The 72,089-nt window shown below is 36.2% G+C and overlaps 1 protein-coding gene across 1 annotated transcript; it reads left to right on the top strand.

Annotated features, from left to right (window-relative positions):
• The first annotated feature begins 34,886 nt into the window (after positions 1-34,886).
• KITLG (KIT ligand) lies at positions 34,887-56,302 on the top strand. Its single transcript, XM_053465036.1, has 9 exons — positions 34,887-35,070; positions 44,917-45,018; positions 48,465-48,527; positions 50,490-50,651; positions 52,252-52,405; positions 52,497-52,568; positions 54,847-54,965; positions 55,730-55,803; positions 56,193-56,302. The coding sequence occupies exons 1-9, from the start codon at positions 35,056-35,058 to the stop codon at positions 56,230-56,232; spliced, it is 801 nt and encodes a 266-aa protein (XP_053321011.1). The 5' UTR covers positions 34,887-35,055; the 3' UTR covers positions 56,233-56,302.
• Positions 56,303-72,089: the final 15,787 nt, after the last annotated feature.

The raw sequence follows: 72,089 nt of genomic DNA, 5'->3' as shown, positions 1-72,089 counted from the left end.
GAGTAGCAATAATAACAAGGGCTCTATAATTTATTGATGATAACTGCATTTTTTCTGTGGAATTTCTAGAAATATGTTTTGGACAAGACTGGATGCATAATGAGTGTGTGGAGTGTCAAAACTGTGTTTTCAGCTGCTATATCACTGGGGCCTTGGTCAATTATACTCCCGAACAGTAGGGTATTGGTGACACTGCCTTAGGTCTGATCCAGGGCAGTGCTCACAACCACCACCCAGACCCCAGCCAGTACATTGAGCAGTAGAGTACAGCAGAGCCCAATCGCTCCATCTGTTCCCATAAGGAAAGGGGTTGATGTCCATTGGCAGTGATACATCTAAGGTGTCACTGTCCTAGACCTTATACTGGGCAGCTCTCTCAGCCCCCACCAGATCCCACCTCATACACAAAGAGGAGTGCTATTCAGGCTGTGATGTCCATTGTTGTGTTCACAATGTTATCTACACAGTGTGTGTGTGTGTGTGTGTGTGTGTGTGTGTGTATATAGATAGATAGATATACACATTTATATATACACATAAATGTATGTGTATATATATATATATATATATATATATATATGTGTGTGTGTATTTAGGTTAGACTCATGCATGAATTAAATAGCATTTATTATTATTATTATTATTATTATTATCATTATTTCTTATTAATATAGCGTCAACAATTTATGCAGCACGCCAGTGTAAGGTTTTACAGCGTGGGGAAGACAGTGGGATGCTGCAGTGGAATGTGGAGTGTTGCAGTAATCAAGACGGGAAGTGATAAGTAAATGAACCAGAGTTTTTGTGGGTGAGGAATGGGTGGATGCGAGAAATGTTTGTAAAAAAGACTATTTAATATGGAAAGGAAGTGTTTTAGTTTTATTCAGTCAGTCTAGCTAGTTGTACACACCTACACCTATAATAATCACACAAGAGAATTTCTAATTCATTTTACTGACTGTAGTTAATTCTTTTACTATTCGTTATTCGTTGCTCAGACCGGTTACAGAGAGTCTGCAGCTCAGACGAGAAAGATCAGGAGATATCCAAAAACTATTCAGAAAAGAAAAAGACAAAGAAGAAAGGGAGAAGTAAAGAAAACAAGTATAACTGAGGGTGGGGTCTCTCTTAGAGATAAAGGATGGTAAATTACTTCTAGTATATTGCTGCAAGCAAAATAGTAGTTTGATTAGGTGTCCTTCATGGAAAATCCAGACAGATGAGGACATGCCTTGAAGGTTAATACAAGCCAGGTAAGAAAACAAAAACAACAAAAAATCTAAAGCTGTTAATGTATTGCTTTTCAAATGGTAAATACATTATTTAAATACGGCTGGCTCTGAGGATCAGTTAGTAGTCAATGTTCTACGTACACACACATATAAATAGAAACATATTTGTACATAAATGGCTGAGCCTACCACATAGCGAAACTAGATGGCTGGTTAGGGCCCTGAGCTAGTTGTGGACAATGTCAGAAACTAAGCAGGGGAGTACCTAGTGCTCCAGAAATTCTGAGGCTGCATACAAGTATATTAGAAAGGTCACTAAAGTTTATCAGCCGGGAGTAAAATCTACTAGACTCCTGAATTTTAGGCAACATTAGACCAGTTCTACTACTTGCCTGCTAGTCTTTCTGTTTTGTTTACATATAAGTGGACTACTTGAATTTTTTAGGCTTCTTTGTATTCTTAAAATATAGTTCTGGAGGTCTAACAGGCCTTAATAAAGAAGTTTAGACTGTAAGTGTGCCTTATAGTTGTGTACTATAGCTAGTGTTTTGGAACTTGTTGACTTGTAACAACGAACTCAATAATAAAATAATAGTAATTATCTTGATGCTAATATGAAACAACAAAAGGTATCTTTGCAACACAACATGTAATTTTCCCTTTATGTTTGTCAAAAAAGGCAATTTTATCACAGCTCAAAGAAAAACATTGAGAATGTTATTATAGCAAAATCTATTTTTGATCAGTTGCAACAGTGTGTAACTTTTTAATTGCTGAACACACAATACAGCTTTTTATCTGCAACTCACGCTAGGGGATTCCCTTCATTTCACACCTGCCACTAGGAATGCAAAAAAGTCCGATAATTATATTGACAATTTCTAGGTGGATTGGACTCTTTGAAGGACTTACTGAAGATATGGGAGAAATCATTTCTATACTTGCTTGATATTTTTAAGTAATATACACTTTGACATATGGTATTCTAGCAGGTGTTTTTATTTTCATACACCACAATAAGCCTTTTAACTCAACTTCAAAAAGTCCATTGATATCTTCTATATATGGAAACAGCTAAACCACATGTAGTTTACTTTTAAGCTTGTACTTTTTACTTTAATGCTTCCTTTTTAAGCTTGAAAAGGCTTTAATTTTTAATTGAAAATATTTTTAGTTTATATTTATAATTTTATAAAACTAGTTCCCATATGTAAATTCGTACAGCAGAATATTGATTTTCTATAACCATTTCCTTAGGCCAGTCACAATAACCTTACATTGAACGGACCTTTTATGAACCAAAGGCAACAGTGAGAGATATGATCACTTCTAATTCATTTACAATCTCTTGATGATTTCAACTTAAACCCAAAATGAAAGTCTTTCTAAATTTGTTTGCCTCTTCATTAAACAGTTACCAAATGACCAATAATTTAGTGTTGATGAAAGAATTTTTTCTATGTATGTATGTATTTGCTTTTATATAGAATTTTAAATTTTTACATTACATTACATTTTATTTATAGAGCTCAAGTGTAGCATTAATTCAATAGGGGAAGTCAAAACCAACAGTATCATTGGAACATTGACTATATACTAACTTGACAATAACTTTAACACATGTTAGGACATATTAGTACAAAGGGAACTCTTGCAAACCTTTAATATATTAGGAGGATGAGTGACAAATCAAACAGAAGGTGAGGGACTGCTTGGATGAGGACAATAATGTAGATATCTTGAAGGTAGGGAGAGCAAATTGCTTTCTTGAGAATGTACTTGTAGGCTTTAGGCAATTGTAAGTTTCTCTGAATAGGTGTGTTTTTTTAAAATTTGGAATAAGTGGAGTGTTTGACAGAATAACAAAGATTCTGATGAAACTTTAGAAATGCAGTCATATAGGAAGTACAATAGTTGTACAGGCATTATTATGGGGGTACAACAGATAATAGGTCCAAATAAATACGAAAAGGATGACATTGCCCTGCAGAGCTTATCGTCTAACAATTGTGGTGCTTTAACTCACCAATATTTCCTTTCAAAGATATATTCACCAAAGCGGGCAACTGATAGATTTTGTAAGATGAACATAGAAAGGATATATTTGTTGTGTAACTGCTTCTCTTTGTTACTGTAACTCCTGTTGTATCTGTATGTATACGTGTACATTTGTAAATATATTGTAACAAGGTGCAGGGTGTTGTTGCGGATGGCTTGTACATTCCACCTCGAATTTGCAGGTAAGTATTGGGTTGCTTAATTTTTGAGTATAGTTTTTATTTCTTCATTACACTTGATCCCCCCAATGTTTTTTTCCCCATTGTCCCGAAAAAAAAACTAAATCCACACTTGCAGTATGTCAGGGTACCAGTGAATCAGGACGGAGGCAAAAAGGTACTGGTCAAAATGTTTATTAAAATAAAATAATAACAAGAATCCAGAACATAAGACCAGCGGGTGGTCGTAGAACAAGCCAAGGTCAGGAGCCAGAACGGGTAGTCAAACGAGCCAAGGTCAGGAGTCCAGAAATCCACGTAGTCCAAAAGCAGGCAGGAGTCAGCACCAGAATGGGAGTCAGACAGGCCGGGTCATACACAAGAATCAAACACTGGAAGGAAGCATGCACTCACAGGTCCAGAACCACGAAAGGGCAACCAGCCTGCAGGAAGAGGAGGGGTTAACTTGGACATAAAGTTGGAAGAGGAAGGGGGTGCGGCCTAACAAACAGAGAGCCATGAGGAGGAAAGCCAGTGCAGGTAGCCCGAAACCCTGACACAGTATTATATATATACTTTACTGGTGTATACTTGATTGCTTTTTATATAATTCAAAACACGTGAAGAATAATAAAGGGCAGTTTGTTCCATGTGATAATAAATAATATATGTCACATGCCAAGTCTTACTACCTTCTAACGTGCTTTACCAATCTCTTCTACTCAAATACTATGAATAAGTATTGCAAACAACTACGCAGAAAGGAAGGTACAATCACTTCTTAAAATGCCTAGGGGTTATTAGTGTATTTCTTGACTTACAGTTTGGCTTTTTTGACCTAAGTAATAATTGGGTCATATCTTGTATTACTAAACAAATTACTCAAGTCACAAATACTGTCAGGCAGTAAATTTCCTGCATCGCTTCTCCTCTGACCTTACATCCTTATAGAGTTTCACATACAAAGAATCCCAAGATCACATTTCACTACAATATTTTCGTACCAGTTGAATGAGAAATATAAAAATATTAAAAATATATCGTAATGGGCAAATAGAAATTTGGTTCTCTGTTATAACCTTCATCAGGCCTTAATAATATGACTCTGGTAAAGACCAGTGAGGTCATAAACACATAATCAAAAATATTGAGTGTGATTTGTATGCTTTATGCTTAAATTGTTAAGACTTCTTGACATCTTACATATTTTACTGTAGAACCTACCTAAAAAAATGAGGATGGTGAAATGGCCCATAATTATGACTGTAACAAACCAATGCCATGGTTGTTCACAGTGGGGCATATGCTCCCCCAGGGCTTTGTAGAGTTGGAGGACACTGGCTGTTGTTTTTTAACATGGTGTGCACAGTTGTAAATATCACCAATGTTATATTATCTTAGAAACACTTAACAGGTGTCAGGATCTCTTTAATTTCCTATGTGTTCCTATAGGCATATTTGTTAGCAGTCATAGTCTAGATTTAATGGCTGCATTTAAAATGCATCTTTGAAATCAATAATTATAAGTATGAGGAACTCTAATAATATAATATAAACAAGATTGTTATATTGAATAATGATATGAAAGGAAATGAAAATTGAATCCTTAATAACTGTCCACTTTTTCCATGTATAAATTTGGCAGTGCCTTTCCGGAAGACTAAACAATTAACAATTATTGACTAATGATTCATGAGTACTGTATACTGTACTATTATTTTCAGATAATTTACATTGCTTTTGTTTCTTTAGATGTAATATTAGTTGGATTGAAAAACCGAGCAACTTCCATCAGGGGATACGTTTACAGGTTTTTTGCCAATATGAGTAGGGTAGACACTCCCCAACTAGCCATCAGACAGGTCCCTCTGACTGTGTCTCACCTCTAGCATGTGGCCACGTGCTATTATCCAGCATATCATTTAGTTGCCACTGGCCATAAGAGATTATTTTCATTCCCAATATATTCCTGAATGTAGAAGGCATTTGAAGTTCAGATTTTTTAATGTAACAAGCCCAAACGTATTGAACCCACATTAAAGTGGGAATAAATCTGAATAGAACAGACCAGGACACAATATATGCAATCAAACAGCACATTAACATATATGGAGTAAACTTTATATTACTCTATATTGACCTAGAAGAGAGTTATTCCAAAATCACTGTCCATCCAACAAAGATCTTTTGCATGGCTAAAAACTCCCTAAAATCATTTTTTATGTTTAGATACTGTTTATCTGTAGTCCTGTGCTGAAATCATGTATGTTGTAGCAGGTGTCTGAGAGAGATTTTGAAAGGTGACACTAACCTTCAGGTGTATTTGCATATGAAATAGTCAGCTGTGGACAGCTGAGGGAGGAGGGAAGCCAAAGTCACCCTGGTCAGGGCAATTGGATTGTGTGGCCAAAGTGGAATACTGGCCTTGTGAATGAATAGCTTAGACCTATGATAATTATGACAGATCAAAGTTCTACAGATGTGTTCCTAGCAATGGGTCATAAACATTTGCAAAACTGCTTAAATGCTTAGACACTCGTTTTGGTCAGCTAAAATATATGTTATCATTTATAGAAATTAAGTAGCAGTCACAGCTTTTTTAATTATATTATAAGCATTCATGCAGAGATCTTGTATTTCACCTGTGAATTTAATATATTATTCCTCCCACCTCCCATTTTTTGCTGGGCAGTCCAGATTTACACTTAAAATCACAACAACTTTTGTTAACTAAGGGGTCCAGGGCAACCCCTGCGATCAATCGCTTCTGTCTCCTTGTACTGGTTCGAAATAGTTTATAAAGGGCCCCTCCAACCTTTCTAAACTATTTAGAAGCGGCACGGGGAGACCGGAAAAATATTGGGTTACGTTGCACAGTGTGAAAGCAGATGGACAGAAAGGTGCAGGAGAGGTGAGAGTTAAATGGGTGAGGGCGGGAGGCAGGGGGTATTTATGTGAGCATGTATGTGAGCATGAATGTGCATGCTTAAGTGTATGTGAGCATGAATGTGCATGAACAAGAAAATAACAAGAAAATAAATAGATAAGTGGGGAGAATTAGTAGATTAATTTTCAGAACATGGAGGAAACAAATATAACGGCATTGTGAGTTGAAAATTACCATGAGCAGGAAAGAAGACAACAGGCAGTTTCAGAGGTCTAAATGGATGTTGGGAGGCCTGAAAGGTAAAACAGGTGTGGAGAATATGCCCAGTAGCTTAAATTTGTACAGAACTCTCAGTTTTTTTCACAGTTGTCCAAGTTTATTTTGTAATGATGCCTGAGACCACAACTTATGAAATGCAAAATGTGTGGCACTGCAAAGCTGTATTTTTTTTTACAATAATATTGGACACACGCATAAAAACACTGTGATAATAACCATATTGAACATGCTGCCCTTATATGTGTCTAGAATCTAAGCAGTCTCTTTACTAACTGTTGAGGCTCACTGCGTTTCTTCATGTTGTCTCAGTTGAATCCCCATTGATTTGGATAACAAGGCTGAACTTAAAGGAACATTTCATGGACCCTGATTTCCAAATCTCAGTTTGTCAAGTTATAAAAGCCTAACAGGGGACCCGGCAAGTTTTGTCTCTTTTATGTGTACAATAACTCTTTTAGAAACTGGGAAATTTAAAATAAATATACCCCCAATAGGCTGCCATAAGGTGTTTTAGAACTTATTACTGAACGTTTTTACAGGTTGAACCAATACCACAAGTGTGTGATCAATACATTTGGATCTATAAGAAATGCCCAATTTGTATTTATCTGTCCATTTTGTTGTGTAAACATGATTTTTTTTTCAATAAGTTGTCTTTCATGTTACAAACTGCATTAGTGCCCATTCAGCTCATTTGCGAACTCACCCAGACAGCTAAAAAAGATTTCCTGTTAAAATCCTATTATGTACGTTACATGTCAAGAGTGTTAACTCAATGCAAAACAATGTAAAAAAAACATACATTACATGGCACTATGCTATAGAAGTTGCTGCTTTAGGGAATTATCCCTACTTACCTCAGACTCAGATACTAACTGTTGATACGTTGGATACTTAGCTTTCAATGGTCTTAAACGTACTTATTTTCGCTTCCATAGATTCAGCATTAACAACTCACTTAACTCGTTTGAAACAAGAGAAAAAAGTGGTTTTATGAAAATCTCGTTAAACTTTTTCTCACCATAAAGGTTTACTAATTAAACTAGGGATCTGCATGTGAAAAGAAAAACTCACTTTATTATTTATTGTTTAATATATAGCTGAATCATATTAAATAGAACTTTATCATAAGGGTAAACACTGTGATAAGCTTGCCCTCCAAGAAGGGCTTACTCTTCATAATACATTGTTTAAGTAACTTCGTAAAGATTGTTTTTGTTATTATTATTATTATCTGCCCCAGAGTGGTAATTTGGCACTTTTGGCAAATGCCTGGTAGGCGGCTGGCTGACAGCACCCTATTGCTTACAGAACCTTCAAAAGTTCCCCAATCAATGCACGAGTATTAAAATGTGACATCCCCAGGCAATTCAGATACCCACCTATCTCAGTAGGCGGCCACTGGCCATAAAGTGCCAGGGCTGCATAGTCAACCCCAGTCTGATCCTTGCTATTATTAGTTATTTTAACAAAACCTGCACATATTTGCCAGTGAGACTTTCCTATGTAGGCTCACCTTTCCCATTTAAGGAAATAATATATACAGTCTAGCAAGAAAAGCAAAAGCTGTGCAATTATTTTACATAGTTCTAATGAAGCTATTGTTTGGCTGCCAAGTTTAAGGGAATATTCTTTTCCACATGTGAGACACTCAGATTTACTCACAAAGAAAAATCACTTCAAAGTTTGCTTCCTTCCTGCATGCTACGTGTATGAGTATTTGTAGAACATGACATAATACAAAAAGGCCAGCAAATGTAATCATCACAATCTCATCAGCTCACAATGAGCATTGCCTCATAAATGGACGACAATGTCTTAAAGTATTGTATTCAAATGTATTGCACACACCTTTGCTTCCTTAGCAAATGCCCCTCAGGGCTTTCTACAAGGGTTTTTAGGCCCTCCAGGGGGAAGAGGCACATGACCAGTGACTTAACATAGAATTCAGGGTTCCCTCCATAAGTTATGCTTAGTGGTCCATGTATATATCTTATTTTAGGTCTAATTGGCTGTGTTTTGGAAAAAAAATAATTTGTTGCTCCTGGAACTTTCAAGTACCTCCTGGGAAGTGGAGGCAAGAGAAAAATTCATCAGAGAAGGCTTGAAAGGTTGGTGCAAAGTATGGGAAAAACGCCACATAAGACATCCACACAGCATAAGGCTGTTCTTAAATTAAATCAATAAGGAATTCTTGGGTGAGGCCGAAGGATGACCCCACTGCTCAAAGCCAAACATAAAAAGTCACAGGCAGATTGTTGCTAAAACCAACCTAGTGAAGCCACAATCATTTTAGGAAAATGTTCTCCGGACAGATGAAACCAAAGTAGTGCTCTTTGGTTGTGCAGATCATTGCTATGTTAATAGGCAACACAGTGAAGCTTATAAGGAAACAAATATCCTACCTAATGGTAAATATGGTGGAGGATCCATAATGTTGTGGGGCTACTTTGCTGCCTCTGGTACTGGAGACCTTGAATGTATTAATAGAATCATGAGGTCAAAGGATTAACAAGGCATTGTTAGGTGAAATTAGTTACCCAATGTCAGAAACCTAGATATGTGTTGAAGATCATTGGCCCCCCAGCAGGACAATGATCCAGAGCACACATTCAAAAGCACAAAAGAATGGTTGAAAAGGAAAAATAGACTGTTTAAGATTAGCCATCAATGAGTCTAGATATCAAATAACATTGAAAACCTTTGAACAGAGATTAAATCTGCCATTGGGAATTGTGGCACTGGGTGTCACAATAATCCATACAGTACAGTAGCTTCAGTGGCAGAATATTGTCGACAATTTTACTGGCACATATTCAGCTTCAGATATCAAATCAGAGCTGATGTTGCTGGTTTGACAATTTCATAACTATGTTCCATGGATTTCGGGCTTCAAATCTCTTCAAATCTTTAACTTAATATTTTTACATTTTTATTAAGTGTTCAGTGTATGAAGAACTAAAACAAAATGTAGTTTTCTCTCCTATCTTTTTACATTTATGAATCATAGCTATATAATATAAAAATAATAAGGTGGGGCATGTTTTAAATGTGTTGAGGCATACTGAGGAAAGCATTTTCGCAAGAGTTTGAGAAAACTGTGAAAAGTATAGGCATATTTGGATGGTTTGCTACAATATTCAAATAAAGATCCTAAGTAAATTGAGAAGTTGATGATATGGAAAGGATTCAGACAGGATTCTTTCATGAATTTGACAGGTTCATTTAAGAAATGTTAATGCAAATGTGTCAATTATCCAAATCCTAGATGATTTGCTTTCTTAAAGTAACTTGCCTGGTAGGTTTTCTTTCCTTGCTGGATGATTTCTAGAGATTTGACAATTCAGTTGAGCAACTGTATTACTTTAAAGAAAAAATTCTGCCTAAGGAAATGTCATGTTTTCTTTGGATAACATATACTTTTGCAACTCTTCTGAATATCAAAGACTTTACTCTGTCATGACACTAAACAGTAGGAAACTAGATTTACTTCAAAGCTTATTAAGAGTACAACAAGTACTCGTAACTCTTTGGTTTTATTATACATGTATGCTGTCAAATGACCCTTTTATATTGTTGTTCATTCATTTTACATTTTTACATAATGTTTGATTGTTTGTTTTTTTGTTCATTTCATATACAGCTTCACACATACACTGATCACTGAACTACGCACCGGAATACAATAAACACACATTGCTATACCATTCTTCTACAAATATATAAAATAAAGCACCTAATTTATGCCTAAAATAATACATAATCCCCAATTTGACCGCCAGCTCAACGGAAAATGTGACTCAATAAAGTTTTGTGAATTAACTAAGGACAGCAGCCACAGAAAGGACCAACGGCAATGCTGAAGATAAATGCATAGCTGACTGTCCAAGCTTGGTCTTTTCAATATGGCACCATTCTCTCCTTCACCTTCTAATTTTATCCATTTTATCTAATCTACCAAGGTAATTCTAACCATATCACATCATCAGTCCTTCTCTTCACTCAGACCAAGAGAGATCAGAAGCATAAGGAAGAGCAAAAGCGCGAGGAAAAGCGGTAAGGTGCACTGTGTGAGCCTTTCCAGGCGCAGGACATGCGTCAGGAGCCCCACTTCTTCCTGTTTAAAGGGGGTTTGCTGTGCATAATATGTGATAGACAGTTGCCATGCAAGACTGGGCGTGCTTTAAGTCCTGCATGCGGTTCCTTCAATTTAAGTATGTAATTGATGACTATCATTGTGAAGCATGGCGCATTAAAGTCATTTAGTGTAGTAATATGGCAACGAGTAACTGTGCAGACATAAATTTGATATGTCTAATGTCATTTTAAAAGAGGTTGAAGTAATAAAGTTTTAGAGTTTAGTAACAATATATAAAGAGCTTAAATTTATCAACGTCTGCAGGTGGTGAACCTCCTTTAAGTCTCATTTATTGAAAAAGGAATTAAGAAGTGCCTGATCTAACCATGTCGCAATAATTCTGCTTTAAAATGAAGACATAAATACACAAGTGACATATAGGAGACATTTTAATATGCTGCGAAAGGTGTTTTACATCAGTGATGTTTTACTTTGTTATTGTACAGAACCCATTTATCTTTTTGAAATAAGGCACCGTAGAGTAACAATGTCTTGGTGCACAACCACATCCTTGAGAGCCATGCATATTAACCCATTAGTGAAAATGTTGTTTTTTGGTATTTTAACTACATATTTATATAACCATAAGTTAGCTTTTTCATGTTTAGTTTACGACATAGTTTTTTACATTACATTTTATTTATGAAGCACCAGCCGATTCAGTAGTGGTTTTATAGTAGGAGAGAGAAAATATTAATTACACTGACACTAACAAAATATAAAACAGACAATAACATTAAAGGGACAGTATAATGTCCCATATAGCCTCCCAATGAAAATGCTTTGTAAGAACATTAAAATTAATTCTTTATGTGTAAAATTAATAAAAGATTTACATTGTTAAAAGTACCTCCGCTGTCCACATTTCTCAAAATCTCATACCAACCAGCAGGGTCGTAACTAGATACCACAGGGCCCTGAAGCAAAAATACCCCCAGGCCCCCAACTTCAACAGCTAGTCTGTGCCATCATTGCCCCTTGCCCCACACACAATTACACATCCATGCTCACATACACACAATTACACATCAATGCTCACATACACACAATTACACATCTATGCTCACATATTCACACAATGACACATCTGTGCTCACACACACAATTACACATCCATGCTCACACATACACACAATTACACATCCATGCTCATACACACAAAAGTACACATTCATGCTCACACACAATTACACATTCATGCTCATACACACAAAATTACACATTCATGCTCACACACGTACACATCCATGCTCACACACGTACACATCCATGCTCACACACACAAGTGCACATCCTTGCTCAAACACACACATAAAGACATACATAAATCCCATCCCATACATCATACATACATCCCATCTCCCGCCCCCACTTATATTTTACTGATCCTGCAGCTTTCCCTCTGGCTGCTTGCGTAGCGTAATTTGTTATGTGTGCTTCCCATATATCTCTGCTGTTTAGTTTCCAATAAGCCTCTCACTGGAGAAGTATCTTGGATCAGTCCACACCACTAAATTACAGTCTAGTGATCATTTGGGACATAAAAGTGCATCTTATCTTTATTAAGTAATTCCCTAGTTAACACATTATGTACAGGAAGAGTATTTTGTATAACTAATGTGAACAGTTTTTCATGTTTAGTTTTCATGCCATACTTTGTACAAAGTATATCTAGTTTTCTAATTTTCTGATTGTCAGTCCTTATCATCTTTCATTTCTCTCTCTCTCTCTCTACAGTGTTTTACCTTTAAATCCATTTCCCAGTTATTTTAGATTTTCATTTACGCCTCATCCTCATTTATCTTCCATTTTACTCAAGTCAAAAGTACTACTGTTGCAAATATCAAGTAAAGAGGAAAATAGATTAAAATTGCTGTAATTAAGTTTTCTCCTTTACATTATCTATTTTTCATTATTACAGTATTTATTTTACAGATTTGTTCATCTAAAAGCAGTTCATTAATGTTTTTTTTCAATTTATATCTTTCTTTGCATTCTTGCAATTAGTTTGGGAATGACATCTATTATTAATGAAAAATTGCACTTCCGGCATTTAATTTATATAAAATGTCTTCACAATTTAATGTACAGGAGCAACAGGTCAATGAAATCAGATCCTAATAGCTAGTAGATGGAAGTTAAAAATGATTCAAAGAATACGTGCGATTGAGGAGGTAAAATGTGTGCACCTGCCTAAATATTCAATTGTATAAAATAAAATAAAAAGAGAAGAGAGTATAAAACAACTATTTCCAAGCAGAAGCTCCCAGTGACATATAACATGGTGTATAAGTAGAGACAGATGTGTCAAACCAGACCAACTTTATCCCAAGAAACTTATACAAATTGATAGAATAAGTATTTTAAACACACACACATATATGTACATATGTGTGTATGTATAATCTAATATTTACTCTATCTAAAATAAACATGCCCTACCACAAATAATCAATACTCTTCAGTGTTAATACAGTGTTAGAGACTAGTTCCCATAGTCTGCATCTAGGAATGATTAAGATATTGTACAATTATGACATATTGTGGCTTTTACAGCATTGCTGTTTACATGCAATTACTGTTCGTAATCGTACAAGCAAAACTACATCTGAAGCTGTTACTACTGAAACCAGATTAATGTTACCAATAATATAACTTTAAATATAACCTTATTATTATCCATTTATGTAAGAATTAAGTAAATAAAATACATGGAAGTAAGAACCATGTTAAAGGTGACATTATCTGAATTAATATTTGACATTAACACTTGTAGTGTTATACAAATACATTTATTGTTTATATTGGCTACTGCAGTGCTATTGGAGCAGATTGGAGGTCAGTCACTTCCGGACCACACATATGAAAACTATGCATGTAGATGAATGAAATATTATTTCAAATTAAATTTACAAATTGATACACGAGGGTTATGTGGAAAGAGCAATTCTGATGCACAACATAAAAGCGGAGCAATCAAAATTAATAGTCCACTGGTTGCTATAGTGACTATACCAATTTGACCACTTCATGCCCCCCAACTGTCCTGATTTAGGCAGGGGTAGTGGAAGGGTGAGGCGAGATCTGTACTCACCTAAGGTGCAGCTGGGGGGGAGGCACACAGCCGCCTGATCTGCAGCTGCAGCCTGCAGACTAGCTGGGAGATCTCAATCTCCCTCTAGTCGGCTCAACATTAAGGAGCGTGAGGTCCATCACTTCAGACCTCGCTTTACTGCTCCCTAATCAGTACCCGCTGGCAAATAATGCCGAGCGCGGGGATATGACGTCATCCCTGCGCTCTGCAGCAATAGCCGGCATTATTGATTAGGGAGTAAGTGACAGACCTCACCTTCCCACCACAGGATGCAGGATACAGGATGGGGGCAGAAGGAAGAAGGATGGTGGAAGAGGTAAGAGATGGGAAGAAAGAGGTGTAAGGGCAGTGTATGTGTATGTATGTGTTTGTAAGCTTGTGTGTGTGTATGGGTCGGTGTGTGTAAGAGCAGTATAGGTATTTGTTAGCTGGTGTGTAAGGGCAGTGTATGTGTATATATATATGTGTGTGTAAGGGCAATGTATATGTGTGTGTGTATAAGGCCAGTGTACATGTATATGTGTGTGAAAGGGCAGTGTACGTGTATATGTGTGTGAAAGGGCAGTGTACATGTATATGTGTGCGTGTAAGGGCAGTGTACGTGTATATGTGTGCGTGTAAGGGCAGTGCACGTGTATATGTGTGTGTGTGTGTGTGTAAGGACAGTGTACGTGTATATGTGTGTGTAAGGGCAGTGTATGTGTATATGTGTGTTTATGGGCAGTGTGTAAGGGTCCTGGGAGGGAGGCTAACATTAGCCTTTTTTATTTAAAAAAATCTCTGCTGCTGTGGACTATTCTTCCAATGATGCTCAGCCAGCATTATGGTGGACACCTAGCTCGCTGAGAACCATGGGAATTTTAGTTCACAGCTAGCATCTGCAGCTTTACTGTTGCTGCACTTCCCAAGACGCTCAGCCAGCATCGTGGAAGTAGTATGTCTGGCTGAGCCTCCTGGGAATTCAATTCAATTCAATGTGTTGGTTATTTTTAATATGCATGACTGTGCTGACAAAAACAAAGCGTGTTTTAAGTGGTGATGCATTGTAAAGTGCAATTTCTATCGGTGAGTTCCGCAAGAGTGGAAGTGTCCATCTTTCACATTTTGAAATGTTGGGAGGTATGCCACTTTGTACCAGAAATGTTTTTTCTATGCCTAAATTCTATGAATTCATGTGCAAAATATCTACCCTGTAGCACCATTAAATGAGAGAGGCAAAGACATTTCGGTAACATATTTCTACAGAACGATTAGTAATTGGAGGCTGAAAAATCAGATTTTTCTTTAAACAAAAGTATATGATTTTGGCAACAAAATCTTACAACGAGCTACTTTTATATCAGTCTGACTAATAATTCTACCATTATAGTGAGTTACATTTTCATCAACTCTTAAAGCGGTCAAATACTTTTTCAAGAAAAAGTATGGCAAACTATTTAGCTTAACACTCAATGGGAGAGCTTTCTGCACACGCACCCAGGGCCTTCTTAGACCCCTGCAACTTTCAAAGAGCTAGTGCTGAAGCTGACTAAAGGTAAGTATATAACATGCAGATGTGTTTGGCTAACCTCATCTCCTTCACAGAAAATACCAAGGGGTGGGGAAAGGGGAAATTAATATGAATGTTTTCTGCAGAAACAAGGACCCCATGTAACTTTAAAATGACCCATCAGCTATCATTAAAGTGCATATGATGGCTGGAGTGTCCCTTTAACTCGCTGTTAAGCTTTTTCCTGTACTCAAAAAGTGTCCTAAAATAAAAATAGTTGTTTTTTTGCTAATATTTTAACCCCAAGTACCTGCAGTTATTGGTAAATTCAGTTGGCAAATTCATTTGTAAGCTTTTAGGACACAACAAATAAACCATAAAGCTTTTTGAATGTCACCTTGGAAGATTTCGAAAGGTGCTATAAATCTGTCAGTGTTGCTCAGGGTGTGAAGGCCAGGTGAAGATTTCCCTTTTCCATGACCCTAGGCAGGTGGCAGATGCACTGTAACCTAATGCACTGCTGACTCTACTGGCATGTTGAATGAGAAAATTAGTAAAAACTTCCTTAAACAAGTATAACTGAACTTATGGAGCACCCAGTTATAGACTGAATAGATATCAGTTTAATGTGCAAGAGACTCAAAATGTTAAGTAGTGTATCTACTGACTGTATATGTAGAGTATATACTAATTAAGATATGTATATATATATATATATATATATATATATATATATATATATATATATACACACACACACGTACAAAAGTACTGGGACAAACGGTGGTGACCTTCATGACATTGCATTCTAAATACATAGAGATTAATAATGTCCCTCCTTTGTAGCTATAACAGCTTCCACTCTTCTGGGAAGGCTTTTGAAGTGTTTCTGTTGGAATTTTTGCCCATTCATCCAGCAGAGTATATGTGAAGCCGGGCACTGATGTCAAACAAGAAGGGTAGCTCACAATCTCTGTTCCAGTTCATCCCAAAGGTGTTGGATCGGGTTTAGGGCCAGCCCTATAACATTATCCCTTCTTCACCAAACATTAGTTGGCACAATACAGTTAGGCGGGTAACCTTGACTCGCCCATCAGACTTACAAACAGAGAAGCACGATTCGTCACTCCACAGAGCACAAGAGCCCAGTGGCAGCATGCTTTACACCACTCGAGCCAACACTTTATTATTATGATATAGCGCTATCAAATTCCGTAGCGCTGTACAATGGGTAGACAGGACATAAGTAGTATGTAACATAACAAATTGACTTACAGAGACAACAGATGAGGAGGGCCCTGCTCAAATGAGCTTACAATCTTGGCATTGTACTTGGTGATGTGAGTCCTGCATGCAGCTGCTCGACTATGGAAACCCATTCCATGAAGCACCCATTGTACAGTTTTGGTGCTGATATTAATGCCAGTGTAAGTTTGGACCCCTCAAGATTGTAAGCTTGCAAGCTGGGCCCTCTACACCTAATGTATTGGTTGTCTTTGTCTGTCAATTCTTGCGTTGTCATACCTCTTAAATCTATGTATTGTAAGAAGCACTGTGTAAAAAGATAATAATAACTCTTCCGCTATGGAATCAGAAGATCGCTGGTGACTTTTATGCACCATGGGCCTCAGCACTCAGTGACCCCACTCTGTGGCTTTAAGTGGTCTTCCTCTTTGTGGTCTTCCTCTTCTGTTCCTAAACGCCTCCATTTCCATCAATAATAACACTTACAGTTGACCGTGGAATATCAGTAAACTCTTGTTACTTCCATCTGAATGGCTAGGTGCTTGATTTTAGACACCTGTGGCAATGACTCTGATTGAAACACCTGAATTCAATAATTCAATCCTAATACTTTTGTCCATATAGTGTATATATATATATATATATATATATATATATATATATATATATAGATATATATACATATTTATTTATATATATATATATACGCATTATACATGTCATCTAATGCAAATGAAAATGAGACTAGCTCAGCCAAAATCAGGTAACACTAGATAGCTTGACTCTGCTTGGATATGTAATTTTTACTCGCTTGCCATTACAGAGAAAATAATTCCCATGAGATTATCAAACTAATACCAGCTACAGCACTCTAGAACTGAAATGTGAGCCATATTCCCCTTACGCTAGTGAACCAACAACCCAGACAGACATTGAGACAAAAATGTCATCTAAAGCTTATTTCTGGATATTCTAAAACCACAATGGATTTGAACAAATAATACATCTTTAGACACTAAAAACAAACAGTGCTCTTTTAGCTCATGGCAGTATATCCCCAACAATGTTGCATTTGACACTGGCATTAGCACATCATGTGATATAACAACAAGAGCCAGCGCCCACTTGTACATGTATAGGCTCAGTTTTAATGTATACTGGCCAAAGTGTTGCTCAAGTTAAACAAACCTTTTACATCCAGCTTTTAGGAACACCAGCTGCCAGTACACATATGCCTAGTTTTAAAAAAAAGCCTATTTTTACCTTAAATAACGACAGCAAATAAACTATAATATACATGAATTTCTAATATACAATGTAAAGTACACATTAATTTTGATAACACAAAAAGCCATTGGGATAACAGAAATCTCTTATTCACACTCCTGTTGCCTGACCATATAATTAAAACGATCGAAACACAAAAAACAAAATAGGCTTGAACGTTATTTGAAAAAGAAAATTAAAATTGGTTAATACAGGAAACCTATCCTGATTAAAGAAATAAATCAGATCAGTTCAGTGACTCAAGCGGTTTCTTTTTAAGACATGGATTCAATTTAAGTCCAGGTGTTGTAATATTATATGTTCAGGGTTGGAATCTTTGCAAGTTAAAATAAAGGAAATTATAGGGGCAACATATAAAGGTAAAGGCCACCTTTGGTGGGACTTAGATCTGTTTTACTAATGGTTCTATACACACAGGTGCAAAACAAAAGGCTTACATATGGCTTTCAAACTTTGGGAAACAAGCCTTAGAATGTCAGTCCGAAACTATTATGTATGTTAGGTAATGTTTTAACTGCATACATTGGTAGTGTGGATTACCTAATAAAACCTTATATTCACTCATAGCGTGCAACATCAGTCAAATGTTACATGCCTGAGAAGGAGAGCAAGAAACTAAAACATCTGAAAAACAATGATGCCACCAAGCATTACGGCTATTTCAAAGACAAATGTAGGGTATTGAACACAGTAACTGTGAACAAACAGAATCAAAAAAGTCAATTTGTCCTTTGAGGCCTTCAAAGGGTAACAAGCAAAGATAGCCTAATGAATGGATTTATAACTCAGGCTTGAAGCTCTTAAGGACAGAATATTCATTAAAGACAAAGGAACAGCTTCATCAAAGTGTGATCACATGCCTCGCACTGTAACTGCAAATAAGGTTAATAACAGAACTGCCGTGGCGCTGTGATACATGTGGCTGCGCTTTGAACGTTGATATCGGAGAACTTCCAGGAAGTTTGTTTTCAAGGATGAGTCCGAAATATTGTCAGTGGAAAAGGGTTTCCTAGAATATGAAATTCGCTGACGAATCCAGCCTAATTGGTTACGTGATGTTCGGCTACTTTTCTGTAATGAAAAGGGCAAAAACACAAATCAGGATAAGCAATGCTTTATCTAGAAGGCACGACTTTATAAAGATGTCTTTGTTGTTGTACATTTTTTCAGAGAGCCTTTGTGAGGCTTTGGTGAAGATAACACCAGGACAGGAAACTGTTGTGCTAGTTCTATCACCTGTAGTCACATGTGTCATCTTCTATAGGATTTTAAGTCAAATTCCTCCAAAACAATTACACTTATTGTAAAACCTAAAACAATTGCAAGCTTTAGGAAAATCAATGAATTGGAATATGCTGAAATAGTAAAGAAAACATATCCCCTCTGCTGCATGTGGAGATTTTATGGTCTGTTGGAAAATGATTGCAGTTGAGAATTTTGTATAAAATACAGCAAATAAAATATTTATTGTATATATACCATAGAATGTATTTATATGTATCTAAAGATATGAAAATAGTTCATAAGAATCTGATTCCAAATTAGGTTACACAAAGTTATAACAGTCCTCTCTCACAGGCAGACTGGTGTCTAGCATTAACTTTATCTAGTGGAAGATATCAAGGGTTCCATTTGTCATTCTTTTAGAGCAATCTCCTTCTTCACTTTAAGCCCATTTCTCTGATTAACACATCAAAGGATCTAACTTGCAAACCAGGAATAACCGCTTATTACTGGAAGCCATATTTTAAAGTGTTACACAAGAAACCTAAGGCTAAATTTAAATTTGATCTACCCAAACATCTATCAAAGCAAGAAAACAATCCGCCATATATTCTTGTAGGAATACTGGAGACATTCAATGTTCTCTCTCATGTCCCGATTAGCAGTTTTTTTAAAGCCAAAATACACAAAGACAGGCGTTGAAGCACATTTTACAGCTAACGTGAAAGTGGGTCACACAGCAGGATACCTGTAAAACATGCGAGATATGCAGTCATCAAATAAAACTAAAAACGTGGGTAGATGTCACAAGGGCACTGAAATCAGATTGGTGCTAGTTTTGAAAGACTACAGTTGAAAACATTATCCTAAAGTATTGACTGTTTGTGAGTTTGGGGGTTTTATGTTTTGGTTGTCTATGCGTGAGTGTTGGCATTAGACTAAGTTCACTCAGTGGCTACCTCCCACAAACAGGAGAGAGCTGACATAGCATTGAGACAAATTGTACATACAATATGTCTGCACAGATGGAGCCAGAAAGGGAAAGCAATGAATCTGCTCCTTGTGAGGCAGCTGGAGCAAGACCCCAAACAACATTAATTTAACTTAAGTTACAAATAAACTATCTTAAATCCAGGATTTGACATATATCCAGCAAAGGAATCTGAGAACAAACAAACACATTTGATGCAAGAAAACCTTTGAGAAAGAAAGAAAGAGCAGTGCTGTATGCAGAAATGTATATTGATAAAAACTTGGTTTTATTTCATTTTGCTCCAATAAGCTTACAGACCCAGAGGCTGCCATTGTTGCCAATCCTGAAATGATGAATGGCTTTCCATGTTCCAAGACCACACATAGCCAAATCTGTATGGCAATGCTAATGAAGCCCTGCTTGTACAATGCCTTCATAGATTTCCATTAGTCAGTGTGTGAGTGTATATGATTAAGACTGAGCCATTCTATTATTTACCAAACTGCAGTATGAATTGGAGTCAGGCTTAAAGGACTCTTCGACTCATGCACTATTGGGTCACTTCATGATAGGCATAAATGAAACTTAAATTGTGCTGCAGGAAATACTTTGCTTAATATACTGGACAAGATATTAACTTAAGGTTACTAACAGCCTTAGCCATAAAGACATAAAGTGTCCATTTTTTTAAGGGTTGTTGTGAAGTAAGGGTGAATTGTAGTATATTTATACAGAATATTCTGCTATGAAGAGTGAAAGGATATTCACAATTTCTAGATATAGACGTAAGAATATTAGGATACAATATTCAAACATATTCTCATTCAAAACTTTTATTTTATTAACATGCTAATTTTTGAAAGCATTCTTCATTTGCAGCATTTTTTCTCACCTTCCAAAAACTTTAGCACAGTACTATATGTCCTGTTTATGCGTTGTAGCATGCTTAAGAACATCAAGGGGATAAATAAGTCAATAGTACACACTACATATTTTATGTTAATATAGAAAAGGGACAGCGAGATTTTGGGTTCAAAGTAGGACTGTTCTTTGTAAATAGGGACATACGCTGGTATATGCATTGGAAGGAACAGAAAAACAACAATCTGACAAATGTTCACTCATTCAAAGTAAACTCATCACAAGTAATGAGTAAAGATACTGGCCTGGTTAAAAATCCATCTTTGGATATCATATTTTGCTTTCCCCACAAAACCTGCTCCAGACCCCAAAGTGACTGTTAGGAGGGCGATAGCTGCAGTGAGAAAGACGTTAAGGGGCAGATGTGGCAATGCCACTTACACTGGCAGAACCAGGATACAGAAACTATTTTAATATACATTCCAGATTAGATCTGGAAAGGAAAAACAAGGTTAATCCCTAAACAAACATGCATCATTCAGATGTCCCATTTGTTTAATTAGTGTATAATTGGGTTTTGCTGTCCTATAAAGGAACACAAAAAGGTTAAGTTTTTCTTTCGGATTAAGCAATTATTAGAATGGAATTGATGATTAAAAACACTCACTACTGGGTCAGATGGTAAAGACTGATATATGCATATTGGCCCCTAGCAATGTTAAAGCTCATGCTATCAGAAAACACAGCCATATACAGGCTTCCAAGGAAAATAAGGATGTTCTAGAACTTCCTTTTTTGAACAATTGATTTAACATATTTATTCTAGGGTGAGCAGAATCTAAAGTTTGTTTTGACTCCAATCCCAAATCCAGCTTGACAGTAAAAATAAGTGTTAAACTGAGAAAGAATTTCACATTATCTTATAAATCTAATATAAATGTATGTACCAATGTTAGGATGTAGGTATGTATCTTTTTTTATATTATTTATGCATTTTCATTTTATTTGACAACAGCATTGTTTATCTTTCTCAGTATGACTGATGTTCTGGTATCCAGCACATATCTACCTTCTGCGCTGCCCCATCTCCTCGTCGCCGTCACAGCGTCTTCTAATGCAGACTGTATAACCGGCCCATTGGGGAGCAGGAAACCCGAAAGCCTGATCGCCTCAGAGGTCAACATACATCACTTCTGGTATGACCTTGTCTTTGATATTTGTGGTCTGTCTACCTCTGTTTCAAATAATTACAAACTTAAATACACATGTTTTAGAAACACTGATTGTTCCATCATGCTGCTCTACATCATCATTCATCAAGCCTTAGTCTTCATATTGTAAGGTTTTTCTTGTTTGTTCAAATCACTTTACTAACATCTACCACTTCTGTTGGAAGGCTGTTCCATTTATCTTCCAACCTCTCCGTAAAGTTAAACTCTCTTACATTAAATCTAAGACTCGGATCCACTAGTTGTAGATTATGACATCTTGTTCTAACTCTTCTCCTGTTTCTATCACATTCATTTCCTTTATCTCCTCCAAGCTATACATATCGAAATCCCTTAGTCTGATCATTTCTATCCTGCAAATCATTCATCATTTTAGAGATGACTAGTCAGATATAAAGGGCACCAAGGTGACATTTAATCCTCTCTTCCTTTGTGCAGGTTTACCTCGGCATGTTATACTGTGTTGGTGTCTGTGTGTGTGAGTGTATGTGTGAATACAAGCTTTTCAGATATTGATGCTGGCAGCTTGTTTCAATTATTTTGTATGGAAACATTTGTGTATCAGCTGCCATGTGCTACATGTAGTTTAACTACAATGACAAGAAACAAAATCACACTAAGTTTAAAAAAAAAAAAAAGACCAAGGGTGTAAGCGTAAGTGTGATTTCTGCAGACAAATTTCGATTCTAAGCTGCCAGACACCTTAAAAAAATACAAATAAAACATCTGCGAATGTAATCATTCATTTATAGCCTCTCAAGGGCATTTAGTCACAGTAAGGTATTGACTTTACTATAAAAAAACACTATAGATAAAGGTTTAATAATCAAACTTAATTTGACACCTTGGGTTTAATAACAACATAGAAACACGCCTATTTTAGAACACATGAAAATTATTGTCAATAGGAAACAAAGAGTTTGTTCCAGTTAGCTCCACTACCTATGTTATTGCTCCACTACCTATGGAGTTTGCTCCACTACCTATGTTATTCTATGGAAGCAAAAAATAGTTTTTGCTATTGTTTGGTTGCTGATTCACTAGGAGCCTAGCATCACATGTTGATATCTCAGGGCATGATTCTGGGGTCAAGTAACATGGACAACTGAACAATATGTCAACTGGGCACCCTACCCTAAGCAAGAGCAGTGGGTCAAACAAGTACAACGTATGTCACTTTATAAATACTATTAAATAATAATATTAAATAATAATAACTATATTTATAAAGCCATATAGATTGATATGTAGATAGTTATTTTCGGACACGCCATATTATGCAAGGTTGTACGCATTAAATTAAGCATGTGTGCCAGCAAAGCACATTCCAAGTTGTCTGTGTGTGCCTATAGGTTTGCCTATAGGTTTGTCATTGTTGATTTTCAGAAACTGAATTTACATTTATGTGTGTGCAGTCAACAAAAAAACAATAATTTTTAGGTCACAATATCCCGTATTTTCAGCCCTCTGTATGTTAAGTATGCAGTGGTCTACATGGACATTGGATGTTAGAGAGTTAAGCAATGTCCAAATACCTGCCAGTGTCCTGCAAATATATATATGCTTTCTGTTTTGGGCTGCAGCCACATTCCTTTCCTGTGTTAATTCAGGCTAGGTCCAGAAGACTTAAAGCATTTAGTAACAATGAGTTGTTTATTAGGGCTTAAAGAGCACTCTAACAAAAAGCCACCTTTTTTCTATGCAGTTCTGGTAGCTATCATTCTTAGAGCTCCAAACTAGATTCCCATGATCCAGATCAATGTTTCTAATGCATATAAATCCATTAACAGATGAAGTTCCTTCTGTTCCTGTGGTATCCCTGGACTACCGTAACGTGCATTTGTCCATGTTAACCATTTTAATAGTTTTTAACAGACTTGCTGTGTATGTATATATTGAATACACATACCTCTAAACAAAGAGGGACACAAAGAGAGACACTTTGGTTTTAAGGGCTGTGGTTAGAGATGTGGCCAAAAGACAGGTCTACAAGATTGTGTTGTGACTGAAGGTCCATTCCCAATAACCTGCTGTTAGCCTTGATTAATGCATAGTTAAATCAATGAGATTTCTTTAAAGTCTCCTCATCAAATAAATTATTAATTATACAGGACCAACTCAGACCTTCTGGCTGGAGGAACCTGTTTGTGTTGGCTTTTCATTTTATACAGCAAAGTGAACGAGTTGAAACCACAACTCTACTGCAAACTCTCTCTTCAACCAGGGGCCAGGGAGGATGACCTGGACAGGCTCTTTGTGAAGACTTTTGGACTGTCTGGAGAGCCATAAATGCAGCAGGGGTACGCAATATTATGTAACCTCCGGTAAAAGCTAGGCTGCTTGTGCACTGTGCAAGCAGCGAGAAAGAAAGCTGCAACTACGGGTAAGGGGTGATAGAGGGAAGGAGAGAGGGTCGGAGTGAGTGAGTATGTGAGTATGTATATTAGAGTGAAAGTGTATGTATAAGTGTGTGTATGTGTGCCAGCATGAATGGATAAGTGGGTGTTTAAGGGGGAGTGTGTATTAGCATGAATGTGTATGTCTAAGTATAAATGTGTATGTGTAAGTGTGTATGTGAGGATGAATGTATATATGTGTGAATGTGTAAATATGTGTGAGCATGAATGTGTTTGTGTGTAAGCATGAATGTGTACGTGTAAGTGTGTGTTAGCTTGAAAGTGAATGTGCATGTGAGCATGAATGTGAATGTATGTTTGTGTGTTAGCCCTGAATGTGTAAGTGTATGTGAGAGCATGAATGTGAATGTGAATGTACAGTGCATATATATGAATTTATTCTTCAAAGATTTCTTTGATGTTTCATTTTACCACCCTCCCCCAACCCAGAGGCTATGACTGTATGATATGATATCTTGATACAGTAAACCAATACAAACCTTCACTTAAAAAAATAAAAAAGCAAGACCTGTAATAAGCAATGTGGAAAATAATAGCTTTTTGAAACAAGATAGTGTGCTGTATCTGCAAAATTCTCGCTTTAAAAGTCTACAGGGCTTCTGTTACTTTTCAAAGCATCAGGAATCTCCATGTAAATGTATATTTGCTTTTATATTCTGAGTTTAAATTATCCAGTATAGTTTCAAAACCATGTGTGCAATATAAACTTGTTTTCATTTACTTTTTGTGTCCATGAACAACTGTCAGGTTGGGAGAGAATTTTATATAGTTTTTATGTTTTGGCTATTAACTGGAAAGGAAAATGGAAATTGCACCAGTTCCAGAGAAACCAAATTGATATGCATTTTAAGTCATATATTACTCACAAAGCAACAAGCCCTGATTGATTTCATAAAAGTATTATCAAGGCTTATGTGTTATCAAGGCTTTATCATGTGTGTTCCGTGTATGGAGTGATCCTCAGCAATTGCTAGATTCAGAATACTAATTTTGTTATCAAGGTCAGAAATATGTACAAACCTCATATACATACTAATGTTTGGTATCATAGTATTGATGTTACTTTAAAAAGGACTAAACCATTGGCTTTTATCAGGGGAGATAATTATATGATATCATTATAACCAGTTAGAATTTTAGCTAGCGCTCCCACGAGGGATGTCAGTAGGCTAATAGAAAACGTTGAGTTCATACTGGCTTCAACAAAACATCCACAACCGTATACAGATTTCATATGAATGTGATCAAGCCCTTTTCAAACAGGCAAATTTCCGACTGGAAAGGGATGCTCAAGAGCAGCGAATAAGGGATTTACTGCTTCTTTTATGATACATTAAGCAAGTAGCTAATTAATACACTTAACTTCATAGATAACTTGAGTAAACAAGAATAAACCTTTGTTTCTTAATTACTAGAAGGTTGCAAGACTGGTTCATTAGCTCTATAGAGAAGAGATTGTTGAATCTGAAACCCCTGAAGGTCCCATGTATGTGGGAGAGAAAATTGAGCATTTTGCCAATCTCAATTCCTCAAAAATAGCATGAAAAATGTATTTTTAAAAAACTTTTTCAACATGATATCTTGGCCCTCTGCAATATCTGCAGATATCTGTTCTTGTGCACGAGATGTCACATTTCCTAGTAGAAACATATGATGTTGCTTTTTCTTACGTTAACCTGATTCTGTACTTTGGAACACAATCATATCCGTTTTACAGAGAAGGTTCTTGTACTTCATGTGTGTGCACAGTCACTGAACATAATGACACACGATACTAATACTTTATCCCCCTGTTAAGTCTGTTGGGTCGCTAAATAGGAAAGATGTTGGCAGAGTTACTGCAATCATGGGAATTACAGACAATGATGCTGTACCATCTGCATTTATTTTTACAGCATCTCTAGGGAATATTAGTCAGGCTGGAATAGACTTGACTCACAGAAGATTAAACTAACATTTAAATCTAGAAAGAACTGAAGTATATCAAAGCTTAGCACGTCTTACCTGTCAGTCATATGAAACCTAGAGAACCTTATTAAATCCAGATTACTAAGAAGTGTATGTGAGGAGCAATTCAGTTCTGTTTTCACTTTATGACTCAAAACATGCCTCTGACATAAACAGAAGTAATCCTGAGATAAACTTAAATCATTATCGAACAAGTCAGGTACATACAATTATTACAGGCCTCACACTATTCACCACTAAAAAGGTTTAAGAAAATGGTCTAAAGAATATTGGGGGGGAGGGTTAAAAGCATGGCTCATTGAACTCTGATGAAGGCTCCTGATTTATGTGTCTGTTTCAGGAACTAAATAAAATAATGAGTTTTGTGGAACTGAATCATATGGAAGAGAAAATGGTTTATAATTATAACAGCTATTATGGCCATTTATTACTGTTATCATACTTTCTTCTAAAACACATCATTAGGCTGCAAGTGCCAGCAGTTCCGTTATTAATGGAACTCTGTCCTCTTGTCTAGTCGCCAAACACATTTTTTTGTCCATTTGAGCCCATTTCAAATAAAGGGTTTCAATGAATGAAATAAAACGTAATGTAATATACAAATGATACGTTTATATCTTTATTTTATATTTATTTTCCTGCTTGCTTGGCTGCATCTACCAAAAAGCTAATGCAAGCGCAGTACCCTGTGGTAGGCATCTGGACACCAGCGTCTGTGGCGAGGCTTGTGAAAGTAAATGTTCCTTTTAGGATGTTGAGCCAAATCAACAAAGAATGTTGCTGCCTTCACATGTCAGTTCAATTCACAAGTATGAATTTCCATTGATTTTATCCTTGAAGAAGCAATACAGTGACCATCAAGTAACCTATATATCCAACAGTTCACATACAGAAGGCCTCAGTTCCAATATCTTCCACTGGGGTTTCTTGCACTTGGATTTCATATATCTGCTCGGGACTACTGCATGTCTAACCCTTTTGTCTGAGTAGATGTTACAAAAGAACTTGTAAATGGACCAAGTTGTTTGAATATATTTCACTCACCCTACCCTTAGGTCCAAGGAGTGAGAATACTTTTATAGAAAGACCAAGAGGTTAATTTGGAATAAAGGCCAGTTACAGCTGGCCAAGTTGACCTGCCTTCTAGCCATCAGTATCTTGTATACATCTGTACAGATTCACCTAAGGACTTCTTCTATTCAGGTGAGACTCCATAAGTATTGCCTAGGTTTTTGGATCCATGCCAAAAGGGTAGGCTCACCCATTTCTATTAGTTACAGGAAAATATCTGAATCAAAAATATTTTTTTAATTAAAAATAAAAAAAGCAGATGGGATATGGGAGTAAACAATGTATTGATTTGACATATTTCCCTCATAATGCTTATATGTAAATTGTGTTTACTGAATGTGTTTGTCTTCTTTGACAAATGAGGTGAAGTTGATAGATTTGGGTATTTTTTTCTGCTCCATTAACTGTGTAATTATTAACAGAACATTTTAAATTATAGTCTCAATGCCATGGCCACTGTGAGAAACTCTTATAGAAAGCACTATTTTATTTTCTAGTCTGTTCATTGAGAACAAATATTATGTTCATGTTCTGATCATTCATAAAAATGCAAAGTTCATTCACTCCAGGTTATCATGTCATTAGTGGAGCTTTCAAAGTATTTGGCTCTGTTTCATTAATGTTTCCTACTGCTCTGAATGGGGATTTGCAGTCCTCAGAGCTTTGATTCTGGCTCTTCGAATACACTAGGACAGATTGCAGATGCTTGCTTGCAACTCTTATGGCAACATAAAATAGATCAACATTTTGATATGCAAACCATATCGCAAACAGCAACACTTATGCCAGAATTTACACTAACAAGGGACTATACCCTATGTTGAGTTAAGACTGAAGTAGAGATCAATTATCTATATCTAATGGAGAGAATTGATGTTATTTCCCTTCATTTAGTATAATAGATTTTAAATTGTATCTATTTGCTAAATAAGATTTAATTAATTTAAAATGTTGCCAATTTCCTCCTTCAAGAGGCAAAATAGCAGCGGAAAGTTTTCCTAAACTGTGGGTAATTGAGCCACTTGTTTTAGCTAAAAAAAACCCCAAACATATGGACCCCATGCTTCTTGATAATTGTGGGATAATTTTACAGCCCCCTTGTTTGCGTGTTATGGGATTAGAATTATTCTTTAAGAATGCGTAGTGCTAATTTAGTGTACAAAGGTTTAGATCAGGTGTTTTCTATAGAATGCCTTTGGATCAGCCCATCCCTATAGCCAGGATTATTACACTTTAATATTTGGAATTGTATAGGGGTGTGTGTTTGCACATTTCCCAGGGAGTCTTAAATGAAACTGCTAAAAGTCAGCTCAGGATGTGTTAAATCAAGGATTATACTAAGGTTATCCCAAAAATTGCTGGTACTTGTGTACAAAAACCTACAGATGACTGGAATTCAAGGTCCTTTTCCTCTTAGACAAACCTTAAAGCACTCTCAACTATGTTATGCACCTATACTTTGGCAGATCTGCCATTCCTTAAGTTTAATCACATAAACACAACAGAGACACTTTTAAGATGCTTTGTATCGCAACAATCTATCAGTGCCTGCATTCTAGCAAATATATAAATTGAGACAATAGTGCCGCAATCAGTAGAGTAGGTGGAACATCACCTTTAATAATACATTGTAATGTCACATCTAGAGGTAGATGAACTGGCTGGTGGCATGGCACAAACCAAGTCAGGGCCAAGATAGGCCTCAGATGTGGCTTTTCAGGCTATGTACCAGGCAAGTTAAAATACTGACAAGTAAATACACACCAGGTAATTGTAGAAACATAGTTTAAATGTAGTAGTCCTTTCTGCTGACAGACTAGAGTAGAGATCTTTTGACCTCCGAGACAGATTTCAAGGTAGGGCTGGCCTTTACACTGGTCAAAGGGATGTTCTTCCCATGTTCAGCATTCAGGCTACACTATGACTGATTGCCACAGGTAGATGGAGGTGGGGGTTGGGGAGTCACAGTATCACAGTCTGTCCAAAAAAATACATAGATTTAAAGAACTAAGAACTCGTCCTTCCCTCAGACTGCTTACTCCAAAGATGTTTGTAGTTCAGGGTCAATGACATCTGATATAACGGTACTTAAATAAAGAAGAGGTACTGTGAAACTGTATTAGACAAGACCAATGACTTAGTCTACATCAGGCTTTCTAGATGGGCCAAATGATTCTTATATGTAGTCCAATTCGATGTTTCTATGTTACACTTGTGTAACTAAAACAAAATTAAGAAGAAACCCCTTACAAAAACATCTTTAAAGTAAAAAAACAACATTCTTTTCAAGTTGTAAAACCTTGAAGCAAGATCCTAAAGAGAAAAAAAAGAAATCACAAGATGGGAATTAAGGGTAAATAGTTCAAAACATGCCTTCCTCCAGGCAGATTTACACAGTCCAATGTAGAATAAGGATTATCCTGCTTTTTTCTTATAACACTACAATATTGCTTTTGATGTTGCGTTTAGCAGCTCCCAGTACAAGGCAGGTTACTCCAAATATAAAGTACAGTACAAAGACATGACAAAGGGGGTCAATGGCTGCACAGGTGGTGTATTTAGAGAAGTATTTTGAGCAGTGATTCTGTTTATTTTTAGAATTAAAGATTTGCTTTTGATTATTGCAGGGTTTGGTTCTATAAACATCAAAGCATAACACCCCATGTTGGAACATGTCATATTCACTAAAGTTGGCTGAATCAACCCAAATCGAATTGCTGGAATGACTCAAAAATGAACTGTACTATGGAGATGGGCAAATATTTTGTTTCATAATACTGCTGTTACAGCCTTTGAAGATCTTTTCTTAATAATTATTCACGTTGCTAATTACAATGTATGATCTATGGTATTTAACATATGCAAATTAAGCCAGATCATTAATGAGGTGGGTGTTCCACCAAGCGAACTAAGTGCTTGACCATGTCAAGCAAAGCTTAAGCAAGCAAATATAGGGGGTTTTATATGCCATCATCCTGCATACCTGCCAATAGTTCTGCATTTCCTAGGACAGTCCTGTTTTGTGGGTCCTGACTCGTCAAATTCAGGCATAAAATACTGCCTATGCACAGAGCATTACACTGTGCACAGGCAGCATTGCTTTTTAACTGTGTATGTTTAAGACACACACACCGTAAACGCTTGTAAATGATCTCCAAGCTACCCAGTATCTGAACTGGGTATCCTAGAACTCAATGCTGCAGGGTGACTAAGAGTGTGTGGCCCCGCCCCTTGAGACCCCACCCATTTATCCCAGGATCCAGGAAGGCAGTGTTGGTGAGTATAGTCCTGGTGATGAAGGCAGGGGCGTACCTAGAGCATTTGGCACCTGGGGCGGATCCTGTATGTGGCACCCCCCACACACACATCATAATATATATACAGTCGTACAGTCAACATAAAATAATAATAATAATCGGCCTAACATTCTATTTCAAAGACAAGCTTTCGACAGCATCAACCTCCCTTTGTGAAGTAAAAGCAATTTTTTCCATAACCATTCAATCTTGCCATATCTTTTCTATTTGTTTCCCTTAGTTTCAGTTGCAGAGCCCTGATTTAATCTGGACCTGTTTTAGTCAGGCTTAATGGTCTTCCGATTAGTTTTTGGTAATCCAAAACAATTTTCTTTTTCAAAACTTTCAAATGCCTCTTGTGTGAGCTCAACGGCAAAAGGGCAGTGGTTGTGACCTGAGAAGGTTCCCTTTATCTCTATAAAGCAGATGGTCCTAATTCCTGGGTCTGCGCTTCAACCATTTCCAAATTGGTTCATGACCTGACTGTTTAACTAAAGGAAAATATTTAGGCTGAATATGGACACACAGGGGCATATCTAGAGTATTTGCACCCAGGGCAGATCCTTTATGCACTCTCCCAACTTTAAAGTGTAACCCCCCCCCAAAAAAAAAAAATAGAAATCTGAAGAAACTTATAAATAAGTTTAAATAAGGAATACTTACTTAACAGGTATGGTACAGCATAACTCCGATCACTATACACTGAGCCAAAGGTGTCCACAAAATTTACAGCTGGCACAATAAACCAGACATTGACATAGTAGGCCTCTGCCCCTGAAACCCTGCTGGTGCCACATCTGCCCTTAAAGCAGCCTGCCCACGCCACCTCTGTTCAGTGGGGTTGAGGTCAGAGCTCTGTGCCGGCCAGTCAAGTTTTTCCACACCAAGCTCACCCAACCATGTCTTTAGGGACCTTGATTTGTGCACTGAGACACAGTCATGCTGTAACACTAAGGGACATTCCCAAACTGTTCCCACAAAGTTGAAAGCATAGCATTGTCTAAAATTTCTTGGTATGCTGAAGCATTAAGATTTCCCTTCAGTGGAAGTAAGAGGCCTAGCCCAACCCCGTAAAATAGCCCCCTAACCATTATCTCTCCTCCGCCAAACTTTACAGTTGGCACAACGCAGTCAGGCAGGTAATGTGAGGCTTGCAAGCAGCTGCTCAACCATGGAAGGCCATTCCATGAAGCTCCCGTCACACAGTTTTTGGGCTGATGTTAAAGCTAGTAGACGTTTGGAACTCATTAGCAATAGAATCAGCAGAACGTTCGCAACTTTTAAGCACCATGCGGCTCAACACTTGGTGACCCTGCTGTGTGACTTTACCTGCTCTTCCACTTCCTTGCTGGGTTGCTGCTGTTCACTATCGTTTCTAATTTCCAATAATACGACTTACAGCAGGGATGAAGTTTCAAGAACTGAGTTATTGCAATGGTGGCATCTTATTACAGTACCACGCTTGAATTCACTGAGCTCTTCAAAGCAAACCATTTTTTCACAATTGTAAAAGTAGCATCACAAATACTATTCCTAGGACTGGTGAGTTTATAGTAACTTCCCAGAACCATCTAACATTTTACCTCATTCATAATTTTTGTTGAAAACACTAGTGATTAGTTATTACTGTATAAGTTGAGAAGGCTTCTAAAAAGTTAATTTGGTTGTTAATGTGATGAAACCTTCATAGAGTAAAATAATAGATCTACTAAAGTTTATTTGATTAACGGATAAGAGAGGAAAATTCTAGTGCAGTGCGATGAAGTAATCTGAGATATTTGATTGGTTTCAACATTTTGCCACTTTGAACCAGGATTTTACTTACATAAGCCCCATCATTTGCCTAAATTAGTGTAATTCCTAGTGTGGCCTTGATTTTGTCAATCAATATTATTGGCATATTATCAATGACACATGCAGGCCTAGAGTGACAATTCCATACTGTGATCTACTCACCTGCCGTTTACTCAGTTGTTGAAGGGTATGGAGATTATCTCCTAAATGACAAGTCTTAGTTCATCGCATTAACTGTGTCTTTTTAGGAACCAACACAGTAATTTTCTGTAGGAAGGGCTTGGCCAGACCTTCTTAGTACATAATTACAACACACAGTGGCATTGCAGGGTAAATGTTTCTTCTGTACACTATGCAAGTTAATCTGCTAGCAAATGTATAGATCAAAAGATATCCTGGGAAAGTATCCTAGGGATACAAACTATACAAACCCCTATATGCAGACCCGCAGTGATTTCTGAGGGACTCAGAATTCAGTGTATACATTTCATTGCATTTTGCAACTGAAGGCTCTCTATGTGGGGTCAAATCCAAGGATAGATGCATTTAATAAATACATTTTTTTATATATTTTTTTTGTGGAGGTCCTTTGCTACTATAGGCACCTTATTTCACAATATGTGCACCAAGACTCACTTACAGAAGGGATTGGAACAATGCATGATGTACGTATATAATTTCATACCTAGAGCACACCCTGTGATTCATACTGTTTCACAGAACAATTTACAATAAATTTGCCTATGTAGACCATACACTCTGTAAATTATTATAGACAAATCATTATTATTCTAAGTGATCTTAGTTATTTGCATTTCAGGTGCATGTAAACAATTCTAATATATGTGATTTCCATGTGTTTCCATGCGCTTTTTAATGTAATATTCTCTTAAACCATGCTTTCAAAGGAAATGACCTGCAATTAAGTGTAATCCTCTAGTAAGATTGGAACGTTGTTATGACATTGCACACTCTTATTCCCACATGCAAAACAAAGCATATTAGTTCAAAGCCAGCCAGAACAGTTTGTTCATAACTGCGCTGCGCTGAATGAAAATATTTTGATTTGCTGAATTGAGTTTATGAAATATTTTTGAAAGGAAATCAAAAGGTGAAATGATTCAAGTTAGTAGAGTAACAGGCATAGTGGCTGTGCCAGCCGGCGACACGACACGAGCCAAGCTGGGGACAAGCCAGACGGTCACACACAGAACATTTTTCATGTCCAGCTGCATAAGAGCCAAGATGGACTTGCCCAAGGCATAAAGTACTAGACTAGATTGGCATATTGGTAGCCAGGGCTGCCGTGGTGAGCATAGCCAGCTTCTAAATGGCGCCGGGTCTTACAGTACCACTACACCAATTCCTTACCATTAATAAAGAATGGTTTAAGGGTAACATGGGAGTTGTATGTCTTTAAAAAAACATGAGGGACCCTGGAAAAAAAGTAGTCCTGAAAAAGACAGATATGTGTTTTTTATACACGGGGAGACCCTTTCATTTTTTTTTATAAAGGACAAGGATGTACCTTGGGGGATTATCATGAACAATGAGTTCATTCATACTATTTCCGCTAGAAACCTTCTTATTTAAACCTTTTTTTGTGATATTTAGGGTCATTATTAATATTATTTTATAAAGCACCATCAGGTTCTGCAGCGTGGTAGACATAACAATTAATATATAACATAACAAGATGACAGATACAACAGGTCAGGAAGACCATAGATACTCATATCTAGCAAACATGAGCTGTCATGGTACCTACCAGGGACTGGCCCTTCTAAAGAGTGACCCTTCTCAGGTATGTAGCTTTACATATTTTATTACTCTTATACAAAGTGCCAGTTGTGGAGTAATCTGCACAATAATTCTTTTGATTTCCAAGGGGATCGCTCCTCATTCAGAACTTTTTTTTCTAGATTTTAGTAAATAGGCTCAAAGTATTCCTGCTGTTTAGAAACAAACCTATGGTTCATTGCAGTTTTCCCCAGAAATGCCCACTGTTTGCCCCGTGTATAGCTCACATAGAGCACTAACATAGACTAAATGAGAGGGGTTCTAACGTGTTAATAACCATCGGGAGAGGGGCGGAGGGAAGGCGTGGCCATCCCTCCAAGCTGAAGGAGGAGGGAAGTCTATATAAGCAGCGCTCGGGATCAGAGTGCACAATCCAAGGAGCTGGATAGAAGACAGGCGAACGCGGAGATTACTGGGGAGGGAGCAAAGTGACTCACTGATAATATCACTACCGGAAAACCCAATGCACGGATTAGATCAAATATGCTGGGGTTCCACGACAGATGAAAGGATATTATCCAAGCTACCTGGACTGGATTGCTACATCTTTTCCTTATGAAGAAGACAAAAGTAAGTAGCTGGAAATTGATGCTGTTCCAGATGCACTAGGCGTATAGATGCAAGAAGTGTCGTGCACTGAGCACCTTTTTGCATGCAGGGGACGAGCCGGCAGAGCTATTGTAGAGCACACGCTTCATGGACTTGGATTATTGACCTGTTTATTTGATATTGATTCTTGAGAACATTGCTTTGGTTGCACAGTATTGGCTGTAAAGTATAATGGGGCAAAGGTTAAGGTAAAACTCGATGTTTAACCTGCATGTCAAGGCAGACTGCAGTCATGATTGTGCTTGCTGAGGTTACTGGATCTCTGTATAGACCTTCTTGCACCTGGATGTATATAGAATACGGAGGGCAAGAGAACGCAGCGATCCCCTGAAGTTAGGTGTCCCAGCAGCTAGGACCTGTCAGAGCAGCTATGAAGTAGTGGAGGTGCTGCCGGGCTGGGAACATAAGGAAATAAACTCAACAGATTTTATTTCGATCCAAGGGAGAGCTGCTATTTGCATTTGTTATTGTAATAATAATAATTATAATAATAATTATAATTATTGTAATAACTATAATAATAATAATTATTGCTGTGATTAGTAGCTCTAGTCCCACTGAGGCTGATTTTGCAACAGTTGTAACTATTCTTCAGAAGCAATTCTGAGACAAAGTTATAAATGAAGAACAATAACCATGAAAAAAAAATCAAATTGAAACGCATTAAGAACTTTGCATAATTCCCTGTATATGTCACAATCATGGAAATGTAATATAGAAATACGATGGCTACAGAAGCCTATAGGCAGAATGTGTTTACATTTTCGTGTTCTATCTGGGTTTAGGGGTTTTTAATTTTAGGGGTCTTGTAACTTTTTTATAAGGAAAGTTGATTTTTTTTTTTTTAAGGACTGCCCGGATTGTTCAGACAATTCAAACTGTGGGTGTCTTGAGTAAAAGTGTATATATGTAATACAGTGGGTGTGTAGTCGGTAGGCTACTATATATAAGGCGTTTTCAAAGTGGAGTGGATAGCACTAGCAGTAATCTAATTGTTTAATCTATATAACTATTGATTGATGCGGTGCTAGACTGGGATCAAGTATCTATTGTCGGTAAGCCGTTTAACAGTGTTGTTGCCAGATGTGGTCAACCATCTAAACTCTGGTCATCAAAGTGTTAGTTTTGAGTTACTATCTTGCTTCGCCCCGGGTCCCCTTAACAGAGTAAATCATTTTAATGAAATGTAACGCCTATCAAACTAAGCTATACAAGGCTCTATAAACACCCACCTCCCAATGTTACTATCTGTTTTACCTTGTGAAACCCAAGGCTGTTACTCAATTCATCTAGTGGGTGGCAATTGCCTTTAAGGATGAACAGTAAATTCCAGAATGTAAATCAGTCCCCTGAAGTATTAAATAATTCAGGCATGCAATATGGAAGCTTGCATATCTGATCATAGGAGCACATGCGTGTGAACCTGCTGCTGTCTAGCACGCTCAGCAGTGGAGTTCTTGGAAGAAGACTATATTATGCGATGGAGTCTCCACTGTAATATATATATATGTGTGTGTGTGTGTGTGTATATATATATATATATATATATATATATAATGTGTGTGTGTGTGTGTGTGTGTGTGTATACAATACACAATTTACGATGAGCTAGTATATACATTCGTAGAATTGACGTACTAAGATGAACAGTTGCGTTAAGTAAAGAGGGCCCTATTCACAAGCTGTGCATACACAAAGTGGTCTATAGAGAAAGAACCTTGTAAATTAATTGAGTGTTAATACGGCTATCAGAGAATTGGCGCATACAACAGAGAACAGCACAGGTATTTTATTAAACAAACAAAAGAAAGCAAACCAGCTAGTCATGATTGCAGTTTGTTTGAGGAGGATTTATATCTGATAAAGGAAAGATCAACCGGGAAGACAGTAGGTAGTATAAATTACAGATTATATACCTACACATAGGTGTGTTGCGTTATAGACGTTCCTATGTAACCAGTAAATAGCCATGATTTATTTGAACTGACAATAATTAGTGACATTATGGCATAATATTTTCTTGTGTCATAGAGTGAAATAGCTTTGAAGTAGACTAGGCTTAAGAGTTATAAGGACATTTAAAATCCTGCATGTTTTGAAGGTTACCATCAAAGCCAGAATGTGCCAGAGGTGAGAGGTAAAAACTCACCTCCGGTCTGTAATGATCGCAAATAATTTCTGTTCCACATCTGTTGGGTGACCTGGTGTGTGGGAATCAGTTAAGTTATATAGTCCAACAATATAGGGTGCCAAAGATCTTAATAGTTATAAAAGCCTTTTAGTCTTGTTGATATCCTTGGAGAAGATAAACTAGGTGCATTAGAAATATGCCAGTGTGAAAGGCTTCCTTGTATTTCCTTGTCGTTTTAGATGTATTCAAAGCTGCCAATTCACCTGGTTGTGTACACTGTGTGAAGCAGTGCTACAGAACTACAGAATGTTTTCTACATTTTATTTAGTCATTTTTTCAACCAATGTAATATTTAGAATATACAGAGGTCTACTTCACTATTGTTTGCAGTCAATGGGTTTGGCTTCCTATTGGTTAAGGGAAGCAACCAATAGGAAATCCCACAACCCCAGGTTTCTGACTGCGAACGGAAATTTTTCTATTGTTGTAATTTCTATCCACTGATGGTCATGACGAGACACTATTTTGTTTTAAAAAGGGAAACGCTATGAAATGAGCAAATGCATTTTAAACCAGGGTGTGAACCTGTCTGTTATAGATAATTACGAATGAAGTAAATGCCAAAAATAAATTGGATGTACCGGTAAATGCCTCTAGTCTAGTACAAAATAAAATGAGCCATCCTTCATACATTGCCACAGCAATTTTAAATCTGCATATTTCAATTATTGTGTAATAAGTGTATGTTTTATGTCATCTAGTTAGTTTGACAATGTACAGCTTACCATCATTTGTCAGATTTAGTTACCAAAATAGACATAATTTATAAAGTGCTAGCCAGAATCTTAAGGACTTTTTTCCGTGAACAAGAGTTTTGACTTGCTTGCAGCCATCATACTAAAACACACATATTGTGACCTTTGTTATACACAGACATGTGCAGAGCATACATTCTGGATCTAAAATGTTTAGTCTTACTGTCACACTTTAAATAAGGTATCGTCTATACAATTCCCAACCTTGGTGGAAGATCAGTGTGTGCGCAATGCAAAATCCTTAAGCCTGTGGGACAACAAGTGATATCATTCTTCTCAAGTGGTTTATGTGTCTTTCTTGTGGTTGTTTTAACATTAGCAAACGCTCGTTGGAAGCCAAATTTGGAACCACACTATTATTGCGTGCCTAAGAGGATATTATTGTTTTGTTGCTTATTGCTTAATTTGTCAAGTGGTGAATCAAGAATTTTGCTGTGGTGTTTATCAGTTTTATGTAAAGCATTTAGAGAAGCTGTACATGGAAAGTGCCAGAAAAGTATGAAGCTTCCTCCAGAGCAGTACTGTCCATCTATGTCCCCTCTAGTCTATGTCTTTCTACAACTCCAACTGTATATAAAATTCTAAGCATAGCTAAGGATTATGGTAACTGAAGTCCAACAGCAGCTAGAGGGCCTCAGTGAGACACACCTGCTCCTCTAGAGTAGGGTTGATGAACTTTGTAGAAGAACAGAATTTGCTATATCACTCAATCAGTTTTGACTCGGAGAACACATTTTGTAGAATTAGGGATCTCAGTAGACTCTTTCAGTTCATATATATGTATATATAGGTTAACAACCTACCCCCTCATACTAATAATAGAAGTATACTGCAGTCTAATATTTTATTTTGTTGCTTTTTCTAGCTTTTTCAGTTAATTGTCTTGCTTTACATTTTCTTCTAATATGTAAGTAGCCATTTCAACCGGTTTCTAAAAGGCTGTAATTACAACAGGTAAAATGTGTTCAGTGGCAGATATAAATGAGCAAATGCATTCTGTGAAAAGATTCTGCGAAATTGATCTAGTCCCAGAGATATTATATGCTTTGGATTTTTATCTATAATGTAACACGTATTGTATATTTGCATAAGAAAAAAATGCCCACAGGCATGGTCTCACAATTGTTTTCCCGTGGACCATTTCAATGGCATGGGTGTCGGCAGACCACCTTAACAATGGTAACTAGGAGTTCTATGAACAATATGGATTGTGTTTTAAAGGAGAGCCTCATTAGCAAAGTGTAGTCTTTTCTCTGAAGTGGTATACTGATACTGGATACAGAAATCCTATGGCAGACAGGTGGAAGATATAAGGAGGATGGAACAGTATTAGACAGCTGTGTGTTAACTTGAGAGTATAGATGTGTAGATTAAAGGCGCTGTTCCGATTAGACAAAAAAAGTGCAGGTGGGACAGCAGCATTACTGTTTCTGAACACTACATTAGCACTGACTTAAAGATCACCCTAGAAAAGTCCTTTTCTGACACAAGTTAAATATGTATACAAATACCAGATATATATATACCAAAAAGCAGAAAAAAATCATAACTGAGAACGGTAGACAGACTGTATTTTTATAGTACACGTGTTTAGTTGTACAGTGGACAAAACTATCCTCCCCTTTTTAATTAGACTATAGGAAACTAAAGGAGTTTATTGCTGAACTTTGTACTGGGCCATGTGTGCTGTACGCATGTACTCTCTATGTAGCTAAAAGTAAGAATTAACCCATTGAGTGCCAAGTAATTCATCTGTGATTTGTTTGCCATAGCGCAATGCAATAAGCAATAAAAAAAAATAGTGATTCAATGTATTGACAGCCAATAGAAAGACACCAAAGGCTTTTTAGTCATGTTTAATATATAATGAATTGATAGAAGATAAAACGGTCAAATTATTTTTGCCATAAGCACTTGTTTCCCAATAGATCATTGCTGTCTGCTCAGTACAATAGTTTCTCCCCCGCTGTCTAACTTTCCAGAGTTATATAGGTCCTTCCTCTGTTCTAAAAGATAAGTAAAGACCTTGGTGTGTGACCTCTTTGTCTGTACGTGGGAGTCATACTTACAGTTCTACGACATCAGGTGCAAGGGAAGCTATAGCATGAATGTAATATCCTTATTATATATTATACATTAGCTCTCGCTTATTTTTCTCTTTACATTTTACATGTCCTCTTTAAGAAGATCCCCCTTTGCTTCCCTGCAAGTTTCCACATTCCTGTCCAGCTAAAGTCTCCTCTTGTTGCAGTGAATTTGAGAAAAAAACATGCGTCTGTTACAAGGCTTACTTTTCCAACATGATTCCAATCAATCCTTCATTAAGCCTCTAGATTGTAAGCTTGAGGAGATCCATCCATAAGTCTTGTATGTCATAAGACAAACTTTTGTGTCATATAGTATGGAATATGTGGAATATCAATAATGGTAATAATCAGAACAGTAAATACAAATATGAAATTACATGTTTTTTAGTTCATAGCAATTTAGAAATTGAGGTTTTTAGTTCATAGCAGATAGACTGCAAGATGATGTCTCTGTGTCTCTGTGCTTTACCACCCTACCTTTGTTTGGCATTCAGGATAATGGAACTTTAGATTTTCAACTTCTGAAATAAGATATATCAGATTTAAAAATAAAAAACATCTGCCTTGTCAAAATCCTTTGTCTATCCTATTACTTATGTTAGGCAAATAGGCTGGTTTTACTGCCATAGTGGTATTTCCTACTGAGTGTCCCTCACATCAATCTTACTCTTGCAACCGTATCCCCAGTTGCATCACTTTCCTGCCAAATACTGGTAGGGATTATGTGAGAATATCCAGGCAATTATTTTCTAGTCCTGCAAAATGTATACGTTCTACAGGATTTAGGTGCCTGAAGCTGATTCTCTGTCAAGACACATATTCAACTCCTCCTCTCTCTTTGGTCGTCTAACTATACTATAGTTGTTCACCTAATGTATGCATTCGTTCTGTAAGTCACTGTGGGCATCCCAACCCACTATGTAAAACAAACTGAAACATTATCACAGTACCTACAGATCTACAACCACACGTGACAAGCTTAGAACTGCAGTGAGCCAAAGACAACCCACTTTCAACATAGCTGGTGCATTGGCACATTATCCATATTATGCTGGGTGCGTTACCAAGAAATGCTTTCAGCTATGCCCATTTTAAAAGGTTTATACTATCGGCTCTTGCTGATGCCAAGCTGGAGTAAGCATTCTTTGAGAAATGAATTGGCAGCTCATCTGCTTGTACTCCCACACATGCTGATTCCAAGGAAAAGCTGTCTTCTCCCTTGAGTGGCTTTATGGTTTGTCGTTTCAATTTAAAGGGAAACATCTGAAATCTATAGACCTGGATTTGTCAGTATTACTTTTACTGGCATTTCAATCATTGCAAATCACATTATGCAACATCCTGCTGCTCAGGGAAAGTTTGAACTATAGTAGCCTTTCCCAATATTCTTTTCCTGGGTATGGTGGCTTATTGAGTTAATATTCAATGTTTGCATAGTGCATGATTTTTATTATTGCTTTGCTATGGGGGCCACATAATTATACAGCTGTTATAAGTTTGATATCATTTTTATCATTTATTTATAACAGATTTTTAATAATAAATGTAACAAGTCCTGCATAAAATTTTAAAGTTCTCATATTACAAAATTGTCAGTTTCTGGTCTTCTAGAGTTTTTTAAAAAAAATTCAAATCTAAAATTGCACAGTGTCCTGTTTTAAATAATGTCTAACATGCTTAGAATAAAAGTTAACAAAAAACAAATAATGCTTGTTTAAAAGAATGTGGACATTTAAAATTTGTTTGAAATAATTTAACCATTTAAGATCTAGTTTCTTTAGTTTTTGTGAATTCAGGATATACCTGTACAAACAATTGGTTTATTGCATTGCAAGGACAAGTAGACAATGAAGTCACGGACAAACCTTTTATACTTGGCAATCTTAAGTTTGCATTTAATATCTTCAAGACTCTAGATATATAATTAACACCACATGTCCATGACTTGGAAATTTGACTCAATAAACCGTGAAATCCACACTTTAGAAACACTGAGAAAATACTTTGCAGACCATAATAAGGAAATTGTTATCTTTGTTAAACTGTACACATGTGGTGTTAACATTCTTGTGGTTATGTGTTAAGTTTCTTCTGATAATCCTGCAATAATGAGCAAAACCCCTGTTTTAAAACAAGAAAACAAACAAAATCAAGGAAATCTAACCAGTAACAAAGTGATAAAAAATGTATGCATAAATATGCTGTTGAAAAAAATATGCTAGGATCTTTTGATGGGCTTATCAAAATAAAGGTTAATTCAGGCAAATGGTTAGCAAAGTATCTGTTTTTTAACGCTTGTCAGGTTTGTGTGACACCATAAAACAACTTTAACCTTCGAGGCTTAGGTTTGTTGCAATTAGTCAAAAAATATTTACCACTTGAGTGTATTTAAGGCACATCACAAAAGCGAAACCCAATCTGTAAATGCAATTGAATCGGTTTTATTGTGGCAAATTAAGTGCTAGGGCCACCCAAAGGAATTAAACCCAGATTTAGATAAAAAAAAGTGCGGGTTTGTGGTAACCGTAATAAGTACACTGGAAATTGTATGCCCACTGGAGAAGCAGTGACATTAATTGCAGTAATGACTTGTTCCAGCTGACTTCAATTATATAGGCAGTTCTGCCTTGGATCATTTCATGTAACAAATCCCATATCTTTCTTCATCAGCTGCCCTGGGAATCGGTGAATGGATTGAAGTAACTCTGTTTAAAACGTCTGTAACTTGGGCTATTGTAAAAGCTAATAAATCGTATAGTTTACAAACCATTCTTTTTAATACAGTGCATTGTTCTATCTAACAGAGGCATGGATAATTTGCTCTATACCTTTGTTTTTGAAATCAAAACTACCATCACTACCTAAGCCACAGTCATAGTACAGCCATGCCTTGATAGCCACTGTTCCTGCTCTAAAGGGTCTTTAGCACATTACTGAAAAATACAATAAGCATTGGTATAATGCTCATTGTGGTATTAAATATTATTTATGTGTATATTAGAGCTCACCCCAATTCTGACCCAGTTATCAAAAAATACTCGTGCTTTGGTTTGAAAGGAAACTCTTCACAGTGGCCCATTATTACGCAATAATAATTACTGGCAATGGAACAAAATAAATGTCCGTGTTTAAAAAAAAAAAAAAAAAAAAAAAAAAAAAGTATACTACGTACAAAATGATATCTAGTAGAGACCTTCAAACTGCTTATTTTATTTATTCATTTATTTTCTTAAAAAATATAAAAAGAGAAGATATATAAATATAAATAGATAAATAAGGTTCTTTGCAAGCAGGAAAATTAGTTACAAGTGCTATTATTTAGATTAAAGGGATTGTAGACCTGTCTTTTAATCAGGTGCATGCCTAGAACATGGAAAAAACAGGGCATTCCCATGATGTGTAGTCAACCATAGACGAGTTTAGCATTCATCTCCAAATCTGCTAATATCGTGTTCTGCATTGTTCTTTTACTGATATTCATTTTAGTTTACTTTTGTACATTCTGAAATAAAATAAAACTCACACAAGCTGTCTGGTTATGGGTCTCCTACTTCTAACTACAGGTCAGGCATCTAGTTACAGTAACATTGCGATTAGGTAAGTTGTTCTGGCTGTTACTCCAGGTTGTGTATACCTTATAAATGGAAAAAAAACAAATACAAATTGAGTTTTGCATGTGGTTGTTTTGCGAAATTCATGTGGCAATATTCTGTTACTGGATATGAGGTTTGCATTTTATTTTACTATGCAGATTTTTGGGAAAACCTTACACAAATATGAGGCGCATCTGTTTTGTAATCATTGAATCTTTTAAATGGAGCCTACTTACCCCACAGAAGGATATAAACCTCAGTGAACAGCGGTTGGGCCTGATCATGGCTAAAATTGGAATCATATGATGTACTGATTTTGATTTTTCACTTAAACATCAATGACTTGCTGAGTTATGGCAAACCTGTCTTTCATTTTGTAATTTCCACGCATGTATTGAGTTTCTATTTGCTTTAGTAATACATACATAGCTACATATTTTTTTGGACGCAGTAGTAGTATGGTTTAGGGGTGCTTCCATTACTTAGTGCACCTGAAAAAAAAAGTTGGGAACAACTGATTAGCTGGACGCACGACTGAGGAGTAAATATTTTTCGCCCGCTAAACTAGTTCTAGAGTGCTGGAAGCTGTATTCGACGTCAGTAAAACATTCCATCTGAAGATAAGGCACTTGCCTTTCATGTCCGTAATTTGAGAGTATGCTGGAGGAACAAGTCGAGTAAATTAATACGGGTTTAAAAGGATTAAATATTTTAGACTCATTTTAACATAATTTGCAGAAATTAAGAGATTATGACAAGGCCACAAATTAAAGCGATTCCACACACACACACACACACACACACACACACACACACACACACACACACACACACACACACACACACACACACACACACACACATATATATATATATATGTATATATGTGCGTGTGCAAGGAGCACCTTGTTAGGAACAGTGAAATAATTGTGAATTATTTTAAACTTGAGCAGTCATATGATGAATGAAAAATGGAAACTCTGTAGATGTTGGTTCTGTAGATGAGGATGGGGATTGTCACAACCATATTGACACCATCAAGTAGAGGATGGATAGATGAAACACTAAATACCTTAAAATCCATGTTTCTCTTAATCTGTGAAACACCACTTATGTGCGTTTTATGTATAATGTTGCATATACATTTGTATTAAGTATTCTTGTATTTTTTTTTTATACAGACCTGGATTATCACATTTATTTATCTTCAACTACATTTCATTTGTTTTGGGAGTCCTTGCGGAAATCCAGTCACTGATGCTGTAAATGACATTGAAAAATTGGTAGGCCTTTTTTTTTACATTTTCTAGCAATTTGATTAAGAAAATGAATGTTGGATTTTAAATGCTCATTATTTGGCTTGGCTGTGATATCTTTTGAATGCCTTTCAATGTGTTTTGCTGGTGGAAAAAAACATATGTATCAAAGTTCATCAGAATATCTTGTGGACACATGTAAAAGGCTGATGTGTGTTATTTGCTGAAAAAGACAGAAGCGTGGTGCTGTGTCCTGAGGGGCCAGCAGCTTATACTGTCTGGAGCGAACAGAAATCTCTAATGGAATGTAGTGCAGCCATATGTTTAAACACCTCACATCAAGATGTACGTTCAAGAAGAAATGGTCTACGAGGATATTGGCATGTTTTGTCTTATCCCTTATTACACAGAAAACACACTTGACCTCTCACGGTATGAGTCATTTGAATTTTTGTGTTAAAGGTTGGAAGAATTCCGTTAAAGCACAGATCTAGTTTTTATTATAATAGGTTAAAAAAAAATGTTTTTAACATCCTACAGGTGATCTGTCACTATGCTTCATATTATATTTTAGTGTTATATTTGCGTTATATCTCTGTCAATATACAAATCTGCTGGAATACCCACCATATGTCATCGTTTATATGACCAAGATGCAAGGGCCAGGTTTACAAAAGTGCTCTTGTGCATTTAGGCATTTCTCGCAGACTGTAAACATTAAAATGTAATTCGTTAGGTGACATTAAGATGATTTGACAAAAAACTAAAGTTGGCCTTGGAAAAAACTGCAAAAACAATACTTGTATCAACTATTTTTTTGTCAAATATTCTGACCATATATAATAGTGAAATAGTTCCCATCAGTAATAAAACAAGTTTACATATGTTGGACGTTTACATTCAAAGCGAAATAAATACAAAATCTAATTTAAATGATTATGCTGGTTTTCATAACTATTAGGAGAATGGATGTACCAGATTTACCTTATAATTACATTGTGATCAAAACCATTTTACATTATTTCTCATGTAACTGTTTTCTTTTGTCTTTGTAAAAACAAAACAGGTGCTTTAAGAATTATTTTGTAAAGTGAAGCAAGTTATATATTTTTTGTGAAATTCAGCCTCTAACATCTATTATAACCTATAGTTTTAGTAGCAGTTCAGCTTTCCCCTAGAGCATGTAATTAGTCACTCGGTCTTGCTTGTCTTTAGGCTCGATTTAGTACACCGTTCACTTAGGAATGCAAAATCATATTTAATGCATTCTTGAAAATGATGTTCTTGATGTGCAAATAAATAATTAATTGTGCAGCAGATCCATTGGGTATTTTAAATAAAAATGCACATGGTCAACACTAACATAACAGATCATTGTATAACAACATTTTGTATGTCAAAATATTTTTAATAAACTGATATAGCTTATTAGTTATTGTTATACTCTATGGGGTTGATACAGAAAGACCTGTTTTAAAATGATAGATGCTTATTAGCAGTTCTAAAATTCCTTCCCATCATTTCTGAGCATAACAAAGGGACTGTAGATGATAATTTATTTATGATGACTTGGGAGACAGGAGCTAAGAGCTGCAGAGCAAGCCACATAGTGGTCTGGTGACCTGAACTGCACAGCACTCTATGAATTCCACTATTGTCAAGCTTTGAAGAATATGGCTCTTTAGCCAAGTCTTTGAGGACTCCTTGCATCTGACCTCAGGGAAAACTTGCTGCAAGTTTGAGTCTAGCTTTTCTTGAGTTCAGTGACCTGTTGCCAGATTTGAATATAGTCAGTGAACTTTCTGCAGGACTTGTAAGAGCCTTAGTTGCACTGGCATCTGTCCGAGATAAAGAATACCTCTAAGTATCTATTTCTTGGGTTTCGTTTTATAACCAGTTATATATATATATATATATATATATATATATATATATATATATATATATAATGACACAAGTGACAGTCCTACATTAAAAACAGAAATAAAATCTTCATTGACTCAGAGTTCAAGCTAAGCAATGCCTGTTACGGAAGCATAACCTATATGGTTTATTAATCAATGACAAGACTTGTGCACATTGACAGGTTACTTTATAACTGTAGATAGGGTAAGAGGGTATGGCACTGGCAACCATTTGTTTGAATCCATTCTTGGAAGCTTGGCCTGTTCCCTCTGAAATTATAGTCCAGACATGTAGAGTTGCAAACATATATTCATAATGAACGTTTTGCAGCCAAGACCTTAATCCTCAAATCTGGCTGCATTCTATAACCATCATGAATGAAGTGTGTTGACTAACTGTTCTTCCAACAGCGTCATTTCACGCTAGGTTGAAGATGATGGCCAAAAACCAACTCTTTGTTAAACATTGCAAAATCATATTAAATGAATGTGCCACATAAGAATCATAGTAAGAATCAGACAAGTGCTGTATCGAATAAAACCTCTGGTAATTAGAGGGGGCTGGTGTATCAAATAAGTAGCTTGGAATTTAGAATGACACAAGTGCACTATTTTATTGTGTACATATTTAAATGTTTCTGATGTCTCTTAAATTTGGATTTCCATTCCCTTCAAGACTAGAAATACTACTCTAGATTGTAAGCTCGTTTGAGCAGGGCCCTCCTCACCAGTTGTCTCAGTCTCAGAGTCTTTGACTGCATAAGTATTTTAGGTTATTTAGATTCATGTTTAAAAAAAATCACATGTTAAACCTATACCAAGTTAATTTTATGTGACTCAGAAAAAATTACTGTTGTGATAGAAGTTTTAAGGACTAGAGTTTTAGGCCATGTGGCTTCAACACACTCTTCTTGGCCAGTAATACTAGATACATGCTGGTCCGTCTACATTCTTCCCCAAAGTACTTTCTAATTTGTCAGACAAGGCACGTGGAAAAAAGCAAGAAAGCCAGAATGAAGACTCCAGGGTGTCATAAATTTAATAGTTTGTATAAAGTCTCTCTGTCATTATGTTTTTATTTCCCACTATCCCAATTGCACTAGGAGTATATCCAGTCCAGCAATATATATGTGCAATTTTGGTGGTGTTTTTGTTTGTTTTTTTTTTACACATAACCATTTGTTTCCCTGTGGAATGAATCCTTATGCAGCATTTCATACATGCTGAAGTGGCCCAGCAAGATACAGACATACAATTATTCACATTTGCTACAGCAGCATAGAATTCAAACACGTGTTGCCATACTAATGTCTTTCATGTTATCTTATGATGATATAATATATTTATCCAGATATGTTGCAGTGTTTATATTGTAAATGTTTTAAACCATTTATAAAACATAAATGTGGTGATATTGAATTGTATAATAAACCACATTATTCACATGATCTGTATGAACCAGATGCTGATCCGTGCACCATGACTGTCACTTGAGGTAGCTTTGTAAGTGGCATTGGTAGCATTAGCTAAATTATTTGTAATAACTATTTTCTTTTTGTTTCATCATAGGTTGGAAATCTTCCAAATGATTACAATATGACCCTGAAATATGTTCCACTAAGTGAGGATATGGTAAGAAAATAATTTCATATTTACCAGTAAGAATATCAAGGGGCAGTTTTTCAGTTAGTGATTTTTTGACATCTTGTACAGTAATTGAAAGCTTGAGAAATTGAATGTTTGAGAAAAATCTTGTGCGTAGACTTGTTTGACATATATATATATATATATATATATATATATATATATATATATATATATATATATATATATATTCTGTAGATACTGCAGAAAATAAGGCTTATTCTTTGTGAGTTACAGAAATTCATATTTTAAGGGAGTCTTGTAGATCCCAGTAATTATGAGCTTTAATTCAACTCCTCTCATTACACGTTAAATAAGATTGATGAGGACATTGCCATTATGTTTCGTGTTGGCACTACAGAGCATAGTCTGAAAAGATTAATTCTGCTGTACAGTCTACAGGTTTGCAAAGGGATTTAAAGATTATGGTTCCATACAGATTATGGTTCTATCCAACCCACTCAAATTTTATTTCAGTTCAAAGGGCTGTTTTCTCTCCACACCCATGGATTTGGAATAGACAGTGAAGATCTAAATGAGTAGAATTCTTACTATTGCTTTTATTGAGTTAAAAAAAATCCACTAAGCAATCACTTAAAGACTGGACCTTAAATAAATTACTTCTAGAATCATGTGCTAATGCGACATTGCTTTTAAACACATCACAGATTTTCCTCCCAATGGGTGTAGACCAATTGTTTCAAGCAAATTCTCTTGTAAGACATGTTTTTTGTTAAACTCATTTTAACCAGTATAAATGCCAGTATAAGTCACCTTTTGAAATTCCTAAAGCTACAGGTGAAAAAAGATAGGAATGTTTGTGGATTCCACTTTAATTGGTGCATTAAAAAGTTGACCAACAAGTTTTCCAGGTTAAGCATTTTAAAGAGAGGTTGGACACTGTTTACCATAAAAATGCTACCTATGAGGTTTGAATAGTGGAATGGAAGTGATAAAAAGCCAGTTCTCGTTTGTATGAAACCTTGTTTACTACGCATACATGAGAACCTGTGAACCCAGTTTGGTTTCATTTTGTGGTGACCAGAAATACTCGACGTTGGGATAGACTTGATGTGTAGTGCATGTGTTGCGTAAGGGTCTGCTTTCATTGCACTAATCACAAATCTTTTAAAGATTTTTGCTGTAAACATCATTTTTAACCCATTAAAATTAGTTTTGCTGGAAAATTATAATAACGATACTAATGATGATATATTTAAAATTTATGAATTGGCAAATCCCAAGGGCAACACCATTACCCTGCCTATTTGGTGCTTTACAACTAGAAACTAGTCACAATGTATATGTTCTCTTGCCATGATTTCAACTGATTCTAATGTGTGAAATGTTATTTAGTTTTCGGTGCAACACTAGTTAATATAAAATTCTGCTGTAATTAGTATGGGAAATACCAAGCATGATAGCATAACCCCAAATAATTATTTGCTTGGTTCCCTAGAATTTAATGCTGCTACAACAGAATCAACCTATCATATTTGGTCACTAAAAGACTGATCTTTGTATTAAGTGTCCAATTCCTTTTTGAATGTTAAACTTGAAAAGCTTTTTGGCTTTTCTATTCAAAATCCTTGGCAAATGTCAAAGAACAAAGTTCTAATCATTTTCCCTCCTTTATAATAATTCTCCAAAGACAGTGCCTCTTCCTCATGCAAGAACATCCGGTCAGGATTAAATAATTTTGTATGGGAAAAAATAAACATCTGTGTTAACTTTCAGAAAAAGCCAGATGGTAATTGTGTTGCGCTATAATTTGAGATTTTTTTCTGACATAATGCATTAAAATAAATATAAAATGATTCTTCTATCTGCCTTTTGTGAATGTTTTGTATCAAAATAGTCCCGTCACATACAATTTACATATCAATGTGTGATTCAGAAACTGTTCAACATGGTGGGTAATTGTTGCGTCTTTTTCTTTCTATGTTTCAGCCCAAACACTGCTGGTTATACCTGATGCTGAATGAATTCTCTTTCCGCCTCGATGTGCTTTCAACCAAATTTTCCAGTTCATCACAAAATTATTTAATCTTAAATAATCTTTCTTTGATATTCCAAGGAATCCGAGATTGTGTCCAACTTAGTGACCAAATGGTAAAGTATCAAACTTTGTGTGTTTTTAAAGTGATGTAGGCAGGATATTCCAACCCAAATGCTTAGGAAGTTTTGATTTTGATTAACCCTCACAGATAAACTCACCCAGAAACAATTACAGATAACTCCATATCTTCAGTAATGCCTTTAAAATTCAAAGAAACATAAGGTGTAATTACTTTACTCAAGTTAGAAAGACAGCATCTACTGTAATTGTTGGAGGGTTAAAATTCTTAAGCTTGAACATTTAATTGCCCAGTGAATGTATTTTAATCTCCTGACTTCCCTGATGTATGTTTGTTTTGTAGTAGGAGATTTTAGGGCCAATTTGTGGTATATAGTGAGAAGGACTAGCAAGTCTGTAATTGCACTGATCTCTCTGCCCTCCCATTGTTCAGCCAGATTACTTACTTGGGCAACATCACTCCTGTTACTGCTGCATAACCTCTCATTTATCCATGTGTAACACATAAAATACATTTGAAACAATTCACTAATATATGCAAATTAGAGTGAATTTCATAACTGGAGAAAACATCTCTGGTAATTTAATACATATTGTTCCATAGGCCGCTGTGGAAAAACAAGTGATAGTGATCTTGGTTAACATGTTTGTCCCGATATATCAATATTCTGTGGCATGCTTTATAGGGTGATCTGTGCCCCCGCCATTATGCGCCAGAGAGGATACTACCCCCCCTAAAACTAAATGCCAGTCACACAGATGAATACCAGCCATGGATCAGTGACATCTTTAAAATGTGACCCAGCAGAAGCACTTGAGGAACAAGGGCACCTATATTAGATGCATCAAAATGTAGATTTATTCACTTCATTATCAAAACACTTACTCATGTAACCGGTGCCCCACACATAAAATAGTAGTCATAGTAATAATCCTAATATTTAGGATAAACCACTGTATTGGAATGTAACACTTACCAGAATTAGGCTTTACAGCACATGAAAGGCCCCCCTCTGAGTACAAAAGGTAGCTGCAGGCCAAGACTTAATTGCTGGAAGAAGTGCAACATTCTTTGCTGTGTGGTGAAGTTAAGAAAAGGAACATAACCCAATGGCAACAATATATCCCCCTATGACCTTTGCAGTGCTACATGCAGAAATTATTCCACTTTACACCAGAATTTAAGAAGCTAAAAATATTTTCAAAACAGATTTCCCACAAATATGTTTTTTAACCAGTCTCCATTGTGCAGTCAACAACCTTGTGAAAAACAATTTCACTGCAGTTGTAGGTGACTTACCCTCCCTGTGGTTTAATACTGAAAATGATGAAAGTTGCAATATAACGGGTGCCAACCTGTACTTTACATAAGCGGCATGGCACCCAAGCAAATTGCAACCCCTTATTATGTGAATAAGTTAGTCATAATAATTAGTATTGTAGTTTTTAGTGATTTCTTAAACTATCCCTATGCGTTTTTGATGACCAGATACAAGTTTGTCATAGGGTATTTCCAATGCGATACATAACGAATGTTCTTTCAGGAAGTATTGATACTATACTTCTAGATAAAGTAATGAAAATGATTTTGGTTAGGCTGTTAATACTTTTGTGTTTTCTTTTTGCATTAACTAGGACTTTGTAGAAGACTATTCGCTGCATAAAGAGGAGGTTCCTCCAAATAAATTTTTTAGTATTGTAAATCAAACAATAGAAGTGTTCAAAGAAATCAACAACACAGGCTATGATCAGACCTGTGTTCTACCCACATCAAGCCATCCCGACGCTGGTAAGTTTAGGCATCAATAACGTTATATTTTTCAGTGCTCTTCCTACATATTTCAGACAGATCACTTACACATATGTTCCCTATTGTTTAGATTACAGGAGTCATGGCACAAATCGAGAGCTCCCTTATGTCCCCAGCACCCGCACAAATAACAGCAGAATTAGTAAGTATACTTGCGTAAATTACTTATCGCTGCAAATTTAAAAGCCATTTTATGAATTAGTTCCATAACTTGTGGTAATAAATAACACATTTTGCCTTTCGCTTTGACCTAACCTTTCTCCAAGCACATGTTTGGCACTGCGTTTTGGCAGGCCCAGTTTTCTAATTGGACCTAAATATTTGTTGGTATCATTATTGCAATCTATGCGACCTGTTAATGAAACGCCCACATTGGCAAAAATGTGTGTTTTTCATAAATGCCAACCTCTGAGACTTAAATAGCAGCAGCAAATGTACAACATACAGTACTTGGCTTGTGTAAGTTTAGGCGTGAGATAGCCAGACATTAGAATGTGATCAAAATATATATCAGACATTTACAGAGACAAACGGTAGTCAGAATTCCATAAGTCTATAAATCCCAGACCCTTGTTTAGTACATTGCTTGACACAATACCTGTTCAGAAAGTATGCAACTGATCCCCTAAAACACTTGAATTTAATGATATTTATACTAAGAATATTAATGTTATACATCTCAATGTACAGTGTTCTATATCTATCTCACTCTATTCAAATATTTACATTCTTCAGCCTATTTCTGTAATACATTTCAGTGTTCCATGCTCAAAATAGTCATTTGTGCTTTCTCTCCCTTTCTCTCCCTTTCTCTTTTTCTCTCATTATCTCCTTATATACGCTTTCCAGTCTCTGACATGTCATTTCCCAAACTATAGTTGCAGTTTTCACCAGTGCCACCCACTGATGAAACGGTCATACTAATTTTCACTAGGCGTGTGAATATTTTATTGGCAAACTTGGATCTAGCTTGAACAAAAAAAAATAGGTTAAAATTATCAACACAAAAATGATTTTTCATGGTATTTCTCAAAGCCAAATAAGCTCAGACAGCCATAAATATTGGTGACAGTCGGGAGAAGTGTAGAATTATCCAAACCAAATATATTCCAAAACGGATCTTGTTCTTATCATTTTAACTGCCATGTTGTAACCAAGAGATTAGATTATTTTTTTTCCTAAAAAGACATCATTCAAGCCTATGGCACTTAAAGAGTGAATTCCTTGACAATAAAGTTCTCCTATTGTATGGCACATGTCCAGTTTAGACTTGATTTGCGTGAGTAATAGCTTTTTGCAGCATTCCATATTACTGGCGCAGGGTTCTGCACAGTTTCAAGAAAGGTTATGCGTTATTGACAATCTGCAATAATCAACATTCTAGTTTCTTGAGATGTGTTTATTTCTTCAGTAAACAACAGAATGGTTTGAATTGCACAAGTGTGAGAACATGTAATATTTTTTCATAAGCCAGCGTGACAACTGATTCTGGATGATCACATGAAAAAAAAATAGTGATTCTTGAACTATGTAATTCAGAATTGTTTGGCAGGATTTACACCTCTCATAAATAAATGTCAGTTGCACTTGCTAATTTGTTTGAAATATGTTATTTCTTATCCAAATCTGTGAACTCATTAGCAGTTAAACATTACAAGTTGCCCATCAAAACCCATTGAGCTTCCAAGGGTAATCTTTCACAGCCTCTACATGTCTGTATTTACTAATAAACAAAATATTTCTTCCAAAAGCAACATGTAGTCTCTCCCATAGCATTTTGTACTAAAATAATTACCGGTATATGTACAATAATGCACTATTACATTATTATATATTATCTTGCTAGTAAATGACTATAGGTAGTCCTAGAAACAAATACTTTGATGGCAGAACCAATTGGCCCATCTGTCTACCATTATTCCTGCCTTATTAAGACCTGAGCCTTTACAGCAGGAATAATGGTAGATAGATGGGCCAGTTGGTTCTGCCATCAAAGTATTTGTCTTGGATTCAGGGTAGCTATATGCATGTTTAAATTCTTACTCTGTTAACCTTTTGCCACTTCTACTGGGACGTTGTTATATTAAATATATACCACTCTCTCAGTAAAGTAAAAGTTAATATCATTGCATCTAAGCCCCTGACCGTCTAGTTTAAATTAGCCCTTTAGCTCTAGGAGAATTTATTTGAAAAGCCAAATTGCCTACTGCATTGTGGAGTCAAGGCCGGTTCTATTCTATTGCTTAATAAAACTATAGGCTTGCTGCTCATTGCGGTAAGTGCCAAGAATTGTGTTGCCTTAGAAAGCTTTTTTAATCATTTATGCTGTATATCAAAGTATAGAAAGCATTTCATGAATGATTGTAAATAGTGTTATTGGTTATAATGGCAATATTGGTAAATGTACCCTTGTTTTACAGTTTCGTCAGACAGAAAAGAGCCTAGCAGCAATACATCATTACACTGGACAAAAACAGCATCCATTGCCCTGGGCTGCTTAATTTTCGGATTTCTATTAGGAGCTCTGTGTTTATGGAAGGTATGCTATGTTATACTGTGCACAGCACTTTCTTTGTTCTGCATATCTCTCGGAGGAGTGGTAGGGAGGCTGGCCAGCATAAAGTTATAAAGATAATAATTTACAATCCTAGGTAGCGTCTGCATTTCAAGAAATATGTGGCAGCGTGCCCAAGTATGCTTGAGTTGTGGGTAAAGCAGATAACCCTCTGTACCATATCATTTACATTCCTCTTAATGAACCTATCAGACCAGAATAGTATCAAATAAAATATTCACAGACGTGTAGGTTTTTCACAAATGTTTCCCGTAGATTGGAATTGCATCTACATTGTGTGTTTTTAATTTTTCCTACATGCATGTCAATATCTGGCCAAGACAAGCAAGTTCAATTCATATCCATTACTAGCCATTACAGGTTGCGAAGCATAATAAAATTTACTGTTAATTTTGGTAATTTGGTATGTCCCAATAATTGTATAAAAACGTGTTTTTGTTCACATGAGTCACATTTCTTTGTTTTTTTGTATTTAGAATTTTCTGTGAAGGGGAATTCGCACTGATTCTCTTCCATTTTCTTTTATATCTCAAATAATTAAATGTGTGCTTAACCATAGAAAGCTTGTAAAGATTAGATTGAAATTCTCTAGACTCCGTAAGTGTTCTTTTAATATGTAATCTAAAATACGTGATACTGCTTTGCAATAGTGTGATTATTACAGGTTTTCTTTCTTAATTGATGGAATGAGTGTAAAAATAAAAAGGCTGTGTTCATTTGGTGTACAGGTTAAGCACAGAGTTGCCCAAACAGAAACGGAAGTGTCTGGAACTCCATATGTATCTAAAGACGATAATACATGGTATGTGATCTTTTTGGCACAACTATCCAAAGAAAATGTACCCACTTAACTCATTGTCTTACTGCAGCTACTAAAGAATGCATGTTCCAGTTTGCAGTAAAATGCAGCGGAGTCAATGCAAAATGGCCTCCAACATGCATTAAAAGAAAACCTATTTAGGGGAATAGTCTGTTAAATAAAACTGTATTACACATTCATTTCTATTGGCTACTTCTCTCTCTTTGAATAGAGGCTATTATAATGCAATAACTAATACAGTTTAGATTTTATAGTATATTTTTTTAAAAAAAAAATACTGAATTCCTTGTCTAAATTTGTTATTTAATTACAAAACATAAATATTAATTGTAAAATTTCATTTACTATACACAAGTCATTCTGTTTTGCAGCATGTTACAACAAAGAGAAAAAACACTCACTGTAATATAGATGTCTCCTTGAAGTTGCATTTTTATGATCTGGTAAGCAGATTTATATATAAACTTTGCACTTTGTTTATTTTTTTTACCTCAGAAATCCAAAAATCCATGGAAAGTTTACTCATTATGATCCACTTGAATTTATTTTAACTGGAGCTCTTTCAATTAAGCAGTTAAACAAAAACAATGTGTAAAATAAGGTTAGTAGAGGAGATAGAGCACTATTCATTGAGACATTCATTTTTAATGTGCGAAGAGTGTGATTAATAAAATCCATCTTTATTTTTCTGCCAAAATGATTGATACACTTTTTTTATTAGCATTTTAGTTTTAGTCACTTTTTACAGAACATGTGAAAAAATGCATGTACAAATAGCATAAATATGCATGTACAAAAGGGCAAATGGCCCTGCATGTTAGTCTACACTTTTAGTGGGATTTCAAATCCTGTTTTTGTTACGTTTTTATTACATTGTATAAATATTTCACTTATGCTTATTCTTTCTTAATATGGTGATTTCCAAAAACATTTAGTAATATCTGTCATTAGGAACTTTTAAATATTCTTGTTGTGAATGATTCCAAACTGACTGGTAGTCCCTTGTATGGCTATTGCAATACTTAGAGCTCCAACATTAAAATGTGTAGGACATAGAGGCCAAACACAATCTGAAGGAGGGATTCAAAAAGATACAATGAAAGGCTGTCTCACCTGAAAACATTCCCATAATCAAGTCTGCTGAATTCATCAGAATTGCAAATTCAGTATCTTCATTCTGCTTTTTATGAACGATAGATAGATCTAGATAGATCTATATATTTTAAAATATTATCACATAATTGTGTATCTCAGAGCTTTACATTTTTACAATGACTTTAGAGTGGAACATGCATTGACTTCTCTTACGTATGTGTTTTGCTTCTCCTACAGGTAGCAGTGCTATGTTTGCTTCATTGCTGGGGCTGTCCATAGCAAACGTTCTCTCATTTGAAGCAAGATTCCCTTTGGATCCTTCAGTCCTATAGAAATTAATGAATTTGTTCCAGCAACCAAAACACTACTTACTCAAGAGTCTGTACAACGCTGGATTGTTTTCATGCATATTCTCTTTGCCTTGACTGATAAAGAAGACCTTGGTACATTTTGATAGCTGGTGACTCGATTATCCACCAAAAGCTTGTTTTCCATCAATGGCCTTTTTCCTGTCAGAGTTAGAAACAAAACATAGGTTCACTGGATCTATAGACTGGTTTTGTTTCCTTTTTTGGTTACAAAATAAAATTGTGAAGATGCCTGAATGACCCTGCTAGCTATCAGCATTGCTCTACGACCTCAGATTTACACAAGATTTTGAGCAGGACACAGACTGGTGGAAAATATAAACTGTGGTCTCATGAAACACTCCCAACTCCCTCTGCTTCAGGAATTTTGTCTCTTGGTATGAATGATGGCTCAGCTTAAGAATGAAGTCCATTGACAGAAGTACAAAGGTTCTTTTCACAACACGTCAGACTATGTTTCTGGATCATCCAGCAATTGAACATTCTGACAGAGATAGCACAATAAAGTCAGAATATACATGTATAATTTTTTTTTAATTCACGTATAAATATATATTTTTTATAATGGACACACATTTCTGTACATAAAGTATTATGATAAGTACCACTTAGGTCGAGTTGTGAGTTCTCTGGTGGCTAAAGATTGGGGCAAGTAGGAATAAATTAATACAATATGGAATATATGACCAAAATGAGAAAAAAACATGGCCTATGCACCATCAGCCGCATTGAATCTCCACGGTGATATGAATTTTTAGTTGCATAGTTCTAAATGCATTTATAATATACATTAATTATGCAGCATTTACCAGTTCTACAGTTTTGCCTTATATATCATAAGTGGTCTGTATTTATATACAAAATTAAATTATTTATTGCAACCATATACTATAGTAGAAATTATGATCTTAAAATCTTTATTCTGAACCTGATGTCATTGCATAATTAATCATTTTGGTATATGGCAGTAGTAACAATTGCTAACTTGTGCTTCATAAGAAACTGTTATAACATCCTGTTCATTTTCACCGAAACCATGTACACTGAAATAATCATATTTATAACAAATCTAGTAGCCCACTTGTATTTTTTCCTGTTTCACATTGTTTTTGTATTTATCAACAACAAATTTGCATAAAATTGTGCCAAACAAATCTACTGATACAGAAAGTGCCAGTTTCTAAAAGATGGCCTTCACGTTACTAGAGATCTGACATTGAGAAACTCATAGATAAGTCAAGAATCAGGAACTATGTATTGGCTGCTTGGGAATCTTAGATAATTTGCAAATTCTAGGGATATACGTAGCCAACCGAATGCTACTAGTTCTGATCATTGTGCTAAATAGCATTTCACTTTCCTTTGGTACTCAGTTCTATTTTCATGTACAATGAATCATTTTCATTTTAACCCCTTAATGACAAAGCATTGTTTTCAATGGGTTTAGGGACCGCCCATTGTCCTTAAGGGGTTAAATCAGCTGACCTTGAATTAATTGACAGTACTACAGAGCATGCGAAGGCTCAAGTACATTTCCTACTCAAACTTACTGGTATCAGTAGAGGCGGCAAGGAGGAGGAAGAAAATAACACAAATCTCATTTTCAAACTTCATAATGTGGAGTGAATTATGTGTTTGTTATTTCATTGTACACATACTGTGGATATATATATTCATTAATGGTCTAACTTCTGTGAGTCACTTCCTACCATTGCCTCCGGATTTAAAAGATATATATATAGATCCCATGTTTCTCTCTGCTGAACTAGAATCGCATATAATAGATGCATTATACACAGGTATACACAAAACTGCACAGTTGGCCATGCTTATGTCATTTGCAAAAGTCATTATTGTTCACGCAGAGACGTCCTGTTAAAATATCCGCATTTGTCAGTTCATTTTGGATAATTTTATGAATTTGCTATTTGTTTAAACTCGCTACATGAGGCTAAAATCTCACCTTTTCTCTCCTCATTTTATATCTCTGTAGCACTTTTGGAGAACTCAACTAATTAAATATTGAATAGATCAAATTGGAGACACTTAAATGTAGATGTTCTATAAATTAGAATATCGTTTTCCCCTTATTTTGGTGGCACAATAATATGTAAACAGTAGTTTTTATTTACTTGCATTGGTGGTAATATCAAAGGCAAATGCCATAAATTAATTTGTCTTAATTTTTTTGTGGTTGTCCATCATAAGTAGCATTTTTGGGTTTGTTTGATCCTTCAGATTTCCCTTTGGTTGCATTTGGTCTTTATAAATTAATAGGTTCAACAAGTTCCAAAAAGCACCCAAGTAGTATGAACCTACTGTACTTTCACTTGCTACACATGTGGCAAATGTATGTGGTATGTCTGAGTTAGTGAACCTAGTTCTTTGTGATGCATTTTGATAAGCATCCTGGTTAAAGGTCACCCTACAATAACCATTATACATCTCCAATTGTTATTTGGTTTTTATGAATTAGCAGTAAAAAAAAATGCTATAGGTAAAATGAATAAATGTTTCTGTCTTTGATGGAAGGCAAAGCATGCGCTAATCATTTACTCTTCTTACCAAGATTGACAATTCGGTTTCTAAATATGAGGGAAGTGACAAACTTTTGGCTGCATTTACTAAATCTTTCAAATTACCAAAAAAAGCGGCTCTGGCTGGGTGCTCAGTGAGGTTACACGTACATAACAAATATTTGTGGGCAGCCATTTTGTTTTTCCAAAGCACCTCATCAGGGTCAGTTGAAAATGTGCCTTGTAATGTGACTAATATTCATGAGACCATTAAATAAGCAGTTACAAGCCATAACAAGAGGTTATTTTCTAGCATGTAGTAACCATACCTGGGAACTTTTCTAAATGAGCCGAGACTGTTGAAATATTAACTTTCATAGCCCACTGTGATGATTATATGTAATTGCTCTAATATCAGTCTTTACAGCAAACTTGACTTGTCATTATTTAAATATGCACCTAAGTGACTCGCATGCATTCAACCAGGAATATCAGACATAACACAGTCTCTGCACAAGGCCCAATTGGCCATCTTATATATGATCCCTGCAGTGCAGAGATGTTTCTTTGGCAAGCGTTATATGTTATATAAGTTTGTGTGTTTTTTGAAGATTGTAACCACTGAATATATTACTCCTGATGTGTTGGAGTGACATTTTTTTTCCCAAGGGTGGTTACTATAATTATGATGTATATTTATCACCGATCACTTGATACAATGCATCAACATGTATAGTATGACATACAACTTAACTGACCGTTCAATAAGATAAACTAGCCTAGTTTACAGTCTGAAGGTTTCTAAAAATATTTGTGGTGCACATGAACATATATATTTCTTAGGGCTGTAATAAAATCACTGCTACCCTGCAAGATACATTATAAGTATCCCAAGCTAAAAAGAATAGTCATATTAATTTACATAAAATGCAAAGTTTACTTAGTATTGCTTTTACTAACTTCATGTAGCATTACTTGGTAACATCTAAAAAGAAAATTTATAAATTATATAAATTGAATCTCCATCGCTCCAAAATAGATTCGAGCTACGGATATTATACTAAAAACTAGAAACATGATGGTCAGAGAGTTCTTACCTGTACAAACCACAGCCATAATATCAACCTATATTTTTGTGGACATTGAATACAAAATTCAATTTTTAATTAGATTTTTATTTCTTTTGTGCAGTTTTATAGGTTTCAATGGTTGATTATACCATAATTGCAGGTAAAATTGGGGTTTCTCTTGTACCTACCTCTACTTGTCAATCACTTGCAACCAGTGGTCTTACTCCTCTTATAGATTACAATTTTCATCCTGCTCTGGCAGCCTTTGATAAAAGTTGCCTACTTCAGATGCACCTAGTACAAAGTGACATAATATAATGGCCAGTACTCTTAAAAAGGAATATGTATGAAAAAACTTTAGACTCCGGCGTACATGTGTTATCTTTCTGACTGTTTACTGTATAAAACATGGTATATATCAAATATATTGTCTTTAGAAAGTTTTACGTTTTAAACCCGGTGTATATAAAATGTATTGTCATTGAGAAGGACTGCGGAAGTACAGTTCGTTTTCGTTCTCTGCATCCTCCCGGTGGATTTCACTGGAAAGCATTCAGTTAATCAGGAAGTGGAAAGGGACTGAGTTGTTTAATCTAACAGTGCTATTTCAAGTATTTTGCTCAGCCAAGGTATGGGAATTGTTGCATAAACATTGGTGCAATGTGACTTTTCGGGCTGTGATTTGTCTTGGTACGTTAGAGTCTCAAAATGTATTCGTTGTTATTGTTAACTCACTCGATCTGGAACATAGTGAACTGCAGAGGAATATGCTAGTAGAATGCAACCTGGGCTAACTATTGACTAGTCCTAATCTTTCTCAAACGCCTCCATTCTTAAGAGCTTTGGTCCTTGCAAGTGTCCAAGATTTTTTGTTAAGGTTAAAACTGCCTGGGGTTGGGTTCTGCTGAGGCTCAGCTCATGGCTTGGTCGACCTTAACCAGGAACATTTATTTGGTTGTCTTTATAGATACATAAACCTGATTGTTTACTAATAAAAGTAAATTATATCTTTAGGTCTAAAAATGACATGTTAAAATGTATTTATCATACATTTTTTTTTATTTTTTTTTTTTTTTTTTTAGCAATGCTACAAAAAGGAAGTGTTACAAATTTTGAAATCATTGGAGACCTGAAAATTATGTCTAATAGATTGTGAATCGAAAAATCATTAATAGTAATATGGAAGTAACTATATGTACATTAACGGGAAGGGTACAGGATGTTATGCAAATGGAACAGTTTCCTTCTAAAGTGAAATTAACAATCAAAATATTTTGTGTATATATAGCATTGAATGTGAATGAAGGAGCTTGCATATTCTGGATACATAAATACATTTGGTTATGTTTACTTAAAATACAATACAGATATATTTTAATTAAAAATATATATATATTTTAACATAGTTTTTGTACTTTCCCAAGATTAAAACATGGTTTCATTTTGTATTATGCAACTTGCATAAAAATGTAAATCAAAATAGCACAAAACGTTTTACTATTGATTACATTTATTTTTATTAATATGGTTTACAGTACCAAAACATAAATGATGTTTAATATCATAGCTATGTATCCTAGCACATCTAAAATAGTCACTCGACTGACAGTTATTGTATATATATATATATATATATATATATATATATATATATATATATATATATATATATATATATATATATATATATATATATATACATAAAAACATGTGTACATGACCAATTGACCAATGGCACTTGAAAAATGTTTACAGCAACTGTGCAGGTAACCTAAATATGACCATTTTTACTGATAATGTTTAAATGATGTACACCAGGCCAAAAGAAATTATTGAAAAAAAAAACCTTTTATATAGTGTGATATGTATATATTTGTTTAAACATTTTATGTCCTGATTTTGTTTTTTACTGGTTTGAATTTGGAATTTGCTCTGTATACTTTATTGTTATAAATAAAGAATTCTATGCACTGCCATTAAACCATTGTTTCCCTAAGTCTAAGTATGGGAGTATTGATAACATAACATCATTCCTTTCCTTTCTATGGTCAAAGTTGTACCCATGTCCCCATAGTAGCTGAAATACCTACCTTAATAAGAAGGCGGTTCTTGTCAAACAATGTATTTGTTTTTTCTACTCTCTTTAACACAAACTAATTTAATATGAGCCCCATGAGCTCATAAAATATAATTTAGTTATGGCTTAATTTTGTGTTGTCAGGGCCCATAAACATGTCCCTATTGTAACTACAAAGGGTTCTAACCAATGATAGCAAGACTAGCAGGAACCCATGGCCTCTCAGCAAGCCCTATTGAAGTGTACAAAGCTTTGATAGAAGTTGCACTGTACTCCGGCTTCTTGCACCAACTTTGGAGTTATCCTCATGGGAAATAAAATTGTAGTTTCCATTCCTTTGCTCACTGATCAATTAGCTTTTAAAACTTAAACTTAGATTAGCTAACACAAGATGCCATAGGAACACAGGAGTGACATACATGCATATTGTACCTACATACACATGCATATGTATTTGCAAAGCATTTATAAATTAACAACCTCTGCGACATATGCAATCAAGTCTATCTGCTTTAGACATCCCATTTTAACCATGTAATGTGTACATAAGAACGTGCCCAGCACCCAGATTGCACACAGGCTAAGGATTTACCCAGTATCCACACTGCACCCACGGAATTTGTGCAAGCACCCAGATTACACACACACTGGATTTGCACAGATTGCATCTACCGGATTTAGCCACCACTCAGATTGCTCCCACAGTGGTCTTGTCTCAGGTCTCCTCTTACTCTGGCTAATGTGCACCCTTTTTTCACTCTATATGCTTTAGGCCGTAACAGTAATGGGTAGACTGTCAAAATACACACATGCATTTTACCCTTACAAATGCATGCCCATACAAACACACATTCATACCTGTCCTTGCACATAAACATCCTTGCTTACACTTGCCTTTGCATCCACAAACTTGCTTGCACTTATACATTGGTGCTCTAACATAAAGACTTTCAAAACACACACACTCTCTACCCGTACTGTACCCATACCGTATCTCATTATCTCTCCTATTCTCTTTCCATTTTATATTTCTCCCTTTTCTCCCATTTTTATTTATCCCCTTTCCTTTTGATCTCTTTTTGTTCTCTTTATCCCCCCACCTTTCTCTTTATCTGTCCTCCTCTTTGTCTTTGTCTCCATGCCTCTCCTGTCTGTCTATCCCTCTTCAGATTTTCTTAATCTCTCCCCTTTCTGTTCACTCTTTGTGTGATCCTCCCTTCTCTTTATCTCTTTTCTTTTTATTTCCACCCTTGCTCTCTCTGTCTGTCTCTCTCTCGTTCCTCTTCTTATGATCTCTTGTCCTCTATCTCTCCTTTAAGCTTTTATCTCCTTGTTCTCTTTATCTTCCTGTCACTTTTCTATCTCTCCTCTTCTGTCTCTCTCCCCATTCTCTTTATTTCTCCATTTTATCTCTTTTCTCTCCTTCATAGCTGTCCCACCATTTCTCTTTTGCTCCCCTTTCTTTCTCTCCTCCTTTCTCTTTACCTTACCCTTTTCTCTATCCCCACGCATTTCTCTTTAGCTCTTTTTTCCCCCTACCTCTTCCTTTTCTTTTATCCCCCTTTTTCTTTGACACCTCTTTATCATTATCTCTTATCTTTTTGTTTATCTAATTTCTTCCATTTATCTTTGTCTCTCCCTTTCTCCCTATGCCCCCTTCCTCATTATCTCTCCCACTTATTATGTCTCCCCTTTCTCACCATCTCTCTCCTTTTCTCTTCAGTTTAAATGCATTTATTGTTTTGTGTTTTCGTTAGACAGTGTCCACGTTTGTTTTAATAACTAACCCAGCTATTAATAAAGAAAGAGTAATAGGTTGCAGTAACCAGTAACTGCTTTCTATCTAGCTTCAAATTCTTTAATCTTCAAGGATTCGTTGACTTATTTGGTTACGTTAAAGATAAGGGTTTGAGTCATAGAGAATTGTTTTGCCTCTGATAAAACTAAATGTTTTTTATATTGTAGATTTTATTTGCATATATACCGTATTTGCTCGATTATAAGACGAGGTTTTTTTCAGAGCAAATGCTCTGAAAAATACCCCTCGTCTTCTAATCGGGGTCGTCTTCTAATCAGACCTCAAATAGAGGTCTGATTAGGAGACTAAGATCCAGATCCCCCGCACCGCTGCAGGGGACCTGGATCCTCCTGTCTCACCCGACCCCCCCCCCCATCATACACACACTTACCGGTGCTTCCTGCAGTGTTGCCGGGGCAGCGGGTTGACGTCTACGCGATCCGCGTAGACAACGTCCGCTGCAGCCGGAAGGAGGTGTGGCTAGCAGCGGGGGTTGTCTGCGTCCGTCGCATAGACCTTCCTTGACTGTCAGAGATCAGAGTTCCCCGCTCCGGTGCGGGGAACTCAGATCTCTGACAGCCGGGGAAAGTATACGCGACGGACGCAGACAAACCCCCGCTGCTAGCCACACCTCCTTCCGGCTGCAGCAGAAGGCGACGTCAACCCGCTGCCCCGGTAAGAGAGGGGGGGAGAGCGGGGGAAGGGGGGTGAGAGAGGGGGGTAAGAGAGCGGGGGAAGGGGGGTGAGAGAGGGGGGGTGAGAGAGAGAGAGTGTGTGTGTTAGTTAAATGGGGGTATAGGGTGTGTGTGTGTGTGTGTTAGTTAGTTAAATGGGGTATAGGGTGTGTGTGTGTGTGTGTTAAATGGGGGCATAGGTCATTTCTGGAGTGGCGTTAAGGGGGCATTTAATAGAGCACTCTGCCTCCTGAAATGCCTTATACCTCCCTATATGCCACTCTGCCCCATAATATGCCTTTTAACCCCCTAAATGGCAGAGTGGCATATAGGGGTATAAGGCATTTCTGGAGGCAGAGTGCTCTATACAATGCCTTTTAACTCCCTTAATGCCACTCTGCCTCCTGAAATGCCTTATACCTCCCTATATGCCACTCTGCCCCATAATATGCATTTTAACCCCCTAAATGCCAGAATGGGATATAGGGGTATAAGGCATTTCTGGAGGCAGAGTGGCACATAGGGGGTCAAAAGGCATACCATGGAGCACAGTGGCATATAGAGGGTTAAAAGGCATATCATGGGCCACAGTGCCATATTGGAGTGGCAAGCCTGGGGGCAGATGTGTGTAACTGGGGGACAGGTTGGAAAATACAAGAAATAAAAACAAAAAAAATCTTTTTCTCAATCATAGCTTTTATTAAAAAAAATAGTTTACATGAATTAACATTTACTGGTAAAACTTTTTTCCTTTGGGGTCGTCTTATATTCAGGCTTTTTCTTTTTTTCCTAAGTTAATATTCAGATTTTGGGGGGTCGTCTTATAATCAGGGTCGTCTTATAATCGAGCAAATACGGTATGTAGTTTTTAGGAATGTGCTGATGGATACAGGGTTCACACTTGGTACATTCTAGTTCTACATTGGTCCCCATTATGTTTATGTGAGAAAGGGACCACTTGTTGGATATAGTGCATTTATATTCTACAAAACATTTTGCGTACTATGCGTGTGCAAAAGACCATAGTAAGTCTAAAAGGTCACAAGTTATCATGGTATATAACATACAGTGATTGTAAATTCACTATACATCGCTGTTATTACCTATAGGGAGCAATGTTCCCTCAAATTTTTCTTAGGCAGTGTGCGCAGAAAATTTATCTTGTGCAAAAAATTTTGTGCGCACAATATGCTTCTGCAAATGTTAAATTTAAATTGTTATTCTATATTTTTGGTACAGCTTGCTCATGGTTAATAACGCTACATTATAGTGTGATAATGTAGTATTAGTTACACAACAGTATTACTTACTGTGATGTTTTTTTAAAGGTGAAATTCTCACTGCATAAGTAAATTATGAGCGAATCACGAGCGGAGGCTCCAGGCCGCATAAAGGATAAAAAAAAAAAATTGGGAAAAACTGTTGTCCGCAGGGGCGTACCTAGAGTACACACACACACACACACACACACACACACACACACACACACACACACACACACACACACTTTAAAACTGCATAGCTTCTATCGTTAGGCAAACATTGACAGGTTTACAGCATAACTGTTAGCATTATTTACTAAGGCAGACATTGACAGTGGTACAACATAACACCTATCACTATATACCAATTTGATAAACACCTCATTGTGAGGTCAAAACGTTGTTGTCCTTCTCCTTCAATAAACCTGCCTGAGCTGGAACCCTTGAGTGCCTGGAGCCTTTTTCTATTTTGATTTACTGGGGACCTGGCACAGCTAAGCACCTGAGTTCCTGTGGCGTGTGTGCAGATTCCTGATTCTGGTGACTATATACTGAGGCAGACATTGACGGTGTTACAGCATAACTGCTATCATTATATACTGAGGCAAACATTGACGGTGGTACAGCATAACTGCTATCTTTATATACTGAGGCAAACATTGACAGTGGTACAGCAGAACATCTATCACTATATACTGAGGCACGCGCTGACGGTGGTACAGCATAACAACTATCACTATATACAGAGGCACACATTGACCGTGGTACAACATAACACCTATCACTATACATTGAGCCAGACATTGACAATAATGCAGCATAACCCAAATCACTATATACTAAGCCAAACATTGATGTGGTGTAGGCCTACCACTTATATATATATAGGGATGCACCGAAATGAAAATTCTGGACCTGAAAATTTAGCATTCACTTGACTGAAACCAAAAATGACCCCCCCTCCCACACCTTTAAAAAAAAAAAAACACTTTTATTAAAAGTAACACACCAAAATTAGACAAAAAAATTCAATATATATATATATATATATATATATATATATATATATATATATATATATATATATATAATTAACAGCAATCACACTCCTATCATGCCCAGGTTCTAGCATGTACTGGTTGCTTGGGCATGATAGGAGTGGGATTGCTGTTAGCAATCATATATATATATATATATATATATATATATATATATATATATATATATTAATATTGTTATCAAATTTTTCTGTCCAATTTTGGTGTGTTACTTACTTTTAATAAAGGTGTGGTTACCAGCAGCCAGTACATGCTGGAACCTGAGCATGATAGGAATATGATTACAGCCTCCCTATGCCATGCTATCCCCCCCACACACTTACACATCCATGCTATCACACACACACACACACAAACATTCAGTTTAAAATACAGCATAACACCCATCACTCTCACACACTTACTAATTCACTCTCACAGAATGTTTTCCTACCTGTCACTTTTCCTCCTCTTCGTTCTTCCTCGTCTGTGTCCTCTCCTTCCTTTGCAATGGAGGCGGTGGGCGTGGCTTCAGTGCTGTGCACTGGGATCTGACATCAAATCCCGATGCACAGCACCAGTTGCCGCGCGCATAGCAAGGGAGCAGGATCGGAAGTCTGTATTAACAGACCTCCCGCTCCCTTGATTTTTTTTAAGATGGTTAGAGGGAGATCCTTCATCTCCCCAACCGAGCTTGCTCCTCTAGCGGCGGACATTACTGTCCATCTCTGGAGGGGTGCCGTGCACAAACCAGTAGCGGACCGCCCCCCTTCGGTACGCTACTGGTTGTGCGCACAATTTGTGTTCATGTGCGCTCCCTCTGAAAGCTATGTGCGCGCGCACAAGCGCACAGCTTAGAGGGAACACTCATAGGGAGGTACTATCATGTACCATGGTCTGTACAGACCACTGGATATTTACTAGTCAAGATGTGAATCCCAGTCCTATGATAACATATGATGACTTTATATACTTATCCCATTATGGAAAGTAAATGATTCTGTATATAAATAGTGTCTGCATCAGAGAATAGCTATTATACTATATTCTGCAGCCATCCACTCAGTAGTCTTCTGTTTACGTTGGCCGTCATTGAAAAATGTCAAATGGTCTTAAAGTGTTCCTCAGTACATGTGAAAATTATTAGTTGGATATTGCACAGTTCTGTACAAAAGAATGCTATCCATACATTGAAGCACATAGAATTGAATAGCTGAACAGTGTTCCCAATGTTTTTTGGAAAATATACAAAGGTTCCCTTAGATACTGAATGCCTTTGAATAGCTGCATAATAAATGTTGCTCTGTTTTATTTCTATGTATCCTCCAGAACAAAAATAATAATAATAATAATAATATTCCTTTGACAAGAAACAATTTACTCTGATAAAATTTGGGCTACACTAAAATAGAAAATAGCCCTAGACACAGTTAAGTCGTAATGTGAAACAGTACATTCCTACATTGTAGGGAAACTATTAGAAAAAAAGCTGAAAAACGTCCAGGGATCCATGTTTCCTTAGAAATACTTCTAATCTATTACTGAGTGTTTCCTTCCATTATTGTGGTAATATCAGTTGTACTGCACATGCTCTTGGAATGCTGTACATTATTACACAAGTATACAGAGAGTTTGAAGCTTGCTGCAAACAGTTTGTTCCATTAGCATATTAGCCTGCTAAACCGTAAAAGGAAAAGACTTGGGAAAATGTAACTGTTCCTATTTAACGAAGAATGAAATGTAATATGCAAATATGAGACATTGATGAATAGATTTGCAGCTGTATAAATGGTTTTATCCTTCCAAAACCCAGCACTGTTGTGTGAGTGTCTTTGGTGGGAGATAGCAAACAAGGATTGTCTTTAAGTGGAGTGCCCATGATGTCTACAAAACATATAATATTTGGTTTGCCCTTACTAACAAATATTCATCGACGTGTCCCACTCTGTAAATGGGTTTACAACACCAAATATTGCAAAACAGAGTTCTGAACTCTTCTTCATTCAAATTTAGGCTCAAAGCGTGCTAGACATGCCAATATAAACTCCTGTTCAAAAGTTTGGAGTCACTTTGAAATGTCCTTGTTTTTGAAAGAATAGCAAATCGTGTCCATTAAAATAACACCACGTTGATAAGAAAAAACCCCAATGAGCTACTCCTGTAAAAAGAACTAAATTGGCCCTCCAACATTACCTATGAATTCTAACTATTCTCAGATATAACTATTCATTATACAGGGCCATTTCTGCCCTTTCTGAGTTAAAACATGATTTCAGGGAATTAAATTGTTCCTGCAAATTCCTTCTACACTGAAAAGAACCCAAAGGAGGCAAACACAAAGTGAAATGTTGCTTACTATCCCACCTTAAAACTATTGATTCATATTAATTAAAGTAATTTGTGATTTTATAGTATTTTAATCTGGCTATACACACAAATAATTTATACATTTCTGTGCATTTTAATCCCTGCAGGCTAATGGATACAAATATTTGATCTTAGTCTGTAAAAGGGGAGACTTTGCTTTGGTTCTGCTTACTTTAGTTTCCATTGCAGGTTTCATAGTGTTGTTAAATAACTAACAGCAGTCAATGTGTGCAGTGAGCAGAAATGTTATGCAGAACTGACAGGCTTGTCCTGGATTTAACTTGCTTATACCTGGCCTCATACCTAATTTTTTGTTTGATATGTTTATCTTTTTATATTATAAACTGATTGTACATTATCGAAATAGTTATGGACACAGTCGTAGTTTTCTTTTGGAATCCTGAGTATTTTTTTCCTTTTTTTTTTTTTTTATTTTTTTTTTATGTGGATTGTGGGGGGAAAAGACTGCTGTGAGAACACAGTAAGTTTACACTAGAAATCATCAAGAGTGTGTACAAAAAAGTAAACCTGCCTGGAAAGATTTGGCCCTAATGTAGTGTGGCAACTGATCACCAGTGATTTTTAGTCCACAAGGGTAGTACAAGACAGTAATGGTTAAATCAGAATCTATATATTTTTTATATCTATAATCTAGATATACTCTAGTGAAGTCCAGTGAAGTCCAAAGAGGAAATCTTTTTTTTATGATTTACTAAACAAACAAGCATTCATTTTTACACAACTATGTCAGCTTTATGCCTGAAAGGTAAAATATGTTCCGTTTGTAACATCAAATATAAACAGGTAACTCCCCCGGAGCAGTATCTTGGTTGGCTGTGTCTATAAAAATTTCTCATTCAGTCATTATAAATTATACACTTCCTAAGAAACACAATTTACTGGCCTAGCCTGTATCCCTTTTGAGGAGGTTTCATTGTCATTTCAAATCATGTATTAAGACTTCACATCTCAAGATGTTTGGTCAATTCCATCCTCATTTCCAACATTAATGGTGCATGCGTTTTAAAGGGTATTTTGAGAATGTCGTATATTATTTTGCATGGAAACTTTGCTGTTACAGTAGTTTACCTCTGGCCACTTGTTTAATTACTGTAAAGATTTATCAATATATTTTAAACATCTGTTTGGTCACCTTTAACCAGTACAGACTATTTTATGATGAAAGACTGTGAAGTGCCATTAGAACACATCATTTTATTAGTTCAAGAACATACTCTGGCTCTTTTAATCAAACTTTGATACCTTTTGTAACGTGAAACCTGTGGAGAAAGTAAAACCTTTGAGCAGTCACATTTTCTAGTGAGTTTAAAGTTTTATAGGACACTATATAAGGAAAAAATATTTTGTTTGTACATTTGTGTTGTAACCCAAGATATAATATTTAGCTGTAAAAGTATTTCTTTTGTTTCCTTTGTTAAATATTATACTTGTCTTTTTTATTTGTTTGTCAAATAGCCATGTAACACATATCTTTCATTCCATCTCCGAAACTGGCATGGTTGCAGTTTATTACTTTTCATCAAGGTCAGCATATCATTGTCTGTTTACGGGGATTTGTTTCTGAATAGGACTGTCCATTGTAATGTTTATTGCAATGCAGTAAGAGAAAGCTTTTAATAGGCTTTCTCGTCCGATGAGTGATTGCCATTTTATACATGTACGATGTACGGGCTTGAGAAAATTGTCTTCGTGTCGGAAATCTTTTTTTATGTACCATTTTTAGGTGAGAAGGTAAGAATGGCGATATAAATGGCATCCTGTTACATGCCTTCGATTGAACACATTGTGCCAGCTGCAGGTTTTACTATTAATTTTGCTAGTGTTGATTGAAATAATTCCAAGCCACATTTCAAAGCAATGTGTTGGTAGAAAGGGGTCTTGTAGTTTTTCCATGTCTCTTTTTTGTACTTGACATATATATTTTATTGTTAGAAATAAAATGGTTGCCACTTGATTCTAAGTTTGCAAGCAGGGCCCTAATGA

This window comes from Spea bombifrons, chromosome 4 (assembly GCF_027358695.1).
Source record: "Spea bombifrons isolate aSpeBom1 chromosome 4, aSpeBom1.2.pri, whole genome shotgun sequence".
NCBI classification, from domain to species: Eukaryota; Metazoa; Chordata; class Amphibia; order Anura; family Pelobatidae; genus Spea; species Spea bombifrons.
The sequence above is the reverse complement of the archived record's forward strand: the minus strand, read 5'-3'. Positions and strand labels throughout refer to the sequence as shown.

Bases quoted from the DNA above. Each gene is read 5' to 3' on its own strand.
- KITLG (XM_053465036.1), top strand. The intron at 54,966-55,729 runs GTATGCTATGTT...TTTGGTGTACAG, and splicing joins GAGCTCTGTGTTTATGGAAG to GTTAAGCACAGAGTTGCCCA. The intron at 55,804-56,192 runs GTATGTGATCTT...TCTGTTTTGCAG, and splicing joins TCTAAAGACGATAATACATG to CATGTTACAACAAAGAGAAA.